The sequence below is a fragment of the Anas acuta genome, chromosome 6, assembly GCF_963932015.1.
Source record: "Anas acuta chromosome 6, bAnaAcu1.1, whole genome shotgun sequence".
Lineage (NCBI taxonomy): Eukaryota > Metazoa > Chordata > Aves > Anseriformes > Anatidae > Anas > Anas acuta.
In genome coordinates this window covers 11,847,775-11,919,863 of record NC_088984.1, presented here as the reverse complement: position 1 = coordinate 11,919,863, position 72,089 = coordinate 11,847,775, and the positions used below count along the sequence as shown (strand labels likewise).

At 38.3% G+C, this 72,089-nt stretch overlaps 1 protein-coding gene across 1 annotated transcript; it reads left to right on the top strand.

The window, feature by feature from the left end:
* The first annotated feature begins 23,632 nt into the window (after window positions 1–23,632).
* Window positions 23,633–56,875, top strand: GYPC (glycophorin C (Gerbich blood group)). The gene is made up of 3 exons (XM_068687418.1): window positions 23,633–23,836; window positions 50,151–50,201; window positions 52,831–56,875. Exons 1-3 carry the CDS (start codon window positions 23,803–23,805, stop codon window positions 53,025–53,027), a joined length of 282 nt encoding a protein of 93 aa, XP_068543519.1. The 5' UTR covers window positions 23,633–23,802; the 3' UTR covers window positions 53,028–56,875.
* The last annotated feature ends 15,214 nt before the right edge of the window (window positions 56,876–72,089 follow it).

Here is a 72,089-nt window from a genome sequence, read left to right as displayed (position 1 = left end):
TATTTACCTCACCAGGAAATAAAGCAGGATTCAAAGCCCTTCTCTTATTTCATACACCCTTTTACCTGTTAAGTATTTTACTGATGCCAGCAATCCCATATGGTATGGAAAAGCTCTGGACAGAAGCAGCATTAACATGAATATCATGAATATCTTCCATGAATACCTTCATGGAAAGAGGGCTCAAAATGAGGTGCTGGGAGGTGGGATAACAACATAAATGACATCATATTTGTCAATATTGTAGGTTGTTTTTTTTTTGTTTTTTTTTTTTAAACCAGTCTGCCCAATGGCAGTAATTCTATGAAGAGTTCCTGTACTGCAGGATGGCTGGATGCATGTCACTGGAAGACCCAAAAACTCCTGGGCCCTTCCAAGGCCTCACTGGAGGCAGAGTTGCTGTTTCCCATGACAAAAGGTTACATTTGAATTGTGAAGTCAACAGGAGTCTGGAGCTGCTAACTCAAAGAAGCCAAATTTGGTCAGTTGAATAAAATTCATTTTCCCATTAGGATACTTCTTTGTTCGTTCATGTAGGTTATTTGCTTGTTTTATTCTCACTTGGCTTTTTCTCCCTTCCTCAAATATTAATTCATTGAATAATTTCTCTCAGAGTATCCACAGTGCCAGCAGAAAGAATAGCATAACTCCATGGATAGGGAATTTTCTGTGATGTGGATTTCTGTTGACTAAGAGTTTGCTTTGTTTAAGTTTCAAGATGCAATCCCTGCTATAGACTGTGACATACTACTGGACACTTACTGTTTTGTAGAGTTTCCAATTGAAAGCAGCAGGTTTAAGAATACTTTTTTTTTTAAACAAAGTTTTTTTGGGATATTATTTTTAAACAACGGTCTTTTCACATTTAATTTTATAGGAAAATAAATATTTGAGATTGGATTTGCACAGGAAAGACTATTTTCCCTTCTTCCATCTCCCTCATCTCTCAGTGATGAAACATACTCAAGTAATGAGTTCATAAGATTATTTGACAGTTATTTTGGAAAAGAGGAGAATAGTGAAGAAAGGAATATGCTTTTTTAAAAAAAGTCAAACAAATCATGACTAAGACAATTCTGATTTAAAATAACACATGCAAAACAACATTGTGGTCTGATTCATCATACTTTCAAAACGAAAAAAAAAAATCAAAGAAATTTAATAAGTCTTTAAAAAAAAATCAATTCTGCTCTGCAAAAGCCAGAATACTAACACTGTAAGGAATACAAGCCTTTAACATGTATCAGAAGCCAATATCCTTGCTAACAGGGAGAGAGTGGGAGGTTCCTTTCAGGTGCCTTCTCCTTGGTGTTTTGTGTTATGGTTTTGTCCTGAATAAATGGTTTCATAAGTGAGCAGTTGAAGTAAATTGCCTTTAAATTACATTATGAATAAACTGTAAATAACAGAATCTTCACAGTGTATAGGAGAAATGTTACGTTCAGTTTTATTCCTTCTTGTATCTGAAAGACCTGAATATGTTGTAGAACAACATGCATATAACACAAATGTTACAGCATATTTATTTGCTTAGAGAAACTGCAGATCATCGACTCCATAAAAAGTCAATCCGTCCTCAACTGATATTCCAAAGAGTCCAGATAGGGAAGTTATATGGTAACTTTCTGCAGTACCTTCCAGGTAAATCTGAGGTTTACTTTCAAAATCTAAGAAAGTTACCATCAATCAACTTTCAAAATTGATTTCTTGTGCATAATGAGATAAAGCTAAGCCACTTGTGGCTACCGAAACTATCAGCACACCTACAGAACACAACATACAAAGAGAGACTGAAGGATCTGTACTTATTTAGACTAGCAATAAGGACATTAAGAGGTTTGCTGGTAGTGGCTACTCTTACTAAGTGGCTGCTCTTACTATGACAAGCACCTTTTTTTGAACCAGGGGAACAGCAGCACAAACACCCTGGGACCAGCAGCCAGTAGCTAATGTAGGTGTTGGGGATGCAGTCATGGGCAACATGACTCAATCAACTTGGCCTACACATTCCCTCTGCTGGCTGAGACTGTCAACATTAATTCACACAAGAGAGCAGCCAGAGCAAGGAAGTCATAGCCCATAGACCAAACATCAGCTGTCAGATAGTAATGATGTTTGATTTCTACCTGACCTGTCTCATTTCTTAGATATGAAAGGGTTTGCACTTCACTGATTCTTCTGCGAGCTAGCCAAACCTGCCTTGCCATCCCACCTAGAAATATAAATTGCTTAAAAAAAAAATAAAATTCCTGACTGCTCAGGAATTGACCTCTGACAACGATAACATGAGAGGAGAAACATTATGTGAAAGTAAACAGCCTACACCTGAAAAAGGAATTCACTGCTTGAAATTTCACCATTAAAAATAAAACCACAAAACCCACTTTATTTACCTTTCTCTACTCACAGAAAAACATTCTACTTACCCTTTCCAAATGCCCTGGGGATTTTGTGGGGATTCCATCACAATAGCCATATTTTTTTTGTTATTTTTTGGTGGGAAAAGTAAAAAGAAAACAAAGCAGATGAATATCATTCAGACTCTAGGACCTCTCCCTTAGTCCCCCACTGGGATATTTATGTTCACATTCCTCCCAGAGATTCTTTTTCCTACACCTCTGCAGGCTTTTGTAGCCACAACCACCAGCTTCTGCCACAAAGTGAAGATCTTCAGCTGTTTTGCTGAAGCAGTGTTAGCATCAGCTGCTGGGATTTGGGACACCCCTCCTTCTGACTGGCAGGGGTGCTGTGGCCTTTATTACTTGTGACAGAAAACACCCCCAAGCAAAGGAAACAGAGAGAGGGATCCCGCATCAGGCTTTTGCTGGAATGTGTTTTCCTTCCTGTAAGGCAATCCCTTGAGACCAGGACTCGTGGGTGTGCAACATATGGCATCCTCTTCCTGCACTGTGTTTTTGCAGGGCTCATTGAGCCACGCGGACATTTGAAATAAGAACTCCTCTCACAACATCCCCCCACCCCTACACAGATGTGTGTCATGGGCTATACAAAACTCTCTCAGGTTAGAGAGAGGCCAGGTTATTTTTCAGTTCTGGTCTTTCAGGTCCTGAGAGGCATCTTGTGCTGCAGTGCTGTGTCAGAGGGATGTACTTCTCCCAGCACACTTTTGATTCATGAGAGGACAGCCTTTGTAAGAGAAGCTGAGAACTTAAGCCATCTCTCTTTCCCTACTGGCTACCAGAGCTCTTGTTCTTAATGTTGCCTACAGATATTTATCTCCTGCACAAAACTATCTTATCTTGCTCCCATAAAGAACACTGTATGAGATGCATCTGGGAGCACTGGAGATGAATGCATGTTTATCTGAGCCAGCCACTTTCAGGATGCCTTAGCTTAGAGATAGGGGAAAGGATGCTAGACCTTTTGTTTTCTACTGTGAAGAAAAAAAAAATCCATGCTCTGGGGGCTGCTGAGAGACTTGAAATGAGAAATAAGGAGTCCTGAGGGGGGTGCAAAAAGAGTTCTCACAGAGAGGAGGGTAAGAAAAAAATAGAAAGAAACAGAACTAGATGAAAAGGAAAGGGGTAAACAGGTATGAAGGGCAATGGAGAGAGCTAGTGAAACAGAGCTAGGAATGGAGAAAGGGAAGAAAAAGAAGACCGTTTTCCGGAGAGAAAGCACAGATCTAAATTCTGCAGGCCATTATCTATTTCTGAAGGAAAATGTCCAAACAGCAAGCAAAAATAAAAAAAAAAAAAAAGACCACATGACATCTCCCTCAGGACATGATCTTGTGGAAAGCCATATGGGATGGCATCACTAACAGGTTGCTTTCCTGTGCAGGCAGGGATCTGGCTGTGCTGGGAGCCCAGTGCATCCCTAGAGAGATGAGAAGACCGCACATCTGCTCATCCTGGCCCTGTTATTGGTTGGGGTCTGAGAGATGCACAGCGAAGAAACTGGGGCATTTTTGGCTGTCTATCTGGTTATCCAGGCACTGTTGTCTCCTTCCTCATGCTCTTCCTGGAAATCAGGAGCAAGTAATCTCCTTCCTTCCTCAGGCATTGCAAAGCTCCTCTGGATATAGTTCAAGAGGAAGAAGACAGTGCAAGTTTTTGGGCTGCCAGGACATCGCTTTGACCTTTGTTGTGCCCTCCTTTCCTTTCCCTTTCCCATGAAGATGATTCCAGCTGCTGTAGTTACTGTGTTTCTTTTGGGCTCCTTGTATGTAGGCATCACTGTGATAGAAGTTAGGGCTGACAGTTCAAGTACAGAGAAAAAGGGGCAATATTAATAACAATAATAATAGTATGAAAGATGTTATATATTACATAATGAGACAGAGAGAAGAGAACAGGAGAGAAAGAAAGAGTAGGAAAGTATTCTGAGGTTCCAAGGCCTAAGATAGTTCAGCCTGTTCCCAGGAATTTTTTCTATCCTTCAGTATTGGTTGCATTGTGTTTTCCTTACAAATTTCTCACAAATCCAAAAGCCAGAGTTCCTACTGACATGGAGAAATCCTTCAAAATAAATGCTAAAATAATTTACCTCACACCCCAGAGACACACTTTCATTTTGAAGTTTGGCAGAGTTTCTGTCAGTTCCCAGTTTCATCCTCCAAATCCCAGAACAAAATAACACAAGCTACAGTCTGGAAAGAGAAACACCCATTTCTAAATTAAAGCTTTACAATTCTTTCTACAAGTAGTTAGAAAAACTTTTTTTAATTGTTGTTATTATTACTTAGTAGATATCCAGGGAATCTAATCTAATGTGCCACCCTGCCTTGCAGTGTTGAAGTCCACCAAACTAAATTAATTAACTAAGTAGAATTAACTCCTTTGGGATCACCCAGTTGAGAACAGTGTTTTGTTGTTTTTAACCTTCAAAATGGTACCTGGGAGAAATGATTCTTTTTAAAGAAATATGTAAATGAAAAATTGTTCATGCTGAAAATAATGTATTTTCTATCTCGAACTAAGATTATTTAGGCTTCCTCCTCATAATGCCATTTCATACTGCCATTTTTCCTATTATCTTTTTGTCTGTCTACCATTCCAGATATTGAGGTAGAATATAAGATTTCAGGCCCAAATTAAGGTATAAAAGGCATAAGGCATAAATTAAGGCATAAAATATTTAGAACAGATTGAAAGAGCCTAAAGCACTGTTTCTTTCTCTCACTGTTTTATCACAGGTCATGTTTGCTAAAACAGTGATCATTCACTTGGTCTCCCCTGAACTCTCCTCTCCTCTAATACTTCACAAGTTTTCTGTAGAGGACTACAGGAAGATACACACAGTGGTTTATTTAAAGCCCTGTTTATCTAAAGCTCAGACGGCTTTCTATATTTTAATTGGTGACATTACCATTTATATCTTTATTTTCTCATGACATCATGAACATAACATGGCTTGTTCATCTATTATGACCCTCCAACTGGAACAAATGACGTTATACTGCTACCTATTCCCCACCCTCTGTATGTGCTCTTAATTTCTCCTTTCTCACTCTGTCTCATTCTTCCTACTTTGTATTTTGTCATTCCAGATTATTTCCAACCATGTTTACAACATACCAGAGTTAGTTTGAATCCTTACCTTCTTCTCCAGTGTTCTTGTAAGTCCCTCTCTGGTTATCTTTTACAGTTTTCATACCCAATTTCTATTGCATCTGGCAAGTTGTTAATGAAAAAGTTAAAAGAAATTCAGGCTATAGCTCTGCAGAGTTACATGCAAAATATTATTCAGTTTGAAGCCTGAATCACCAATAACTACTTTTTAAATGAGTTGGCACCCATTGGACATCAATTTCATCAGTCTACCTCCCTCAGTTTTCTTTTACTGTTTCAGATAGTCACTGTGTATCCCTTCTCCACCAGCATCATCCCTTCACAACTGATGACAAGACAACACGATCAGGAAAAACACTCTGAGGTTTGACTGTTCAGTGTTCTTCAATTCCTGCCCAAAAGCCTGCTAGACCAAGTTTCTCCTGGTTCTTTACTTTGCTGCTAAACTGATACAGAGTGCACGAAGTATCGCTTTTTTTTTTTTTTCCTGGGGACTGGGGAAACACACCTTCCTATTAAAGACCATAAATAACTTCCTAGTATTGTCCCACCAGTGATGAAACCACTCATTTCCTTCTTCCTGGATGTACAAAAACATTTGTCCAGCCATGCCAGATTGCCTGTCTTGTTATTCACATATTATAGGGACATGCTACTTGGGGTAACACAAATCAAAACAAACCTAAAACAGATATATTAATAAAACTGAGCAGAATGAAGAACCAAGGTTTATTGTCTATTCAAAGACACCTAATTTGGTAAAATACCCTTTTATTGTAATGTGTCAATCCCTGTGGCTTTATTGTCCTTAATATATTTTAAAATATATTTAAAAAAATATTTTTGAGAATCATATCCAACATTTCAAGACCATGTTCAGACCGCCTACTACAGCATCTAATGTAGAATTAGTCTACATTGTTTTATCTATTGCCAAGAACCAATAAGCAGTATAGACACAGATGGTGAAACTCATGTCACAGATGGTGAAATTCACATCACCTAACTTGTAAAGTCTTCAGGGTTTCTATCCACATCTAAAGTAGATAGTCCCTTTATGGAAAGTGGACAAAAATAGGAATTTCTCATTTGCAATTTCTCACTGTCTAAATTAAATGTTTAAAAAGCATTAAACAAATCATAGCCTGAAAACACCTATTTCTTTCCCTTAGTCATAAAAGGGATCAATATGATTTGTATATTCATACATGTTATCCATATTTAAGTTTGAAAAAGCATAATCTCAACTTGGAGCTGACATCCCACACAACCCACAGACAGAAGCAAAAGTTTTGGCAAAGTTATTTGACCTGTCCTGTCCTACCTTTCTTTGATGACCTTATGGGAATTGACATGGGGAAGCTGTGAGAAAACATGGGCCCTGGAAATGCCACCATTCCCCAGAAATGGAGGGCTACATTAAGAGCTCAAGCTTCTTCCCCTTGTGCTAAATAGCAGAGAGGTGACAAATAATTGGACTGTTCCAGTTTTCAAAACTGAGTCACAGAAGACAAAACAGTAAAGTTCATATGCCTAGCTTTTCTCTAAGAATCAACCTTTTGATTTGCTAACTTAAATTGAAGTGATATGTTAACAGGAAAGTGAACACATTTATTAGGCACACAGGCATCTTTAAGAATGCAACACATGAAAGAAGTCTGATTCATGGCTTTGAAGGTGTTATACAGAACCTTTTGAAATGCAGAGCAATGGATGTGACTTACACAGACTTCATATATCACCATGCATAGGCAAGTGAAGAACAATACCAGTGAAGGCAGGGGAAAGGACCAAGGATTTAGTTTGTAGAAATCCAAAGATATAGTATTTAAACATAGCAGGTACCCAGAAACCATTGCTGGTAAACACAACATGAGGATCTAGCATTTTTTATCCATCCTTTTTTCAGGTTTGATCCTGAAGTATTTCAGTTGCAGGCTGCTGTTCAGAAGAGACAAGATTTGGTCAGAATATACAGGACCAGACCCTCAATTTAAAGGAGCTACGTTTAAGCATATTAGTTGAAATAATTAGAATATCAGATACTTACAAATGGCACTTCATATTTGGGTAACAAAAAGTTGATGAAGAGACAAATTTCCAAGGTTTCAGAAAGCATACAGCAATACATCAGAGGAAAGGTAGTAAAGCATACAAGCCCTCAATTAAGCAAAACCCTTCGCTTTCTTTTAAAATAAATATAAGTTTTCCAAGGGTGGAGGAAGCAAAGGAACTGGTGACAGTCTGAGTAAGCAATACCATAAGTACATCCTACCCAATATTTTTGTGTTATTTATATAGAGAGAACCATCAACACCACCCAACACAAAGCCAGGCCTCAATAACTACCAGACGGTGATAGATGAATGGACAGAGGAAGAACAGGCTTATGGTCTGAAATGGAAAAGTGTTCCAAAAAGCTCAGGAGAATAAACATGTTGAACTCAGGAAGGAAACAGCTAGCTGTTTCAGACTACCATTTCAGACACCTTAAGGAAAAGTGCAGCCCTTTAGAGTGACCCAGCTAGTTTCCCACTGTGAATCCATTTGAATATTGCTCCTTCCTTTCAGGGATCACTTCCAAAAAAAGCACTGGAAGCAACGATTTTTTTTTTTAATTTGTTTTTTCCTGTTGATGTAGACAATGAAATTGTCTTTGATTTCCAAGGACATCCTGAAAGCAGGTAGCAAGCACTCTGTGCTTCAACAAATGGATAACACATTAGAGATAAATATATAAAAAAAAAAAAAAAAAAAAGCTTCAGCACTCCATTTGTTCTGAGACATTTCCTTTGTGTATCTTTCTGACTGGCTATTTAACATTGTTCTATACCAAGTGGTCACAGACACTACCATATTAAAAAGCACTGGGCAGAGTCTTCAGCTTCTGTAAGTTTTATATGACTTTCTATTAAACACAGTAGCTAAGCTACTATAGTCAAAAATATAACTAATTTGCAGTCAACCAGGTGAGATTTGAACATACAGAATCCATGTCAGTATTCAGTAATTAGGGAGGCTTAACTCTATACTGCATGCTAAGAGATGCAGTCTGCTCTTCTAATTTCTAGACTATGACAACACAAGAAAGAACAAATCTCCAAGAACTGGAACCCGGACCCACCATGAATGTTATTTATGTTGGAGCTACATTTCCTGAAAAATAGAAAAACTAGGTAGGTGACAGATCTGCGTATGCAATTCAGCTTCTGCTTGCATGACCTGTGTTACTCAGTTTATGCAAGAGTTACATCCTAGATCACTGTTGTATCAGCAAACTTCACAGACAAGATGATTTTTTGCCATATTTACAGTCTTACCATGAACTTTTTCAGTGATTTGGGGTGCTTTTACTCATTTTTGACTTCAGATATTTCTGCTCAGACAGAAATTATATGAATTTATAATTGCTTGATATAGTATTATCAATACCCAATATTTTTAAAACCACGAAAAGTATTTTTCACAGGAGAAAAAGGAATTGATGACATTTCAAAAAGCAAATTATGATACAAGAATTTTCAAAGACAGTTTTTATTGGTACTATTGGTATTATTTAAGTAAATAAGTGATGTCTTAACTATATACGAAGAACTATAAAAGAATCTTCTACATGAAGGAAGAATACAATATCTGCCCTAACCCTGACAAAGCAACATCTCTTGTGATGGCATCCACCAGCAGCTGTCTGGAGAGGTAATTCCAAGATTCATCCTTGGTATTGTTGTTTTGGAGGACTCCTTTCTGACAAAATACTCTCAATGATAATTCATCTGTATTGGTTCCTATCTTATCCATCACTTTCCAAGAATATATTCCCCTGCTGGTAAATTACATACATATTAATCAGACTTCTGAAGCCTAATGGTAGATTTGAACCTGCACTACCGGAAAAAGTTTTCCAAGAGGGTTGCGTTTGGTTCCAGAGCCTGCAACCTCATTCTGGGGCAAATGGCATTGCTTTGATACAAGCTCATTCCAGAAACTTCAGTAGAATTGCACATTGTATAATCCAGCCTGAGTGAATTTAGTAACAGATGCCCACAGCTTTCAAGACAGATGCCTCATAAGTAGCATGCAGACATCAAAAACGACTGCTGAGGACTTCACAAAACATAGGAAGTAACATTAATACATGGTTTTGTGGAGTTCAGTGCCAAAAATAAGAGCAGATATTAAAGCCATAAGAGCAGATACTAAAAGCAAACTTCAAAAAACTAACAGCTGTTTTGAATAGTTGCTAGTGTCAGGCATTGGGTGACTATAAAACTTCTTCATCCATTCTCCTCACTGTCATCTTCCTACATCTCCACTAATACCCAAGCTACTGTTGTAATTTAATTTTACTTTATTGCACTGCTTGTCTAGCAATTCTAATGAGATAAACATTTCTGACAATGTTGAAAGTTGAGGTGACAGCAATTTGTAGAAACAGACCAGACAGTATCAGTTGCACAGGTTATAAACAAAAGGAAGGAGGAAAAAGAAACTTATTTTGCACTGTTTGTAATCAGCACAGAGATGAGGGATTGCAGTTCTCACTGCTAAGAGAGATACCATGTAGTTGGTTTAGCTCAGGAACATCCCATTCTGGGAACCCAACAAAACCAGCTTTCTGATTACTTTTAAAATTGCTTTTGTGTTGCAGGTACTTGAACCTTGCTCAGGAGGAATCACCAGTTTGAATCTCTTGAGTGACCTTTCACAGCTACTTTAGAAAATGCCTACATTGTGCAAGGCTGTGTCATGAAAAGCTAGTTTATTTAGTAGCACTATACCCAGAAGCAATAGAACTGTGGAAGTAAAGAGCATTGCCAGGGCTGCTTTCCTTTGTAGCAGAGCTCCACATGCTATTGGCACAGTTGCCCTGCTTCCTGACACCCAGAACAGAGATGGACAGACTACCTTCAGAGGTAGCTTGGTTTACTTTATTGCATCCTGTTCTGGACAGGATAGTCATTGCCTCTGCTCCTCTTTTGTCCTTTTTTTTTTTTTTTTTCCTCCTCCTAAATCAGCAGAGAATCTCTCTCCCACTTCTTTATTCTTCCCTGTTTTATCACAGTTCTGCAATATTACCTAATTTCTTATTGTTTCTAGAATACCATTACTGTTGTCTTCAATCTTATCTTTTACTAAATCATACGATTAACTCCTCAATTTTACACACCAAACCATCCTTGACCTCTATGTTTGCCATCTGTTTTGTCAGCATAACTTTCCATCCTACCAATGAGTCCTTTTGAGAGGATTTTGGGAAAATAACAAGGCGGTTATTTTGGGGAGAGCATATTTTTGTCACATCAAGAAAGAAGCGGTTACATCACTAGGATAAGCACATCATGATTTCCAGGGGACTCCAATCTGTTTAGTAGCTGTAACTGCAGGTGTGAGAGAGCCCATAGCATCACGCTAATGTCCACAGCAGGACATCAGAGGAAGCCTGTAGTGAATGACTCTACAGCAAGAAACTTTGATGACTTGGGCTCATGCTGAGAAAAATAGTTGCACTGAAGTCATGAAATAAAGTAGAAAACAATATACCCTCCTACTCAATTGTTCTCTCTAGATAGAGAATCCTGGGTCAGGATCTCTTATTACCAACAGAGGTCTATCATTTCACATCAGCAGAGAACCTGGCCCTCTCCTTAAGGGAGGGGAGCATGCATTAAATTTTACACTTAATGCACTCTCATTTCCATAATGATAAATGTGAAGTTACACTATTCTTTCAAGATCATAGTACGAAGTGCAAATGTGACAGATTTTTCCTACTTTTACAGTGGGATAACAGAAAACAGGACACTTCAGTACTTGAGGCCCAAAAGTAACATACGGTAAAAGAACTACATTTCCAAACAAATTATGGGGATTGTACAAACACAGGAAATAAAAACCTCCATAGGCAAGGAGAGAAGAGTTAAGACACTCTGCCTGGGATTGTAATCTATTTTCTTCTCCTGGTAAAAGCTGTCCTGGACCTGATATACCAGCTGCTGTCTCTGATATATGCCTCTTACCTCCCCATATGCTTCATGTATATGCTTACATATCACTCTGCAGTCAGCCAGCAGCTTTAAAATGTCACACTGATAGCTCGCCTGGTGACAATACGCACCCTCTGTGCTCATGGACTTAATTTATAGGTCTCAAGCCTACTTATATACATATAAAGGCAGAACCAAAGAAATGGTTTACAGTGACTACTGGACCAGCAGCTATTTCTTGGGCACTGTTACAACAGCAAACTCTGGAATGAGCTAATATAGATGGTTTCATCAGCCTGCGGCCTCTAGGAACAGAAAAGATACCACGATCATCTAGTCAGATACTCTGCACTTTACAGGCCATAGATTTTCATCGACTGATTCAGAGATTAATATCTTCAAGGCCACTCAGGCCACAGAATGATATTCAACTAATAACTTGTGTTTGACTCATAAATCTTCCAGTAAGGTGTCTGGAAGCTTTCAAGAAATAAGAAAAAAAACATACCTTTTGCTTATTTAAAAAATTGCCATACCCCTCCCCCCCCCATCTGCATCGTTATGGATTAGATCAAGAACCGTTAACTCTCATTAAATTTTACTCCAAAACCTTTTTTAGTACCTGGTTGGTTCCTTTCCCCCCTTCCCATGGAGATACTTGCAAGTAATAGTCATATTACCCCCTCAGTTTTATCTTTGGTAAGCTAAACACATATTTCTATAGCAAGACCTTGGCCTTGTTTGAACCATAAACCCATATATTTAAAGATATCTACCTTCCTTGTTATCAAAATGGAAAGGAAAACTCCACAAAAGGCTGAAAAAAAATAAAATTAGAGTGTCTTCTGTGATGTAAAGAAAAGTGAGTATATACTGCTCAGGGGGCAACCAGAAAACTCACAAAAAAAAAGGAAAAGAAACCTAGCTAGAGAGAGAGAAGTCCAATGGAGATTGTTTTCCAAAATGTTTGCAAGACATTGGAGGTTATTAATTACATGTTATTAATTAGTGGTTAGCTTAAGTCACCACAATTCCTAGGAGAGGTGAGGTCAGCTATTGGTGGTTCATCTCAGACTTAAAAAAAAAATAAAATATTTGCAGGTGATTTTTTGGTTGTTATTTTGTTTTGTGTTTTTATTGAAGTGAAAAGACACATTTAGTTTCAAGTAGTCATCTGGCCTTCCCAGGAAATTCAGACAATACAAGTAAAGGGGAAGAAAGACTGAGTGGTCCTAGGTGCCTCTCACCTGTGAGCATTAACTCAGTGACTTCACTTGTTAGCAAAGAACTCTAATCACAGCTCTATGGCATAGCCCAAATAGAAGAGCACTATGCAAAGCCAAGCGTTAATAAATAAAAATCAAGGGTTATCAATGCTCATCTGTGGAAAAGACACCAGTTGAGGTTAAAGTGTACATGCAGTGACTTCTAATTTTACAAGGAGGGACAATGATGATATAATTTTTACACAGTTGTCCACATTTCCTTGTCATTTTGTAAATGATAAAAGACTTAGATTTTAAGATTTAAGTTTTAGATCAACCTAATGCAGCTTCTAAATGGAGAAAAGCCCTTCAAATCTCAATATTATAGACACATTTCTCTTTGTAAATAATATCTGAAGTGTGGGTTGCTTTTAATTTTTTTCCCCAGTGATTTAAAACCTCAAAATTTCCAACTTTTTTTTTTTTTTTCCAGTATACTGTAGTTTTTCTACTTCTCTAAGGAATCAACACTATTGCAAGCTCTCTGCCAGCAAACTATACAATTTTCTGATATCAGCTCACTAATGGAATATGGAGAATTGCTAGGAACATTCAGTATTTCTTCTTCTATTAGAATAAGTCCATGTATATAATTACTGAGTTTCCCTGTATACCTTCCAGAACTTGAAGGACACTGACCTGACAATGTTAAAAAGGGACTGACTATGAACTTAAATACTTCTGTATGTTTGTGCACATGTTATCAGTGTGTAGATATTATCCATGACCATTCATTTGCTACTAAATTCACTAGTAAATCAATGATGACTTCTGTGGACAACATAAAAGCCTTAACTGATATAGTAATGACAAGGTTAGATTGTTCATATGCATGCATAACTACTTTGTTACAAGATACAGCTAACTGGATGCAGTTGTTAACACACTCAGTGTTCAGGTTGGAGTAACAGCAGGGTAGTTGTGCCACACCACCAGTGATTTGAGGGAGGTTGGATGGGCAGATTAAGAGGCCAGCTCATACCAACCCTGGGCTAGTAACAAAAGAAGTATATGGTAACATAAAAGGAGAACGAATGCTGTTTGTTGAAAGTGCTTCTGATATTTTTTCAAACAAATTAAACATTTTGAAAACCTTGGGGGGACAAAATTTTGGCTCAATTAGCAGTGCAAGTCACAATGACCCCATGCATAGACAATATTGGGGTACTCTATTCAGTGAGAACAGATACCCGGTATATCAGTGTAATTATTCAGGCTATTTATTCATACAACATGGTGCATACAATTAGTTATGCTTACTAAATAAGTATTTGACCATCTACTATTCCAAAGCATCATAGCAATTATGCAGTAAAAGCAGGGAATTTCTGTATTTGTATTTAAGTACAAGAGGATGGTCTCTGTGAGGAGCATGAAATGGTATCAGAAAACAAATAGCAAATTAAAATATTCCTAGAAATGCTACATTCTTTATGTTTGGATCTCAGCAAAGAGCTTTTTCTTAGGAGGGAGACAAAACTGTTGGACATGATGTGGTTCATCACACCTAATTTTATCCAGTAAATGAGTCACCTTCAGGAAACCTCCATCTCTTTGACTCCAGATGGAATACAGAACATTGGAATAGACCATGTTACTAATATTTCAGTGATTGAAGTTACAAAAAATGAAGCTGACCCCTTATCTTTAAAAAGCTTCTTCAATAGACTGCCTCATTGTAGAGTCTGTATAATTAGGAAATTTAATTTGGCTGATGTAGGAGAGGAAGTGTCCATATATGAATATTTATAGGCAGTCTTCAATCATCAGCAAAATCTTTAGGTATGCTTTCAACTTGGAAAAAGACCTGAGTATGTGCTTAATTTTAAGAAGTGCTTTGTGTTTTCTTAAATCAAAATAGCCATAAGGACATTTTTCAGTGATTTCGTAATCACTGAGTTTGAGCTCCCCTGGTGCTACACAGAATTTCTGCAGATCTCATTCAATGTCTGGGGTTAAAAAAAAAAAAAGATCCACTGATCCTAGAAGTTTCAGAACTACAGTCTTTCCCAAAACTCCTTACCTAAACCAATTCCACGCCTGAATTCTGACATATTTAGCTCTCCTTTTAGCCAGATTTTGTGTTAATTTATCTAGTAAAGAAAACATATGTTTAGATTATTCAGATATTTTTTCCTGTAGTTATGTTTATTGTTCTGACTGGTAACTTCCTGGGCAGCTCTTTTATTAAATAAGGAAGAAAACTATTTCTTAATAAAGCATTGCAGATTTCACAATGAAGCATATGTATGTATTAATAGACTTTGCTGTAGCTCAGTACGAGAAAGGAGCGATCACTACATGTTCTCTTTCAGCTTCTCTCCTTTTCTTTGCAGTTTAATGCTTTCCATCTCCAGGACAAACACAGGGACCATAAAAAGGAGACCTATGGGAGTGCTGCAGCAACAGTGGCTAAAATTTTCAAAGGCATTCGTATATGCCGTTTACATAAGTTTCAAGAAATCCTATGACATTGTATCTAGAGTGAAACATTCTGACTCTGCACTAAAGCAAACCAACACTCATTGTATAACTTAGTCTGCAAAAGCAGAAACTGTACATCCCAGAGCCTGACCACTTGTTAGTGGATCTGGTAAACTGTTGTAGTTGGGCTTGCTGCCATTCCAGCATATGCAGTTTGGGAGTGTTTTTTTGTTTGTTTGTTCTTTTTTTTTTTTTTTTTTTTTTTTGCTTTGTTTCAGTCTTTGCAGCTGTATATTCTTCTCCTGCTGAATGTTGAAAATCTTGAAGTAGAGCCAATCAGATATAGCTGAACTGCCTTTGCTGCAGTTTAAAAAAAAAAATCTGCATGCAGTTTATCTCAACAGTAGACCACTCTAAACTCTCGCTCCCTTCAGAGCAGACAGTTATATCCATTTTTTATATAAAAAAAAAAAAAAGTTAGTACAAAGAACAGGAACAACAGATTAGATGGTTTTAAGGCCATATCCTATTTTAACTGGATTCACTGGGGGTGGACTTCAAGGATAGTCAAAACAAGTGCATTTAGCACGCTTCAGGGAATTCTGTCTCTTCTACTCCTACTGTAGTAAGTCTTTTTGGAAATAAAAAAAGAAAGATATTGCTGGTGACATACAAACAACACTCAAGTGAGGAGAACGTTTTACTATTTGAGTGAAGTATGAACTATCCATTGAGCAGGGGGTTGTGGAGCATTTTTAAAGTGCAAAGGAAAAACAAGACACCCAAGTGTCTCACTAACAGGAAGTGGGGAATCACATGGGTAATGCTTGGTTTTGGCTACTAAACACCTCTCTTGAGCTCTGTTTTTATAGTCTCTCATCCATTTAAATTTTGCATCTTGAAGATAGTCATTTGAAAGCAGTAGGATGAACTGTTTGCAGGATGTTAACAAATCCAGTCACATAACTATGCTGGTAAGACACATGTTTGTATGGCAGGGGCTAAAACCCACCTCTTTTTCCTTACAGTACACCAGTGAGCAGATGAAGAAGTATTTCTATACTCTAACAATAAGTTTACACCACAGTTTTAGCCAGGGCTTCCAGAACCTTATGTCTTTTGATTTATGGGTTGTTCAAAATAAGATTAAAATATTTAAAACAAAACCCCACCACCACAAACACAACACCTGCACAGAAGTAAACTAAGAGCTCCCAAACTTCATATTTGTGGTCCTTTGGGATGCCTTGCTTGCAGGATACAGCAATCAATTGCCACTTTGGGAATAGTCTGTGATAACCTATGGATCCACAAACACTGCACCCTGTGATCAGCAGAGAGTGCAACCTAAGTGAGCTTGAGAGGACCCAGATCTGTGCTGTTTTGTAAGCTCTTTCTTTCTGCTGCAATGTTGAGTTATTGGTGTGATCCTAATGAACTCAGTTAGGATTGCTGAGTACATCTAATTATTTAGTTAATCGCTTAAAGAAAGCAACTTGACTAAGTCAGTAAAAACAAACATCTTCATAATTGCTCTAGCAAGTTGCTGAATAAAAGAAAAGCATGTAAGTTTAAGATTGCTTTAAATTAAAAACAATTAAAGTCACATAAGCCATGAGAAAAACAAAGTTCAAGCCTCCCCTGGGCTAGGAGTTTTGTAGGGTTATTTTTAAAGGAGTGATAGGAGATATGCTAGGCTACAGGTTCTCAGGGTCATCATAGCCATCTCCATTGGGCTGTAGTTTCATTCAGTGTAACTATGCCTTTATCACATGCCAGCTTTGTACTCAGATAGCCTGTTGAAACACTAAACTCTACACTGAACTATCTCTGCTTTTATAATTAATCCAAGGCTATGGAAAGCAGTCTGATAACAAAACCGAAGTCAGACTGTTGTAACACCAATATGATGAGGCTCAGGCTCTCTAGCACAACTAATATAAAGTATACTCATAGAAATTAGCAGGACATTATTTTGCAGGATAAGTACCTTTGAGTAAGTTTAGCTGGTAATCCTGCACAGAGACTCTCAGCTGTCAATTCACAAGAGGCAGAAGGGAAGAGAAACAAGGGTTTTTTGACCTTGCATTTATAAAAGAAAGAACTCTTAATTTGGTGTCCTTCCCTCTGGAGAGGATACTACAGGAAAGCTGAAAATCATAGAACAGCTTGGATTGGAAGGGACTTTAAAGATCATCCAGTTCCAACTGCCCTACCATAGGCAGGAATGCCACCCCATAGATCTGGTTGCCCAGGGCCTCATCCAGCCTGGCCTCGAGTATTTCCTGGGATGGGGCATCCACAGCTTCTCTAACCTGTTACAGTTCCTCACCATCCTCTGAGTGAAAAGTTTCCTCCTAAACTTTAATATAATCTCCCTTCTTTTATTTTAAAACCATTCTCCCTTGTCCTATCATTGTCTGCCTGAGCAAAAAGTCAGTCTCCATCTTTTTATAAGCCCCCTTTAAGTATTGAAAAGGTGCAATAAGGTCACCTCAGAGCCTTCTCTTCTTCAGGCAGAACATCCCCAACTGCCCTTCTTCATAGGAGAGGTGTTCTAGACCTCTAATCAACTTCTTAGGCCTCCCCTGGACCCTTTCTGACAGGTCCTCATCCTTCTTGTGCTGAGGACCCCAGGCCTGAACACAGTGTTCCATATGAGGCCTCACAAGAGCAGAGCAGAGGGGGGACAATCACCTCCCTCAACCTGCTGGCCAGTACTCTGCTGATATAGTCCAGGACACAGTTGGCCTTCTGGGCTGCAAACACACACCAGTGGCTTATGTCAAGCTTTTCATCCACCAGAACCCCCAAGTCCTTCTCTGAACAGCTGCTCTCAATGAGTTCTAATGTGTTCTCCACCCAGTCTGTGTTCGTGACTGGGATTGCCTTGACTCAGGTGCAGCACCTTGCAGTAAGACTTGAACTTCATTAAGTTCACATGGGCCCAGTTTTCAAATTTTCAAAAAGCAAGGAGAAAAAAAAAAAAAAAAGAGAGAGAGAGAGAGAGAACACACACGTGAGAGAGCAAATACCTCAGTGTTTTTATATTTCAGGAAATATCATCTGCTAATCTGATATGTCTGACTATGATTGGCTCTGTGTTTCTGTAACATGGGAGGCAGACCCAAGAATGGATTTAAAGCATATACATACATCCAACACCTTTGCTAGAGATACCCCAATAACTGTGTTGGTTAAAGCATTCACACTGTAATAAGAAACATTTCAACTTTGGATGTGTCCCATCCATGCCTGATCCATCCAGACTACAAAGAGTAGAAAAGAAGCTGAAACCCTTGGTAAAGTACAAGACAGCTTAGCCCATAGTTCACATTACACAAAGACAATACAGATGAAGGACAACCAACTTTTGAGAAGATTTTGATATCCACTTAACTAGTAGTGAAAGCATAATTTACCACTTGGGTAATAAAACACACCAGTCTCCAGAGGTGTCAGGACTCTCAACTTCTAATTTTCAGCCTGTTTGGAGTTATGCAATTTTGGAGTCCTAGAAAGAAATAACTTATTGAAATTATGCTACAGATAATACAGTTCTAACTATGTAAACAGGAATTGTGGTTTTCAAACATCAGAGCCCCTAGCAATGATGGTTTCCACTGTTTAATTCTGTGTTGTGTGAGGAAACCTTCTCTCTTCTTTGTTTTAAAGTTCAGCATGATTAACTTTATTATATTTATTTTTAGTTGTTTTGTTATGAGAAACCCATGTACCAAAGTCTGCTCTCAGATTTCCTGAACTCAGCAAGAGCTGATATTATGATGTATCCCCAATGCATCCACCCAGCTTGTGTTTCTGCTGTCCTGAATGTGCCGTCAAACAGCATCCTGTTGACTGGTCTAGAGTACAAGCAGATGATATGCTTTCCAGCAACACTGGGTATTAGATTGTAGAGAAGATGCCTTAAAGCCAACACTGTCCTCCCTGATCTTTGGATATGACAATATTCTAGACAGTAACAGAGAATCAGTGACACTTTGTCCAATGAGCTCTTGACTGTTTTGCCTCCATGATATCATTAAACAAACTACTGTTCAAGGATAGCCAAGCACAGTGCTGTAGAGAAGACATAGAGACTCCTTATATATGCATTTCTCTGACTGTGTGCTACACAGAGTGATAGTTTGTTTTGAGGATTTGTATTGTATGGACACCGGAGGTTCCCCTGAAAAAACAGATACTTTACAGACACGAATGGGAAAGAACTTGCTCCAAATAAACTTACAGCCTAAGTGGGGGTACATTAAACACTAACAGGCATGCTACATCCTTTGACTGCAAAACAGTTGCAAGATGAGGCAAACCAGGGACCTGGCTGTGTTCCAGAGACAAGAATATAACCTAAAGGTTCAAGCAGAAGTCACAGAGGTGGTAGAAAGAAAGATCTATGCCTGAGATAAAAAGAAAGAAGAAGAGATGATCTCTTATCTTCGGGAATTTTTTTTTTCTTTTTTTTCATGCTTTACATGAAGGTCGAGAACTTGTTCAGTAACAATCACTGTTATTACTACAGAAAGAGAATCCTGTTCTGTGCCCCAAGGATTTCACAGGCTAATTGCATTTATAGTTGCTGGTAGCATAGGCACCATGTACATGTGTGCTGTATTTGCACCATTGTCCATCCTGGGTAACAAATCTAATTTGATCCTTTTGCATGGTAACAGAGGTTTCATTCACTGTGATATAAAACCAGGCCTGAGTTGGTCCACACATGGTATAGGGAGTATGTGGTCAGTAACGTCTCTATCCCCATCCTCTGAGCACAAAAATAAATGGGAAAAACTGGAAGAAAAATAATGCCTGAGGTCAAGCAGGAGGCCCTTTAATATGAGGTAAGAAATAAATAGAATATTTTTCCTTCCAGGGATGGGAGGAAGGCGATTAGCAGAAAAAGGCAATTCAGAGCATGTCCAGAGCCAAATGTTTTCCTGAAGCACCTCTCATATGAAGTATCCTTCTGCCAGGATTCAGCCTAGCTCTGGCTTCACCGTAGCTATATCTCTCCTTGACCTCTGGAAAGTCTTCAGAGTTTGGGATCCATCCCGACCACACACAGCCAGGTGTGTTTAACAGCCTGAAGCTTGTAGCAGAGGAGAAGACAAAGCCATCTTTGTCAAGCTGGCCAGCTAGTCAGGTGACTGCAGTGTGTGGCCTGCTGGGGCACAGCACTGCCTCATGCCAGTGCAGGCATGGCCATGGGCATGGGGTGTTTCCTGAACCCACAGCTGGGACAGAACCATGTCAGCCGCTGCTATAACCTCTCCTCAAAGGCCCAAACACCCTCTCCAAGGCTGGGAGGCTGCACAGGATGGACAATGAAGGATACTTCTGGGAACTTTCTGATCAGCCTCTTGCAGTCTTATCATGATATTTGCAGGCTGAGATTGCAGCTTTGGCATTATGTTTTGTCAAAAAAATATCCAGGGAAGACATGGATTTCTGCTCCAATTTCCTAGTCAGGCATAACTTCCTGGATAGAGACATTTCTTCCAACTTATTTATTTATTTTCCTTCAAGTGCAACTTAAACCTTCCCTTCCTGTTGGGAACAACAGCTGCAGCACACAACATCACCTTGCCAAGCCTGAGTGACTGTAAAATACCATTTACCTTGAAGCAAGATAGTATCAAAGAGAACAACTGTATGGGTCTGAATATGAATTCATTGCATAGCTCTGGTTAGGAGGAGGAAGAGAAGCTGCTCTATCACTTCTGAGCTAACTCTCTTGGACCTGAAAGGACTGTCACATCTAAAAGCATTTCTGAGACAAAAAGGGAATTTTTGTTTCCTTGCTTAGAAAAACACTCTGAGCTTTCAAAGGTTGGAGACACAAAAGTATTCACTAGGGCAGGAAACAGATACTTCTTCTACAGGTTAATGGGAATATGGTAGCCCCAGAAGATGAAGTAATTGGCTGATGAAAGCCACACACACACTTCCCAGCATTCCTACATTATCCCACAGATCTGATAGATCCTGTATGAATGCCTAAGTGTTTAGATTAAAAAAAAAAAAGTGCTTTCAGCTACCCTTGAGTTACCTTCAACTTTTTGCCTTTCTTGAGGGGATGGGGTTGCTGGAAGCAATCTTTAAAGCTTACAAGGGAATTCAGACAGGCTGGAAAATGATGATTAACCACATTTTTGCCCCAACCCTACCCCACTCCAATCTTTTGCTCTGGGTTCCTTTAGTGCCTTCTGTCCCCTGAGGCCCTGAGTTGATGGAGGGTTGGGGGAGGCAGACAGCACTGGGCTGCTCTTTGTTTTGTGCCCTGGTCCCATGCTCCTCCGGAAGTGTGTTGGGCTGTGTGGAGCTGTTGTGCTCACTTCCCTTTTCAACATCACATATTTCCTATTAACGACGAGTGGGAAAGGTCAGGGAGGGTCTCTTTAATGGCCTGCTCGAGGGCAAGCAACAGCCTTGCAAAATGGGTCCCAGGCTCTCTGATTTCCTGGGATTTCTAGTCTATTCAATAAGCAAAGAAAGAAATCTTAAGAAAAGCAAAGAAATGAAGGTGAATGAAAATGAAAGGAGACTTTCCCCATGTGGGCATGGTTCTGGCAGAATCTTGTTCTGTAACATTGAGCATGTCTTTCCCAGTGATTTTGGTGGTAGGAAAGTAGCCTTAACAAGAACCAAGACAGATAAAGGAAGAATTGCATAGGTGCATGGGGTTAAACAGTAGGAACTACAGGACACAGATTATGGCAGTCCAGTTGTTTATGTCTATGCAGTTTCAAATAATCCATCACAGAGTGTCTAGGAAATGTTACTAACTGTTACTAACATAATAAGGGCATCAGTACCTTCCATCCCTTGATTCAGCTACAGTGGCTGAGAAGACTTCTCCACAGGAATTCTGAGATTTTTCAGGGATCAGGACAATGAAAGTTTTCAATGTAATAAATTTGCATAACAACCCTTCTCATGCTCCAGGACAGAAAGGCCCAATTTTACCTGTGCGCTTTGCACTTCAAATACAAAAGTAACATGCCCATCTTTATTTCAACAAGGAAGCCAGCTGGTGTAAATCAATGTTGTGAGTTGAAACCAGTGGAGCAATGTCAGGAGGTTTTGCTGTATTTTTTCCTCTTTGTTTTGTGCCTTGCTTTGCTGTGTCTATCACTAAATGTTCCAGAGCTCTCTACCACAAGCCCAGAGTGTGGAAAGTGCTGATCCACGTTGTTTACTGTATCTGTGCTCCCAAACAAGCTGTTATTTGGCATTGGCATGTAAATAAGTCAATTCTTTTCATCCTGTAGTTGTTAAATAAATACTATGAACCAAGTCCACAGCATTAAATTTTTGTAGGAGGTCACCGAGATGATTTCACAGAAATATCCTGCAACGGTTTTGCAAAACAGGATGAGTCTCAGCCTGAATTTCATGACTCTGTTTTTTTCCACTTCTATTCCAATGGTTACTGTGTTTTTGCTGTCACAGACAGGCAGCTAATTCACACTGACTCTTGGAGACCAGGAAAATGAAAACTGCACCCACTCTTCATAGTATCTAAGACATATGTGTTACGAATTACTTGAATTTTGGTAGGAGGTAGAAGTCCTAGCACATGTGAACTACTGTGTATGCACGCTAACAATAACTGTGTACTGCTGACTGCAGTATAGAGTACAGATAGCCAAACAGACAGCTGTACATGGCAGCAATATAAACAAGACAGCTGGTAGCTTAGTCCAGGCTGAAGAACTTGCTGTGGAGTATGCATAAATTATCCCATACAAACCAATAAATATATCCTATTAATAAAGAACAACTGCCTGTTAATTAAAATACAAATACCAATACTAAGAGGAAAAAAATTGTATAATCTTTATTCCACAGATGACAAACTGAGGCAGAGATTAATCAGTTTGCTCAGGATTCCACCAGAAACCTGTGTCAGAGCCAGGACTGCAGTTACTCACACATCAGTCTGTGCCTCAGCCACAGGTTCTTCCTTGGCTGAGCACATTTCAGGTTCATGCTATACACTGACATAACTACTCTGATCCAGTAAATGCCATTCTCAATTTACACTCGTTAACAGGACAGGATCAGACTGTGAGTGTAAGGATGCTGCTGGGCAACAAAAATTGAAAGCTTTGATTTTGATCTCACCTAGTGACAACAAGCATTTTTGGAAGAGACTCACACAGCAGTGAGTTTTGCACTTAAATAATATCAACAGTCCTCAGTAGGGGCTTGAGAGGCAAATCTAATAGGTGAGTCTAGATTTGGCTAAGAATGAAAAGAGCGTTTTCTTTCCACCGGTTGCTGGCTAGTAAAAGCAAAGGGGTGGAATACATCCAACTTGCAAAACTTGAATACAGTTACTGCTATCTGCAAATGGGTGCCCCTCCCCGCTCATGTGAGCTACACAGGCAAAAGAGAATGACACATGTGCTGTTTCCTTTTCCAGTTGTAAAGGGGTCAGGAGCCAGGCAAGGAGAGCCTGAACAAGAGCCGCATTTTCCTGGGCTCTTCCAGCTGTTCTGTTCAATCCCGCCGTCGGTTCTGAGCAGGGAAGAGAGACTGTCAACACAAATAAGGCATTTTTCAAAGGCGTAAATTATGAGTTACCAAAACAATACGACATCTCAACCACGTGAGTACCCTTATCCCCCCTCCTTACAGTAAGAGTGGATTTACCAGGCTCTGCTTAAGGAAAAGAATCTCAAATGCATTTCATATGAAAGGGGGAAAAAAAATAAGAAAAAGAAAATGAATGCCTGAGACTTATTTGGAAGAAAAAAAAAAAGAAAAAAAAAAGTTGTGATGAAACTGTTTTCCTTTTTAATTCTTTGTGTGTGTGTGCGTGCATGTGTGTGAAGAACTGAAACTGGCTCTGCAAACTCTGCCTTGTGAATAGGACGGAGCAAAGTCAATAATGTTTCCATCTAAACCCTGGCTTAGAAAGGTTTCATTTAAATAATTTTCCCTCCCCACTCCGCCTTCAGGAATGAAAATAGAGAGCATTTCAAAAGCTTACTGACGCTTTTCTAAGATATTAATGGTGCTGCCCAACTTCTGTTTAGAGTCTCAAGCTGTCTGTGTGTAATATGAGACGCAAGCCACAAACTGACAGTCTATATTTAAAGTCACAATGCGTTTCTGCTCCTGGAAGTTTAGAAATGTGGGTTTAAGGACAAGAAAATTAGTTTCTCAGCAAGGGAGGGTACAGGAAGGCTAGTCCTCTTCTGGCGTAACTCTGCATATTTTAGTAAACTTGGAAAGAAAGAACTTGGCCTGAACAGTCAAGTGAGCACAAAAGCTTAACTGCAGCGTGGTAGCATTCCTTTGGGGACAGTATAAAAAAGAAAGTGGAAAGGAAGGAGATGGATTCTGGTCTGATAAACAGAAAAGTCAATAGAAAAAACTCTTAAGTTTTTGGTGCTGCAATAACAGGATGTGACTCTGTATCTTTTTCATGGTTTTGATATAATCTTTCCTGTTTTAATTCAAGGCAATAATTTTGTAATATTTTTAATAAACAAACTGCCAATATCAGAATTGTTTATCATACCACAGTATCAGTAATGAAACCAGAAAGTACAGACAGGATTGCTGGGAGGTGCCAGCAATTCCAGATTTGTTGTGAGAATATTTGGTCTGTATGGAGGTTAACAGCAACGATTCTTCCCAAGCTTTGAATGGGGCAGGCTGATCTAGCAGAAATGGCACAGTGAGCAACATCTCTGGAATCCCAGCTAGAAATTTCTATTTACCCATTAGCCCTTTTTGCAAATTCCTACCAACCTGAAAGATGACATGCTAGCTTTATCTTACATTTTATTCTATTTTATTCAGCACTTTATGAGATTATAGCTTGTTAGCTATAGATTCTGTTTTAGATTGTTTTCTATTATTGACAGAAAAGTAATAAGATTAATTCAGGATTCTAGGAATTTGGGTTTGCAAAAGCTTGAGTAAATTACTGACACTTGGTGCTCTCAAAATGTGTGCAAGAAGGTGGTAGTGACTCACTGAGGTGCATTTTGCTCATTGTGCAATATCAACAAGGGTCCAGACCCAACCTTGCATCTCTAGTAACAGGCTTGGCCAGGTGACAAGTCCAGGACCAGTTCCACAGTCCTGAATCCATATGTATCACTCCTGTGACAGATTCAGCTTGTCAGAGGACCCCACAGAAAGCCATGAGGTGGAGCTAGATGAGGTGTTAGTTTGTCTTTGGGGGTGTTCTATGCTTATAATGAAAAAAGGCTGATGCATCAGGTTCTCTGATATTTTTCCAAAATCTAGGCAGGAATTCTCAGCTTGAACCACTTTAAGAACATACGATTGCTCCTAAAAAATAAGTGGTTTGCAGTGGAGCTAGAATAAGAATTCTGACTGAAATAAAGTGACTATCTATTCTTCACTTGTCCTCATAATTTCCCTTACTGATTCAGACAGGATGCTCCTGTGTTTTATTTCAGCTTGTATCTCTTTGATGTTGTTGTTGTTGCTTTTCCTGTTTTGTTTTGTTTGATCATTTGTTTTAATGATATTGATCAAATGCAGAGATAAAGAATAAAATTAATTTACAGGGAAGTCAGCACCATATTCTTGTATAGTGCAAGTCTGGTGCATTATTTTTATAACGGCTGAGGTTTTGGGGGTGTCGGGTTTGGGAAAAAGGGTCTTATTTATTAAGTTAAATTCCAGTAATTTTTGCAAGCTACAAGATAACAAAAATTGGTGTATTGCAGAGCATGGGCAACAGATACTTGCCAAGAAAGGAGAATGTTCAGGAAAACAAATCTTCTTCATAAATATGGTGAAAATCTTCGAAATGGGTGTGAAAATGCATAAAGCATCAGCAACACCCTTTGACTATGCTGAACATATTAATTATTTCCTGTGTACTTGCAGGTGAGACCATAAAGCAGCTACCTACTGATGTAAACTGAACTGGGTTAAGTTACTTAATTGCTCACGTTCTTTGCTTATCTCCTTGTATACACTTGCAGCTGATAAGGGATTTTTATTCATTTTATAAATACAGTGTTATCCTGACAATCCAGGTGGGAGCAGGCTGCTGTTTCAGATATAAAATGTTCACCTCTGCAAAGACAGCAAATGTATTCTGCCTCACTATGGGGGTGCTGTACCACCTAATGTCAGGCAGTTCCCATGGCTGGCTCTGATATCCCATCCTGCTCTGTATACTCGGTGGAGAGGCAGGTGAGCCAGCAGTTCAGTCTGCTGATGTTAGACAGTGTGTAGTGTATTCCATCATTCATGGTTAATGAACATTTGTGTGTGGCTGGAATAAAATGGAATACCTAAGGAAAGAAGTCTGCTAACAAAACCAAAAATGGAGTTTGGGTTTCAATTTCATTAGCTGGGATTCAATACAATATTGTGTTGTGAATATATCTTCAGTTTCTTTTTTCCTCTTTTTATTATTATTATTGTTATCATAATCATTATTAAAGGGACCTAGTTTCACTGCAGGGATGTGAACTTCCTGATTTTTAAATACAACTTTTTTTTCTTTTTTCTTTTTTTTTCTGTTAATATATTCGCTTCTTCCTACCTCTGCTCAGATGCACAGGCAATAGCTGCCTGACTTATTACAAAATAGGAGGAATTCCACAAGTTTGGGAATCTTAACTCAGACTGAAGCTTTTGCCCTTTTCTTGTTTGACTGCAATGATCCAGTCGCAAGGCAATGGGGCAGCTCAAATGAGGTGAGGAACTCACGCAAGTAAGCGTCACCAGGTCAAAGGTTCAGTCTGGGAAAGCAGCAAGTTATGCAAAGCCATCTTTGGGGGTCAAAGGTGTTCATCCCCTCAGAGGAGGTGATCTGTACCTTTGAGGATTTAATCTGTACCAGGCATGCTGGGAATGTTTTATCTGGGGCCTCCTATACTCCGTATGCCAGCTTTCAGATTAATTAGGGATTATGAGGAGCAGATCATGTAGGTTGCTGCTCAGGGGGAGCAAACTCTACACTGCCCTGTCCCAGGTGCAGGAGGTCTTGGTCCCACCATGTGCACATTCTCCACCTGCCACAATGACAGCTAGAGCTTCTCCAAAAAGAGTCCAGTATGTGCGTACTGTCCCCTCCAGAGAGGCTGAGAGTTTAGCAAAGGTGGCCCTCAACAAAAGTGAAATAACTTAAAGCTGTGAATGATGAGTCTGGTTCTGAGGGAAGTCTTGCCCCATAACTCATGATGCAGTACATCTAGGGGCTGTAAACTGGTCCTTTGATTATTCCCAGAGCAATACAAGTACCTTCGCACAGGGGCTGTGAAATGCCACAAATGATTCCTGTAGCCTTTTAACCATGTTATTCACTGCCTTGAAAGTAGATTTGTTTTCATTGCCCTTAATCAACAGAAGTGCTTGTCTGTGAGAGTAAATAATAATAAATAAATAAATAAATAAATAAATAAAAAGGAGAGACTATTGATTATGAAAATGTTGGTCTTCACTGGTAAACTTGTGAGCATTTATAAATGAGGAAATCTGTGTATTATAATAACCTCTCATTTTTAGCACAGAAGGCTCAAAATGTGTCCCACAAACATTTATGTAAATTTAATACCTCTGCTTACATATTTATCTCCCACCACTGTGCATATGAATGGGAAAATTTGGCTTTATACCCCACAGCTTCTGCTTGACACTCTCACTGCCTGAGATGTGTGTGAAAATTTGTAAATTTGAAGTCTCAAAAGTCACCTGAAATTTCAGTAATTAACAGCAGAACTGCTGGAAAATTGCTAAGCTGGGGGCAGAAGACAGATGTCCATCGAAATAAGAACTGGCTTTTTTAAAATACGGATTTTTCAGCATTTCTGAGCACTGCTACTCCCTCCCCCGTCCCCCACACCCCCCCCCCCCCAAAAAAAAAAAAAAAAAAAAGAGAAAGAGAAAGAAAAAAGATTTACACAGTAGAAGATGTAAAAGATTCGGTTATGGCTGCTTATGTGGTTAAGCCTATTAGTAACACAGAATTGCACAGTGTCTGCATCTCATTGCTGATACTGCTGCACCTTTCTTTCTAGGCTCTTGTGTAATATACCCCATATCTATCACTGTTCCAATGACTGAGTCCAATCAGCAAAGCCTTTTGTAAAACAGGCTTTTTGGACTGCATTCTCTAATGAAAGTCTGTTTGTGTGTCTGCTCTGCAGAGTGCCTGTCTCTATTGTTGGGGAGGGATTAGTATTCCTATAGCACAGAGAAATTCAAGAGGGATCTGATTGTTCTAGGTGCTGTACAAACACCCTTTCCTCAAAAGGCTGGTAGCCTCCATGCAGCAGAAAGTTTATAGTTTGGAGAAAAATGACTGCTTTCCATTCCATGGGCAGCTTTTGGCTATGGAAAGTCACATATATCAGCCACAAGGTAGGATCAAGAATAGATTACAGTAGATCCACTAGGGCAAGAGCTCTTTGATTCCTACTCTCTATAATTCTGTAATTTCTTAATACATGCAATACATGCTTGGGAAAAAAAAAAAAAAAAAAAAAGTCACCACCACTGTAGCTTGAAAGTCATTTATTAGCTGGGTGCCTTGTTTCTCACAGAAACATCAGAAAAACTTTTAAGTTCAGTGTTTGCCACTATTGGGATCTTTGCTTTGTGGTGGTGTTTTTTTTCTTCTGTGGTGTTGTTTGTTTGTTTTTTCTTCACATCTGACTTGTGATAAGAAATGCATGAAAAACACAGAGAGAACTCAATGCTGTAGTGACAAGAATACTTGAACACCATAGCTGGGTAGGTATTTGGGCAGCACACAGACCATGTTTTACTTACTTCTGACTTAATTTTCTAAGTCAAATGCATTAAACAGTTACCATAGTTCATGAGAAATCCACCTGCTGCTAAGCATTCTGAAAACTACTTGGCAAATGGAGTGGCACTTGGAGAAATCAGGCTTGGTTTGCTAGCAGTTTATGGACACAAACAGAGAAAAGGACCATCTGCTCTGGATAATTTATTTGTAACCCATAATTCAACTACATGAAGTAACAATCATGCAACATAATAATAGGCATGCAGCTCATCATTTGTAGCTGAAATAAGATCCATGCTCCTCAATTTCTCCAAGAGTTATCATGATCTAATTCACACCAGATTCCTCTCTCTCCAATGTTAGCACAGAAATCCAACGTGCTGCCTGTGCTCTGTTGCTCCCTTATTGCAGATGTACCTTGCACGTGTAGTTTCACCAATGAGACATCTGGCTAAGTGATTTTCCTCTTAATTAATCTTCTCATCTGCAAAGGAGACCAGTTTCTCATATCTGTTTCTCTTCTGACATATGTTTCACCACAGGGTTCTTCCTGATGAAGCAGAAAACTTCACTGAAAATCTCAACGGGTTAAACTTGTTCTGCTGCATTTAAGTTTTAAAGTGATTTTTTCCCTTCCCTTTCCCTCTCTTTTTCATCTTAGAAAGAAATTCCAGTTATTTCATGAGGGTCTACCTCTTTCTTCTTCAGATAAGCCCTGAAATGGAGTTAAGCTTTTTATCAGTAAGTTGCAGGGGGGCCTTTGAACACACCCTGTGACAGCTCCATGTTATTGTGAGTGATAAATGCCTGTTTTACTGGGGACTGCATGTTTAAAATGTCTAATTTGATGAGGTGGTCCACGTTACAAAGAGTGTATGTGACAAGGTTATAGCACAGCAGAACCAAATATTAAGTCTTTACATATGTGTAGTGTTTAGATTTGGAAAGAGACATTATTTTAGCAACAGCAAACCTGTGAAGTGGATTAGAATTCTTTACGTACACATAATATGCGTCGTGCATGTATATATATTATATAGTTTATATCTGTATGTATACTTATATAGAGACACAGATATGTATAGACACCTCTTTTCTGTATTGATACGCTTTTTCACTAGTCAGACTTCTGGTTATGGAGAGTTTTATTTCCCTGGCTGCATCTCTGTTCGCAGACCAACACCCACAAGCTCATCTTTCCTTTTTTATATGATAGATACCTTCAGAAGTAGCAGAAAAATGACCAGATTTTTGAAGGCTTAGCAGAGGCATAAACTCAACAACAAGAAAGAAAGCACGAAAGAGGTTTAGGCTATATATAAGAAGTTGGAAATATTACAAAATATCCTTTTCATATGATATAGTAAAACATCAGTGAAGCATCCATATTCTCTTGCAGACACAAGATTCAGCTGCCTCTCTGCTGACTGTATATATGGCCACAACCAGTCAGCTCACAAGGGTAAAGAAACTGAATCATTCTGTATTTGGACTTAAAGCAGCACAGCATGTGCCTGAATCCATCTTGGATGCTATTGCAGGATCCATGTCTCCATAATCAAAGATAATGATTTAAGAAATGAGAAGGAAGATTCTTTGTGCTGGGAGAATTGCCTAGTTGCATCTCTAGGAAAATTTTCTAGGGAAAAAAAAAAAAAAAGTTTTAGCATATTCACGGTGAAATAAAACTAATTCTTTACAGAATAGCTACCCTCCTTTGGAAACAGAATCAAAAACCAGTTGAATTCTGTAATTCTGTGGCAACCTCAACTTGTGAAAAATAAATTTATACTGGAATAGCCTTCACAGAATTGTTACTGCAGATTAACTTGATGCCTCTGCATAAACAACTTTCTATGCAACAAGAATAAGCTTATTTTCTGAAAAAAAAAATAAAAAATAAAAAAATCCTGTTAACCTGTAAACAAGGTCTTTCTCATCTGTTGTTTGGATATTTCAAAAATTTCAGTCACTTAATAGGGGATGAAAAAGCAGCTGCTGATTACCAGCTTTAGCTAAACCAAATAATCCTTAGGTAATGCAAATAGTTCAGAAATCATGTAACCAGAGTAATTAAAGGGTTACATGTACATGAGCAGAGAGAAAAAATATATTTGTAGCGGATTGTGAAGTTAGCTTAAAAATGTTGTCATCCAAGAATTCAGGAAATTTATGCAACTTTTCCAAAATTCTGAAGTAACTAAAATTTTTATATTTTATTTCTATCTTCTGAGATTTACATGGGTATATTGTTGAATTTTATTTTAAATGTTTTCTTCATATATATTAGGCCTAGAAATCTACCATTTTATTATGAAATCACATTTTCAGTAGATATTGTTATTTCTGGAAACTTTAAGGAAGCCCTCAGATCGTATGAGCTAGCACAGGTCGTTCTTCTACTTATATGATGGTTCATTCAAGTGTCATGAACACAGTCCCTCTTCTGTTCAACACAGGGAGCAGAAAATTAAATTCTTGAAGTACCTTGATGCAAAGATGCTCTCAGAGAGTGGACTATTTTCTGATTATTACACTTCTCTTACATCTGCCCTCTCAGATCATCTAGTTCAGATATCCTCTGCACCTCCTAGTACTTCATGCCTATCCCTTTCTCAGCTCACTAGTAAGTGCTCATATCTCAGCAAAGGACAGTCATGGAGGTCTCGGCTGTTAAACACCATTTCCTCACTTCTGTCAAGGACATTTCTGGCAGTGGGAAGGAAGAATAACACAGGAAAGGAAGACATAAATCTTCTCTTGTCAGTGGGCTGAAGCATGTTTCCTTTGGGAGTTGCCCTGTCTTCCTTCTCCATCTCTCTTCTCCATTGGTTTCTCTTTGCTCTCATCTTCACAGATAGCTATGAAACAACACCTCCCCCTCTCCAGATCTTTCCTGTCATGACATAGGCATTTTTATCTCAAACCTGGGATATATGTTGTTTACATCCTGGATCCCACGATTGGGAGTTTATTATTGTCTGTCTCCCTTGAATTTCCATAATTACGTCAGCGGATTTTGATTTTTCGAGTCTCTGATGCACACAAATCCAATTTTCCCTTTCCTGAACTCATTTGGATCAATTTATTTATTTATTTATTTATTTATTTATTTAAGAAGCCTTTACAACCAGTTCCTAATGTCAGTTATGCTGTTGGTGGAAACAGGGGGATATACACAGGATTAGTCTGCATCTCTACAGAAAACCCTGCATGAGGCGTTGAGCAGAGCAGACCAGGGAACAAAATGGCCTTCAGAGCCATGCTTCCGTTCCAGCTTCCCCTTTGCTTTGTGAAAAGGAGAACCCATGGTTTTCTTGTTCTTTTTCAAAACCTTTTCAAAAGTTTCAAAAACTTTTTCAAAACTCATTATGCTCTGTGTACCTGGCTACTTTTTCTCTTACTCATCCCATTCCTTTGCCAGTCATGGAAACAAGTGGCTTCTCTAAAGAGTAGCAAAATGGCTTATGCTAACACCTGCATGGCCAAGAAGAATAGCAGGTCAGGGAGAAAAAAGGTGCTTTGTTGACTCTTCCTGTGCAGGCTGTGACCACCTAATTGAAAGGGACAAATTCTCATGAAAACTTCTTGATTGCCTTTGATGCCTTTTTCCAGTTCCCAGTGAGAGGTGGGTTCTCCTCCATGTTTAGAACTCAAGCAGTGGATAGCGTCCGGGCTTTGCATTATTCCTAAAAAAAGGGAAAATCACTTTCTATAGCATAATTCCTAGAGCTGGATGGATCCAGACTTCAGACACCGCTCCCATACAATTCACTTGCCCATCTAGGAGAATTTGAAGTAAGCTTAAGCCCAAGTCATTTCCAAAAGGCAGTCATACATGGTAACTTCATGTAGTGAGATATGGGAAGGACAGATTTGTAAAGCCCTCAGAAAGACGCTAGTTTGCTCATAGCCTGGGCTAGCCAAGTCTTTCCTTGTTTCCAGCTCTCCAGTCAATGTTTCCTTCCTAGTCATATTAACAACAAGCTTTTACCATCTTTCCTTTCACATCCTTCCTACTCCTTCTTGATAAAAACAATCATCTCTCCTGCATAGCTACCCTACATAATCTCTTTTTATTTTGCTTTGTTTAGTCTGTAAATTCCTCAGGACTGAATTCACCTCTTCTTCCATTTCCTTTCTAAACAAAAATCACCATAAAATTGTTTGCCACTTTTGTGCTCATGATGAGGAGAGCTAAATACATCCATCTTCCCAAGTTACGTCATCATGTATCTCATTCTGGACAGAGATGTCAGGAGACTTCCTGAAACCTAAAGATAAAACACACAAAAACAACTTTAGGTATGACATCAACTTGCAAAGCATATCGAGCTGGAAGAACTCTAGGATTTTCTCCTTGAAAATAATTTTCCACTAAATATATTCATTTATATTCTCTGAGATAGTCTCTAGACTGTGGAGATCAAAGCAAACTGGAAATCCTGCAGAGTTTTTAAGTGCGTTCAAGGTGCATTGTTTCAAAGCCTTGTGCCTGAACATTCAAACACCATGGAAGAAATGAAGTAGCAGGTGGTAACACATGTAAACATGATTGTTCTAATCTTCATACTTTTCAACTTGTCAAAGCCTAAGTTTGCGACACATTGTGTGACAAAGAGCAAAAATAAGGGATGATGCATGCACACACACACATAGGGATGCATAAAATCCAAGGACATCAGCTAGCTTTGGATTTTCTATTTCAGCCACATTTGTGATCTTGTAAGTTATTTACAGCAATAAGGATATGGATTTACCAAATTTATGCAGAACTTGCAAATCTGTGCACAGAGGGAGTGTTGCTTGGGAGACTGGAATACAACACTGTAGTTGTCTACTACCTTACTTTTTTTGCAAGTAAGTTTTTCTAAGGTAAAAAGTATAAAATGCCATCCATTACAGGCTAGTGGCAATTTTTAAATGTCTGTGTATTGTGAACAGAGATAACCAGTCTCTAATGTTCCTCACTTAGCAACAGAATCATTGTAGAAATATTTAAGGTGGTTTCAGAGAGTCAAAGTGAGGTAAAATTAGACTATTTTTCTTTTTATTACCCATAAAGAAATATAAAAATCATAACAAGAGGTGTCCACCAGATCTGTCCTCTCTTACCATAACTTTTGGTTTATGTTCTCTGATCAGCTCATGCTGCAAACACAAAGCTTCATCACCTGAAGTCCTGGCATGTAAGTAAATATTTGACAATTTCCGCTTCCTTCAGGTTTGTACAGATGTTCTCAGGAAACACCCTACTCACTGTAAGTTAGCATTGCTTTGCTGAAGTCAATCGCATTGAGATAATTGTGCTCTGGAATTTGAGATTGCTCATATTGATTTCATTGAAGATTGGATGAGAATTTACTGATTTAAGATATTCACTTTTTAGTATTACTATGCTTCAAATGTCTTAATTCAGTTCCAAGCAGCCTCATCTACTATCACCACAAATTTTAATGAAGGCTAAATGATTTATCAGTGGTAACTAGAGCTGTTGTGAGAATCAGCCGTGAAGACAGGGAGTAGCAAACAGAAATAAACCTATTGTGTATGTTCCAAAAGAAGAATACTTCCTGCCGATTCAAGTTTCTTGCAAATTAAGAAAATACGTATATGGCTCCTGAGTTCATTCTCCATGGGGATTAATGATCCAAAAGGGACTCCTTGTACCACAGAGGAGTAAATCACCCCTCCTACTTTTGGCCGGCAGGATGTGACTGGGGAGATAAATGCTTTTGCATTTCTCCGACCTTTGCTATTGCTTCTTGGTAAAAGATTTCCCTTTCTGGAATTTGTTAATATAAGACAAAGACTCTTCCTCCTCCCACATTATGTGTGAGATGCTTAATTTCATCATCCTGGGGACATAAATTTGAGCTAGAAATAGAGCATGAGCCAAGCCCTTCTCTTGGATTACCTGTGCTGATTGCCTTCACATGGGATGAATGAAAACTTTAATTTCAATTGTATCTGACTCTTGTCAGAAGGTTCATGACTGACTAGAGCAACAATGTGGTGGCAGAGATGGATGAAACTGTTTTAAGTGTCATTCCTATATAAGTTAAGATCAGCTTTAAACACTGGGGGAGAAAACAAGCGGAGATAGAACCACATGACAGTTTTAAGACAAGATGCAGCCTATAACAGCCAACTCTTCCCCCCTTCATGACGTATACTTCCTTCAAGGAAAAGGTCATGGCTTCTCTCCCAGCTACTGCGAGCCTTCCCCAGGCAGGAAGCATATCCTGTGTCCTGTTTTCTCCAGGGGCCAGCAGCAGAGCAGAGGGGACCATTGGCTTCCACTGTTCTGTTCTTAAATGACCTAAGTACCCAAGCAGTGGGTAGATCTCCCTCCCTTTCAAATGCTGAGCAGCCCACCCCAGGCCTTTTCACAGTCCAGCAGCTGCTGGAGGTGACCAGAAGGGGAAAAACAAGCTATTCCCTTTGGAGGCCTGGCTGACTATTTTTGTCAGATATGAAATTGCAGCAGTCACTGGGGGGGGGGGGGGGGGGGGGAGTAAATGTCTTGTGATTAAAAACTGCATCTGTGATTTCTTCCTGAGGAGAGGGGTGCATTTTCCTCACTGGATGAGAAACTGGAACATCTAGTACTGTGTGGCATATTAAGGTAGCAGCTTGCTATCTGTGGGCAAATGCATCCATATCCCTAAAAGGATTTGTACTTCTTCTCTCCCATACTGGACATAATCCTGGGTGGGGGGAGGTGTAGCAAGAAATGCAAAATAAAGTCCCTTGGTAGGTGCAAAGTCATGGCAAAACAGATGTGGCTGAGGGCCATATAATTTCTCCAGACTCCCAGGACACACATCTCTGTCTTTCCCATTCTTTCTGGGATATTTCCAGACCATCTTCTAGTTAGTGGGATTTGGTAACAATTCATCCCAGAGATGAGATGGGGATACTGACACCTCTTCCCATCTGGTACGGTATCCAGAAAAAAAGAAAAAAAAAGAAAGTGATTACCGAGATTGTTTTGATCCTGATGGCACTGAGCTTTCTCCCCTAACCAGGACTTAAATGCTTGCTGAGCTCTGCATGGAAGTGCTGTAACAGCAGTGCGCTGATGGTCTTGTTTCAGCCAGCATCAGACACCTAATGGAGAATAAAAAGACGGGACAACCATCTGGGGGGCTGAAGAATAGGAAATTCTTGAGAAAGAGTTAATATTTCAGTGTTTAAAGGGGTGTCGTGTTATAAAATTCTTTGCATTTACCAGAGTTTCTCACTTGAATTACTTTAACCACCTGCTCAGCGTTTGGCAGGATTGGGCCTTACCTCCCCCTCTTCCCTCTTCTTGAATGAGCTCTTTTACCTTGTAATTGAAGGAATTCAACCTTGGGAACTCAGCATTGCTGAAGGCACAGTTTGTGTCAGGGAGCAAGGCATCCCTCCACCTGGCTCCTGCAGGTAACCACAGTGCCTCCAGGAGCCACACAGAAATGCATGTGACTTTATCCTCTCATCCCTTTTAACATCCAATTGTGTAGCAGAAGCCAGTCCCAGAAATGCAAAAGAATATTGCCTGAAGCTATCCATGCAACTCAGCACAGCACAAGGGATGCCATCATGCTTAGCCTCTGTTTGCAAGCATAAGAGGATGAGGGCAGGGAGTTTTTGCCACTTCTTCTTCCCTTGTCATTCAGTAGAGCTCCTTCCTATCTGCCATGTGAAAATGTTCAGTGGAAAGCTTTAAGGAGCTACAGCCAGACTGCTGTGTATGTTCCTTATTTATACAGCATTTACAGCATGAGTGGCACAAGGAAAGGCTACCAAGTATCATGAGAGTAACTTAGTGGATTTAGAACATAGTCATTTAGGTCTTGGGTAGGAGGGAATTAAAATCAACAAGTCCTGTGATATTAGAGGCTGTTATATCCACTTCTTTTAAATTTCTGTTCTATCTATGCAGAGGGAACCAAAAAATGCAAAAGGGATATGGGCTCTTCTCTTCACTGATTCATAACAGATACATACTTGTGTCCAAGCCTTGCCCTGACATGGAGTAGAGTGCAGCTCTCCCTGAAATAAACTGCAGCTCACACATATCTTAGGGTGGAACTTGGCTCTTAAACAAAGTTTAATGGGAGCCTGCTCTGGCTGAACTCTACTTATGACTTCATACTTTCCAGGGCTGTGCTGTTTTTTTTTTTTTTTTTTTTTTTTTTTTTCCCCTCTTTATACTAATAGGTGTTTCAGTGGGATAACTTGACCTTCTGATACTATTCCAAAGCACACTTCTTTGGAGGCAATGATAAATAGTTTGGGGATGTTATGAAAGAGCTTGTTATCAAGCTTGTTATCAAGCTCTTTCATGATTGTTCAAGAAGGCAGATATTTTCAGCCTGTTAGAATCAACTGGTGAATAAATCTGGGGATTGATAAAACAGAGAGGATGGGCAGAGGCTGTATCTGGTGATCTTAACACTGGACCCTTGTTTAAGCCATGTTTCTAATATTGATAAAATTGATATTTTATAAGCTTTTACCACTGGCTCAACAGTGCAGTTGGAAAGTGTGAGAGATCTGCCACCAACTTCAAAGTGAGCAGAAGCAGCTTAACAGAGAGTGTTTTTATGAATCCCACCTTGCATATGTACCACTTTGTATTTCACTGTGTGTTGGAACAATGCCCTGCTTCACTACAAGTGTAAATGGGACCGTAATGACTGCTGCTGTGCGGCTGCAGAGTGTGGTTGCTGCTGATTAAGCTATGGCAAAGCAACATCCCTCCAGGAAGGCAGGGAGGGAGGGGCAGGGTCAGAGCTCTGCCTGAGGGTCCCTATTTTTACAGCTGAGAGGTCCCTTACTTCTTAGTACATTCCTATGTATTCTTACACTGACAATACCATGCCCTCAACTTTTGCCAAGGCCTTCTACAGCCACTATATTTCAAAGGAATCACTTGGCTGTGAAAAAAATGAGTTTTCAGTTCTTTTAAGAGCAATCTAGCAAGGAATTATCTTGTTGTATCCAGCTCTTTTTTACCTTTGTGCTTCGCTTTTGGGGAAACCTGTTTGTTCTGAGTGCAGATATATAATGTTCCTCACCTGCCTGAAAGAGCACTTCTGCCTTTTGCCCTTTCTGTCTGCACCTAGCACACCCCTTCTTGTTAACAGAGCAACCAATAGTCAGACCACATGGTAGTGACTTTGATCATTTTACCAATAAATAAATAACCCCTGCCACCTTTTTATATTTTTTATTTTTTATTTTTTCCATTGAGCCAGTTTTCTGTTGGATCAGCTTGAATGGAAAAGGGTTAGGAGCGAGAATGCCCTTTTCAGCTGGAATGTAAGCAGCCAGCTCAAATCACAACAATTCACTCTCAGCTTTCCTGCATGTGTATTTCATACATTTAGGAAAGGAACAGCCCAAAGGTTTTGCAGTAAGCCAAAAACATGTTGATCAGAGAAGTGCCTTAGCAAGCATTTGTTGCTATTGAAAAGTACCAGACCATATTTCTTTGCTTAATGACACACATTAATCCTCCACTGAAATTGCCAGAATTATCCAAGCTTAATCTGGCTTTAGAAGTTTAAAATATAGTCCAAACTATATAAAAATGAGGCATTATGACCAAAAAAAAGGAGCTGGAAAAAAAAAAAAATATATATATATATCAGTACTGTCCCTTTGGCTTTTCCTTTGTTGTTCAAACCACTAAAGACATTCTTTAAAAAAAAAAAAAAGTCGATTTTTTAAATTGGTGACCAAAATGTGAATATCATCCCATTACTTCCACCCACTACCATTTCTGTTTTCAGTCCAGTTTCCTAATGAAATGAGTCTTATATGTTCCTGCTGTCTAACTGTCTGCTTAATCATCTGTTCATCCATCTGTCACTTCACATCAAGAACTTTTGGATCTACTAACCAGTGTCAACCAGATTTGAAAGAGAAGCAGAAGCCTCAGAGATGATTATGGTCCTCCAAGTTGTATGAAAGTCAACATTTGTCTACAGAGAGCCATTCAAGTGAGCAGTAACACAAAAATGGCTCCTTACTAGGAGAATAAACTAAAGAATGTTCTTCTCTATGTAGGAATATATTAGCAACAAATTTTGGCAAGATCATGGAATGGCTCTGGTTGGAATGGACCATAAAGATCATCAAACTCCAACCATCAGGATAAGGTTGCTTCTGAAAATATGACTACAATTAGTAGGCCTAATGCAGACATGTAAGGCACTATTTAAGCACCTATTGGAGAGATCTAGCACTGCTTATCAGTGCACGTCAAAGGCTCTGACTACCTTTTAGAAAGGCTAAGCCCCCAGGACAGGTTAGGAAAGGGATGGCTGAACAATGCTAACAGTAATGGTTGGGATTTATTTTCCCTAATTATAATCTCCAGAAACCTAGGCCTCTAATCTATGCTAGTAGTTGGCTTAAGTTGGGTAAATTGGCTTCTTGGCTGATAAGAATGGAAGTTCCCACTCCCTCCCCCAGAATTCATCACACTTCTGCAGGAGCTGAATGGATTTCCCTGCAAGAAGGGGTGTCCTTCCTGCAGCACCTTCAGATATAGCATAGATTATGTAGGCTCTTTTCTAGTGGCTAAACGTCTCATCAGGCTAGTTATTATCTCTCCACCTACATAGTACTGACTGTTCATTCTTCATTAGGAGAGAGGAACATTATTAATTAATTGCTAATGAATCTCAAAACAGTGTAAGTCCCTCACTGAAAAATATTCAGTATATGGTTTTAATGCAGGTTGTTGGTGTTTGTTTGTTTGTTTGTTTGTTTTTAATGCTCAGCTCTGTTAATGTGTTCAATATTCTATTTGCCAAATAAAGCCAGACAACTGTCCAAAAACAATGGACAAGAGAGACTTTTTTCTTTCATTTTTTTTTTCTCCCAACAATTATTGCACTATCTGTCTAGAATTCCTCAGATGAATGATAGATGCTGAAGAATTTTTGTTAAAATTGCTCAACTCAATTCAGACAGATTGGACTAATACATAAATGCTTTTCAAATAACAAAGCAGGCTTTGTCTTTTTTATTGCAGCAGATAGGCAAAAGAAATCTGCATGTTCATTGCAGAATCCTTGGAATATGAGAAATGTTGTTACCCTGAGCTATACTTGCCTTGCAAGTTTCTAAGGTATCTTATTTATTCTTATCTTTTGTTTAATTTGTTCAATATTTAAAGCATTTCAAAGATTGTTTCCACTACAGATATCTCTACTAATAATATTAACCTCATCAGTGTTCCAGGAAAGATCTCTGTGTCCCTAAAGAGCATATGCTAAACTTCCTGACATTTCCACTTGCAATGCTTAGTAGACAAGCACCTTAGGCAAGCATTGGTGTAGGAGCTGGATGTAGCTGAATACAATTCATATGAAATAAGCAGGGGAACAGAGCACAGCCATCTCCTGTTTTCAAGAATTATCACCTGTAGAACTGCTTAGCTACAAAATATTGGTGGTGAGAATGAGACATAAAGGAAGAAACCTGCCCATGTTGGGAAAATTATTATACTTTTCTAAGGATAGTAGCTGGGCACTAAATCCTTTGAATTGTCAGGATAATATCTTTGTACATGACTGCAGGCTTTCAGCAGCTTCCAGGTGATTTCTAGGTCACATCACCTGTAATTTAAGTACAAGGTCAAATCTTTTAATCTCAAAACTAGAAACAGACATTTAGCAGCTTTAATAAACTAATGGTCACATTCCTTTCCTCTCATGTTCATGTTCATTAAAACAAGCTTTTCGCCAGCAGCAGAACCACTGAGACACTTTTGCTTTTGGATTTATGTCCCTAAATCCCACCACTGACATACACTGGCTCCCTTCCACAGCAGTTCTGCAGGGGAAGGGATAGGACATTGCTGCAGCTCGTATTTACCTACATGCACAACCACTGGAAAACATGTGGTGACTGGACAACCAGTTGCTGCAAACTGAGCTTAAAATTACGGAGTTCTTACTGCCTCTCCTTCACTGCTGGACTAATCTGGTCTCCCTTTTTTCTCTATCCTGCAGTTTCCAGGAAAATTGAGGCAAAAGTGTTTCTCTTTGCCTGCTCTTCCTTTAAAATTCATTGGAGCTGAATAATGGAGTCAAAACTTCTAAAGGCTGTAAGGACAGATAATCAGACATACAACAGGAACACCTACATTTCACAGAGAAAATCAGCACAAAAATACTGCCAAACATATTTGGTGGAAATACTTAACATACCAAACAAACTGCTTGGTCTGTCCTAGTTAGGGGGACTAATTTTGGCTAATGTTTGTTTTGAATCATAACACATCCAGGAAAAGGGTGTGTTTCAAATGTAAACTAAAACCTAATCCTACGGAGTCATTAAGGTTATAAAATCAAGCTCATCAACATTAAAAAATACATAGATCCCCTTATCCTCTGATGACATCATAAAAAGTCCCCAGAGTCAAGATTGAGGCTGGTAGACCATGTAGGTACACATTAAAAGCACATCTTGGTAAATAATTACAAACACTTCAGAGGTTGAATTGTTTTACTGTATCATATAACCAATTACACAAGTGAAGGAATTGTCAATACATCACCTCCTCCAAGAACTCTTTCCACTGAAAGGTTCCAGCTGAAATTTTTATGCATATGCTTCTAACATGTAAAGTTTAAGTCAGTGAAGTGTGCCTTTTCATTAGTTGTTTCTCAAGAATTAGAGGTTAAGTATCTGTTACAGATTTTGAGATGGCTGTTCACCATATCCATCCTCAGCTACTTTGATTACCTGTGATCATTTGAAAAATTTGCAAAAAAAATCAATTGCTTTGCTTTAATCAATTGTTAATTGTTAATCAATGGCTAATCAATTTGCATTGCTTTGATCTCAGTGCATGAGCAAATGGCTGTTTTGTTCTCATTTTGAGTCAGCAAAAATGACTAGAGCTTGAAGTTGTTGACTGTGGAGGACAGTCAGGCAGAAATTATTTGGCAGATTCTCTGGATATTTAGTGTTTCTTTCAAAAGCTTCTCTATTGACAAAAAAAAAAAAAAAAAGTAGTTTTCTGTTCCAATGTGGAGTGGGATGGTGGAAGAAGGAAGCATACATGCAGGAAGACTGCCTAATCATGAACTGTAGCTTCTGGTTTGATTCATAGCTCATTTGTCACTGCTTCTATAATGTAGCAATAATAGATCAATTTATCTTCCCCAGCAAAATGTACATTTGGAGTGTGAGCCAACTTTGTTATGGAGGAAAAATGTGAATTTAAATCTGCCCCTTCTTAAGGGGATACTGTCATTTAAATTCTCTTAGTGGATATACTGTGCTTAAATGACATCAGAATAAGTGGTTGATATTCAGGCACCCCAAGCAAATGAGAAAAAAATGCTTCTAGTAAGCAAAAATAAAACTATGTATGTGTATATATTTATATATGCATATATATATACATACACACACACAGGTACAGATATATATATTTTGGTTAAACAGAAAGGAAGTTTTCTTTCAAGTTCTCTTACGGGAATAAATAGAAAAGTTTGATATAACTAAAAAAAAGTCTATGGTTTGTTTAGATAATGTAGCTCTTTTAACCATTTTATTTTCTTTCTTATATTTTAGTTGATTTTTTTATTTTCTTCAAAATATAGAGTATCTGTTCAGTTTTAAGATTTTTTTTTTCCAACTAAATTTCCCAAATGTCATTAACACTTTCTCCTTTCCTCCTCTTATCATTAAGGTATATCATACGACTATTTTTTGACAAACTGACTTTTAGTGTATCTCTCCATCTCTGATTTTCTCCAAATATCAAGTGCAATTCAATTTAACAAATGAAGGAGAAATGTGGATGATGCCATTACTCCCTGAAACACTGGGGAAAAAAAATGTTTTATTTATTTATTCTAGAAAGGTACAAAATAATTTGATGACACTGTATACCAAAATCAGATCTGAACTATTAAAATTATGTGGCAATCCTAATCTAATTAAATTAAATCTAATTAATGTAATATGCCATTTATGCTTACTGTATTATACAGCTTGAAAACTCTTGAACAGACCATGATTTTAATTGAAAGAGACTAGATTTTTTCTTCTCAAAATGAACGACAAAGTATTTACTATCTGGGATAGCAAGGGGATTGGGCCCAGTGCATTTTTATTTTGTAGATGTTTTTAATCTGCATGATTTACTTTACACATGGAGCACAGTCCATTTACTTACGCAAAAGATCATGCGGCTGTTGTATCTTACCATTATTGTCATTATAATAATTTAGTATATAAATGGCAGCCAAATTATTCTGTCTCTTGTCCAGATTGACAGATGAGAATCTGTTCCTTAATTCTGAAAGAACAGCCTTGATGTGTTTCATTATCTAATGGGAGATGGTGATGGCTTTTTCAGCAGAACGTGTCAAATTGATGGGTTCAGGCTGATGACCCTTTTGGATAAGAGATGCCAGTTCTGCCTGGGCATTACACATTTAGTGCAAATATTAAAATATGTAATAACTTTTTTTTTTTTTTTTTTAATCCAGAGAGGCCTTAGTGTTATGCATCTGATATCATAACACAGGCCAGAGAGCAAACTGAACAATTAACTTATTTTTAACATTAAGTTTTCAGGAATTTGTTCAACTCGTTTTTACTCATGCAGCTGTAGTGAACCAGTTCTAAGTATAGCTTGTAAATTAAATCAGTATGCTAAGGTTAATAGATTAATGATTTTCTCATGAATGCAATGTGTTGGCAAGGCACAAACATAAACCAAAGGGCAAGGAGGACACACCACAGTTGCATAAACAATGGAGAAGTTAAGACTTCATTAGTTCTTCAATGCTAAATGTGTGGTAAGAAGTCTTGCATCAGTGATGACAGTAGAGACACATTAAGATCTGTTTTTACAGTCAAAAGGAGTGCTAACTGTACAAGAGCATACAACGAACAAAAAGAGTCCCTGAGAAGGGAGCAGTTAAAGGAAATAAAGTTTTATTTTATTTAAAAATTAAAACTGCAGAAATTATGTTAAAAGTTTTTAACAACAGCATAAGCTTCCTAGTGGTCTCTATAGATTCAAAAGTTTACAACATTTTAATGAACCCAATAAGGCACCTTACTACCACCCACCTTCAGTGGAAGCAACTGGACAACTGGATCAGTGATGAATGTTTTTGAACCCCCACTCAAAATCTTTACCTGAAAAGGCAGTCAACCTTCAAAATTAAGATTTTTTAAAATAAAGCAAAAGGACAATTTACTAGACTCCTTGTAGGTATTGCTGAGTAAAGTGTCTTTCATTAGCCTCAAGTTACACTTAAAAGTCACTTTCAAATCTATGATGTGTGAAAGATCAATCAGTAAAGAGGGAAAATCCTTCTCTGCACTATGTTCATATCTGGCTTGAATCATGAACTGGATCTTAGTCAGTTTGAACATACCCTTTGTTTACCGGAAGTACATAGATGGATCATACTAATATTTAAGACAAAATAATTGAAAGTTGAATTCTCAAGGCACATTTCAGCCTACAGACTACTTACACATCTCTTGACCTCTAGTCAGTATCTGCAAAGCATATCTGTGGACACCAAACTCAGGTTGGGTTGTTCTTCACTTGTAAAAGTCCTACCAGCAGGAGTGTGGTTGTTTTGTTTGTTTTTTTTTTACAGAGGTTAGATGAGCCAATTAAAAAGGAAATCTTACAGCATGTTTTCTAGTCTGCATACCTAAGAAGGAAAACACTGCACGATTCATCACTATGCACCATTTAAGTGGGTTGAATGAATTAAGCGTTTCTTATGCAACAAACAGGCACATCAGGAGAGCAAATGGGTTACCTAAGAAAAGCACTTAGAGACCTACCTGAGTGTAATAACCATAAGCAGACAGCAATGGAGCATCATGATAAGGGTTGGCTTAGGTTTCTCTGAATCAGAAGCACAAGCCTGTGGGCAGGAAAATCTGGAAAGGCAGAAGTAGTGCTGCCTGACTGATGTCAAGTGGCCTTGTAAATTGTAGTGCAAAAGCTGCTTATCACACATAGATATCTGTATAGTTATTCTGCTTGACTCACCCACTCCAAAACTGCAGTATCTCTCACAGCTGCAAGGGATTCATGAAGATGAATCCCTGTAAGCTCATGCTTTTCTTTATGTATTCAATGCTGTTTAGCAGTAAACACTTGTCCAACTTTAGTTTGGAGTTTTATTTTAGGAAATGAAAGAGACATTGAGAAGTCTGAGGTAAGGTATATGTCATTCCATCAGGTTGCCCTTCTGAATTGCACAGCAGAGATATAGTACTTCATGCTAGTAGACTAGAGTTATCCTGTAGGATGATCTCCATGTTTTCCTTGTCAAATATTCCAAAAGTTGATCCCTTAGCAAATACAATTTTCTTTTCATGCCTTTTCCTTGTGCAAATCCATAATAAGCAAACAGGTAGGCATTTAAATTGCTAACTATAATGCTGACTGAAAAACCACTAAGGCTGCAAGCACTGGATTTTTTTTTTTAATTCTGGAAACTCCATTAGCAGGTGAAAACAATACCTGAAATATAAGGTGATATTAAATAAACATATAAAACATATAATAATAATAATAATAATAATAATAACAATAATAATATGATCACAATTATAATTATATAATTATACATTGTATTATTTTACATAATTTTAATATTTTATATATATATATATATATATATACTTTATATATATATAAAGTAAATATAAAACATGATCTAAAATCCATGCTTTCTGTGCTGGGTGGGAGAGAATACCTACATATTTCAGGAACAAATATGCCCTTTCCTCTCACCATGTAAGCAAAATGTCCTGTTTAGTTTGTATCTCTTCACATAGTTATACTTCTAAAGTAGCTTACTGATAGGTCTTGCATCTTTATGAATACCTGAAGGGAGGGGGCAAAGAAGATAGAACCAGGCTCTTTTCAGTTATGCCCAGTGCCAGGACAAGAGGCAACGGGCACAAACTGGCACACAGGAGGCTCCATCTGAACACCAGGAGGCACTTCTGTGCTGTGCAGTTGGTGAGCACTGGCACGGGCTAACCAGAGAGGTGGTGGAGTCTCCTTCTTGAAGATCTCCAGAAGCCTTCTAGATGTGGTCCTGGCCAGCCAGCTCTGGGTGGCCCTGCTTGAGCAGGGGGTTGGACCAGATGGCCTCTAGAGGTCCTTTTCAAATGTAATTGTTCTGTGATCCTGTGATATATCTGGGTTATCCTAACACTTTGTGTCTCCTTTAAAGTCTTGTTTCCTGATGTCACAAAATTATGCCAAAACTTCACTTTTCATCCACAGAGTGTATTTGGTCTTTGGTACTGTGGAAAAGATCTAGAAAGTAAGACTTTAATGCATCTCAAGCATGAAAGAAAGGGAGAAAAAAATGTATTATTTTAAGGGGATGATCATAATTTTAAGCAGGGAGTGACTTATAGCTTTTAGTGACTCAGATTTGGAATTTAAAGAACAAAGGAAACTGTCACAACTGCCAGGAGAAATGTATAGCAAAATAAGGAGAGAGCTGAGCCTCAAACATTCTCACTGCTGGACCTGCCTTCTTGAAACAAGTGCTCCTCATCCAAAGTGAAGTGGAAGCAGTTTAAAATAGAAAAACTATCAAAATTAACAAAATTCAAGTTTTATTGTAAAAAGTAAATAAATAAATAAATAAATCACACCTGGAGGAGAAAGTTTAACAGATTTACTGACAAATTTAGCAGGAAAAATCGTCACTGGCTACGTTAACATGAAAGCTACTTATACTGGCTTTTCACCTTTGAAGTGCTAAGCCAGAGATCTACTTGCAGTATTATAGAGTCAGAAACATTCCTGAGGCTTTCAGAGGCTGCTGTATTCTTGGCATGATTTTATTGATAAGAATGAGACAGGTAGCAATTGTCATTCTATTGCAAAAATCCTTATCTGTAAGTTTATGGACAGAACTGGAATTTGATGAATTTCAGGTCACGGCACAAAGGCATTTCTTTCCCTTCATTCTGGCTTTTAGAAACATACTTTCCAACAACAGACAATTTGATTTGTATGCTTTATTCTTGATTTAGCTAACCCATTCTGATGGCCAAGAGTTTTATGAAAAACAAGTCTTCCCAGGCTCGTTGCTTTCTGTGTCTCATGGTAACCAATGGCACTAAATAACAACACTGTCTAAACACATTCGGGACCAGATTGGACAAGGGCCAGTATAACAGTAAGAGGAAGTTTTGTGGGGGCAGTTTAGCAATAGATAACACAAAAGATGTCCTTGAAACGAAGGTAAATAACCAAAACAGATGCAACAGCAGTTACTGAAGTACAGACATTTGAGTGCTCTGCATGTTAAGAAGAGCAGAATAAAGAAGGTATAAGAGGGCTCCAGCTAACAACATTTGCTCAGCTAAAAATTCTGTATGTTCTATATCTTTTCTGCTTAGGGAACTGAAGATCCAGTCCTATGGCATTGCAATTTATTTCCCATGCAGGCCAAGCGGAAGTTCAAAAAGAACATGCTGAGATTCTTGGCCAAGCATGTTCCTGTCTGGATGGTGTCTGTTGTCTCACCCTTACTCTGGGAAGATGGCCTCATTTGATGAGCACATGCCTTGCATTTTCCTTAGTCGTGTTTCGTGAAGGGTGATACCATTTCAGTCTTGAATGACACTGATACCTTTCCCCCACCTAGAAATATTATCATATTGCTATGTATCACATTGCTATTTTTGGACAAAGTGAAATCTCAAGAACTGCAAGACAGGCACTAAGGGTCACTCTCTCTCCTCCATCATCCTTGCTCCATAACTGTTCTGGAGAGAAGACCCTGAAAAATTCAGGCCGTTGGCTGCAGTGTCCAGATACTCCAAAGGATGCAGCAAAAGTCAACAAAAGCCAGCTGAGAGGACAGTGAGGCTATTCTGGCCTGGTAAATAATGGAAACACAAAGGAAAAGTAGGACTCTCATCCTTGCAGTAAAATGAGAACTGTGGTGACTGAAGCCTCATCACAGTGCTAGCTGTTTGCTGAATGGCAAGGACATTGTCAGCTTAACAGACCAGTGCCAACTACATGATAGCTCAGGATAGGGCCATCACTCTTGTGAAAACTTAGAAAGTACAGTATTGCAATGAAAACTTTTTTGCAAATTGATGATATTGTAATCCATTTTCAAAAAGCACTTTGGTGGCAACTACCAGAGATAAGGCACCTGCTTGTTATCTGAATCTGAGAGACACATGGAAAGAACAGAAAAGAACTGGCAGTTACTCACCTACCTTTTTATAATTAAATGAATCATGATTTGATTTGGAATTAATGTTTGGAAACAAGTCATGTGGTTAGGGAAGCACTTTAGAATTCACACCTTTAAGTATTTGATTTCTGTAGAGGAGCTTGTTTTTTAGCATGCAGTACATATTTGGTATATTATGAAATACAGAGCAGTTTGACCTTGAAACAATTAATCTCTTCTGAGGCACATGGGTTTTGAATGGATATAGACATAATTAGAGAATTTAAATTACACAAGGCATGCTCAATCTTTCCATCTGGAAGAAAATGTGGGAAGGACATCTGTGGGAGAGGAAAGGCCTTTCTCTTTCCAGAAAAAAAAAAAAAAAAAAGTCCCATGACTGGGAAGAGAGGGATTCTTTGACTCTCAGCTCTCCTCAATATATTATAATCTGATATGAGACCAGTCATGAATAAGGAGAAAGCTTCTGATACTCTTACCCTTGTATTGGCTATCACACATTTAGCCAAAGAGACAGATATCAACCATTTATATCAGTACCACTGTTGAGCTTACTAGAAGGATTTGGAATTAACATTTTTACATTTTCAAGAGAACTTTGCTATCTGCTGTATTTACCAATTGGAAGAAAGAGAGGAGAGAGAAAGAGTGAGAGAGAGCGCTCACATAAAGCTAGTTGCTTTGTTAGGACAACAAAAGCATTTAGAATTGCAGAAACGATACAATAATTAAAAAATAAAATAAAATAAAATAAGAGTGTCCTGTCATAAAACTAGCATGGACAAACCACAGGAATTTATCACCTTCTCAGACACCCACATAATTCAAGAGTACATGAGATGATACCAATGACATGAGATAAAGAGTTGAAAATAAGATGAGATTTGTACCTGGATCATCTACAGAGAAGCTATCAAAGAAATACTCATCTATGTGAATTTACTTTCAATAAAGTAAAAAATATTATAAATTTTTCAAAATTTTCAAAATTACTATTTTTCAAAAATAAATTTTCAAAAAAAGAAAATACTTTTCAAATAATGAGAGAAAAATACTCTCTGTTTTTTAGGATTTTTTTTCTTCTTCACTCCAAAACACTGCCTATTCATTAGTTGTTTTGGATATTTTTTGTAAGTTCAATAATTAAATAATCAAAATACAATTCAAATTCTAACTGCTCTTTGAGCACCTTACAACCTTTTAGACCAACTTCTTACACCTTGAAAGGACATGTCAGATACTTCTCTTTTGCTTTCAAATTGCAAAACTATGTATATGTTTTTAAAGAATTATAGTCCAATAAAGAAAATAATTTGATTTATCAACACAAAATTCAGACTTACTCGAAGCAAGGACTGTTTTTCACCACATGCATAACGGGATTTTCTTGATTCCAAATGTAGGTTTAAAATAAAATAAATGCTAAGATTAAAAAGAGAATATTCCAGATGAATAAATACTAATTAAATCAATAGAGCTAAATTAATTTTCAAGATCCAGATCATAGCCTAAAAGCCATAAACAGGAAAATAAATAGGTGTCAATATTTCTTTTTCCAAAAAACTACCTTTCTGAATGTAATCACAGTACCTGTACACTCTTAATTTAATCATTCACTGGAGGATGTTACAGGTAACTGCTCATAATAAACAGTAGGTGTTTCCCTGAGGGCCAGGGTAGTTTGCATAATGTGCTAACTGTTTTTTTTCTAGTGTTATAGTGAAAGAAAACTATTACAGTACAGACAGTTCTAATGAGATGTTTCATAAACGTCTTTTGCTAATGAGAGATCTTGTTTAAGTTCTGAGTTTCAGAGGTTAAAATAATACAGCACCACTAAAACAGCTGATGCTGTTACATGTAATCCAAGTCCTTTTTTTTTCTTCTTCTTTAATTAACTTTTGTATCTTCTGATCTATTTATAGATGCAGACATCGAGAACTCCTCAGCTGGAGCAGATGTGGCTGTTATTGGAGGTAAGTAGCACATCATACTTAGCGGCACCATTAGAATTAAAACAGCAGGATGGTTGGTTTCTTGCATTTTGCAAACCCCCTACTTTGCTGACAAGACAACAGGAGTGGCACAATTAGAGTTAATTAGGCCAGTGGGAAATCTGCTCCCAGAGGGGCTATTGGCAAGATAACAAGATGAGATAATGAGCATAAACCATCGAGCAGTACCACCCCCATCCATTCCTTTTAGACAAGAATCTAAATGTCCAGTAGCAAAGTCAACCTCTGATATTGCTCATCATTCCCTGGTCCAAGACAAAATATAATACAAAATTGGTGTGACATCTTTGATTTGAATCACACCAACTCACACCAACGGACCCTTTATTCTTACAGAACATACCACAGAGCATTTCCTGGTGTTCCATTAAAGCTCCCTCATGCATTTAAACTAAATACAGTTGTCAGGATAAATGAACAAAGCTATGTTCACAGAGAGAACCCTGTCTTTTTACTTTTATTGTGTTTGTTCATTTCCATGCTAACGCACTAATTTCAGCCATTCACAAGGGGGTATACCAATCATTAGTGCAAATTGGAGAGGTTCTGTTATATTTCCCTCAGGTCCCATCTCCTGTAACTTTAATTTCAGCTTTCTATGAACAAGTAGCAGGTAAATTGATTTGTACTTAGTCCCCTAGGCTTATTAATATTGTGCTATTTCTAAAGCCTATTAAAGCCTCTTGTGTCAAGGGATACCAGTGAGGTCCTAAAAACTGATGAAGCCCCCAGTGCAACTAAGATATTATTGTAAACTTAAAGTTCTCTGTATGTGCAGTTTAATTTCTGCTAGCAATAACTTCACATTCCAGAATCAGGCACCATAAAATCTGTGGGATTGCATTGCAAGCATATTTTTTAAGATAGAGTTATCATTTCTGTTCACATTGCCAATGTTCTGTTCAGTCCCCCATCTTCATGTCAATAGAATATCCAAACTTGGTTACTGATGCTGATAAATTGAAAGCTTTGGAGATACCTGCTGCTGACACATATCTTGAACACAGGGGATGGAAGAGATGTACTCTCTACCCACCCTTCATTGTCACTGCAGAATAGCAGGCCTTTCCATTCATCTGTCCAAATACAGACATTTGTTTCTAGAACAGGAATCAGCCCCTCCGGTCTACTGATTGTAGAAGAAGCCCAAGAAAACTAACTCAGATGGAGCCTCCTGTACTGTAGATGCCTACAGTTAATCAGATGAAATCCTACCTATTGCATCCTCACAGCAGCCTCACACTCTCCACATTTTTTTATTTTTTTATTTTTTTTCCCTAGGCTTATCCTATTCTGGTGCTTCTTATTGTGTATTTCTTTAATATTTGGTTTACTTCTTTAATCCCCTAGTCCTGGAGTCACAGGAACATAGAATCAGCTCAGTATTGTGTACTTATATAGAATTATAAGCTTATATAGCTTATTGTTATAATAATATAATAATATAATTATTATAATAGTAATTTATATATAATAATAATAATAATTTAGTTTATATAAGCTAAAGAGCTTAGAAGCACATCCAAGTAGTATCTAAAAAGTGTTTAAAAAAAAAAAAAAGAGAGAGAGAGAGAAAAAATAAAAAAAAAATGTAAAAATCATAGAAGTTCAATAAATCTGCTTCATAATTCTTTATCTATCTTTTGGATTCTTAAATGATCAATTTGATCTGAGAGGAAGGATATAGACCTTGTAGTTTTTTAGCTATCGTCTTATCCGTGGTGTCTCTTTTTCTGGACTTTCACCTTTCCTCATAGAACATGAAAAAAGAAAAAAAAAAAAAAAAAGACACTGGGAAGAGAGGACATGAAGTGTTCTTCTAGCACACAATCATCCCTGGAGAATTACTTTCCTTCACTAGGAGTGCTTCCATTCACAGTTTAGTCCTACACACATTTAGGTTGCCTATGGAAATTTTTGTCCAGTCAACACATGGCTGGTTTTAGTTTTTTAGATTTTTTTTAGATTAGTTTTAGTCTGGGAGACAGAGAAGTTCTACCCATAACATCTTTCTCCTAGGTGTCACTTTCATATTCATTACAATATAGCTTTCTTAATTAGAGCACAGCATGAGCTGGCAGCTCCCAAATATAAAGCAGTACTGCAGGCACATGGCTCCTGCTACTTGTTGAATGTCTCCTAAGAAATATTCAGTGGCCTTTACTCCTCCTGAAATTGAATACACTCAGTTGGGCAGGATCAGGTTTCCTGCAAACTGCCTGGGATATATGGTACCATAAAGATGAAAGAAACATTGGTTTTGCTTTAGGTTGTCATATTTCTTCTCATTGTGGAATGAACTGTGTAGTTCCAGTGAATCCAAGAAAATCAAGCCACTGATTTTGAAAGAAAGCTAGCAAGAATTTGATCTGCATTTCTGCATAATGTATACCCCATCTTGCTTTTGACAGTGTCAGCTCATCAGTTTGTTTCATCTGTAATTCGTTCGGACCCTAGCCATTATAACATGTGAATATCTTGTGATACATAGACTTTCCCCTATCAAGTAACTGAAGTTGTGATGCCTGGCTGCAATATTCTGCTTATATTTTATTACTGACAATGCATTTAACTGGTACCTTTCTTCTAGGTGTGATTGCTGCAGTGGTATTTGTCCTCATTTGCCTATTGGTTGTGATGGTCCGGTACATGTACAGGCATAAGGGCACCTACCACACCAATGAGGCAAAAGGAACTGAGTTTGCTGAAAGTGCTGATGCTGCTTTGAAAAATGACCCTGCTCTCCAGGAAGCTGTGGATGAGAGTAAAAAGGAATATTTCATCTGAGAGGCAAGGATTTCCATGGAGACTTCCCCAAGGGAATCAATCAGAAATACTACATCAACAGAAGTGCTAAGAGATGGATAATATGAGGAAACAGGCAAGCATCCTAATTGAAAAGTATCTCTTTATTTTATCACTGGGTTGTTTCTTTCTCTCTGCCCGTGAAGAGCTAAATGCCAGATACTTGCCTGTTGATTTTATTAGCAACACAGCTGGTCACAGTTGAAATCAATATCAGATAAGAAGAAACAAAATCTCAGTATGAGTGATACACCAAAAGCAGATAACGATAGCAAATGTCAAGCCTTGACATTTGGTGGAAATAGCAGATGCCAATGGAAAACATCCTCTTGGAGTTAATGATGCATCCTATGCTGATATTATACAGAACTACCTGAAATTGAATTTGAAATGGTCAGAGAAAAAAAAAATCAACATTAAACTAGATAAAGCTGAGGCAGCTGGAACAAACAAGCTTTGTTGCCCAGATATCTCCCCCCTCCTCTTAAAAGTGCCATTTATTGGCACAGGAGACTTTGTCTGTTGGAAATTTAGATGGGGGACTTTTCTTTTTTTGAATTTTTAGAATTTTAAAAACATAAAAGTCAAAAAGACTTCAAAGAAACAAAACTGTTGAAAACCATGGAAAATGTAAGAATGAAGGATTTATTTCTAACTTGCTCTGCATGGCAGCTTAAAAACTGCAAAATGTTGGAATTTAAACTGTAGAAAATAACAGTCAGTAGACTTGCAAATATAATTCCAATTAGTTGGTAGGTTCCCTGCATGCATGCAGGGAATAGATGGGTATTAAAAGGTAAAGCATCTTGGTTTGAGCAGGCCTTTTGAAACAGTGGAGCTCAGATAGATTTTTTTCAAGTAAGATATTTTTGCCCAAGTATTTATTTATTTATTTGTTTTGCATTGGAAAATACTCTCAGACACCCACTTGCAAGATTTTGGATTTCTGCAAGAACAGGAATTCAGTTCTGGTGCATATACTGATAAATCTTTTGTAAGCGCAACTGTAAGACTGTCACAAAAAAGAAGTTTGTTCATCTGAATGCCACCAGCTTGTATTGATGTCTCCATCTGCATGGACTCTGTATATCCTTTGCATTGTCCTAGATAAGAGCGTTACACTGACCATCAATGCTTTAATATAAATAAATAAATAGATTAGTCACAGTGGTTCACATGAAAAGATCTTATTCCTTGCCTAAAAATCAGTGGTGATGAGTTTCTTTAACCCAGTAAGTCAGCTTCCTAATTGAAGTCCACAATTAGCTCCAGAAATAAGATAATTGTTTTCTGCACCTGCTCATCCCCATTTGCAATGGTTCCCTGGACTACTGAAAATAGAGGGGAAGAAATAAAAGATAAAAAAATAAGGAACTGATGAGCTCTGCTCGACTCAATATGTTTTTTCCTGTGATTCGATCTATATATATGTGTGTGTATATATACATGTATACACACACATATAAAATCATCTACAACTGCTTTCAAGACACACTTGTGATCACTTCTTGACACCAAAGCTTGAAAGCTCCTGGATACACCAAAGCTTGAAAGCTCCTGGATACATTATCGATGTTGGCCACAAAAATGTTATAGTGAAAAGACATCAGCGCAAGAAAAGACTGATGACCCAAGTGGGGATATTTTCATCTTTTCAACCACAAACGCAGTCTTTTCTTAGTACCTGAAGTAGATGGACTTTGAATTACTCTTAAAATACCAATACCTTAGATCTTGAATCTCCATGTGTTTGCATTTTAACCAAAGAATATCAAAATCCTGCCAATTTTACTAAATGCTTAAGATATTTTTTCATAACATACTGTTGCATAACTACATTCTATTCTGTGGCTAGTTCAATACAACATGCATGCAACCCAGCACTAGCAGAGCTCAAACATGACTGTTTTCTTCTAGGATACATTACTATTTTAATCTTTTTACTGCTTTTGAAAAAGGAATCTGTTTTTATTTTTCTGGGACAAGTGTTGGAGAAACTGAATAATCTTAGCTGTAAGACTGAGTTTGTAAAACTGAAGATTCCTGACCCTCCAGCTCAATAAGAATGTAAGTATTGCCTCTGAGGAGAGGGTAAATAGGGTGACGTGAGCTCTGCTGCATCTCTCACACAAGCCATGTGAACACCAAAAATCTTTCTTCAAAAAAAACCTTTCTTCAGGACCTATAAAAGACTGCCAACCTTTCATCACCTTCTTTCTGTACACTTTCTGTACACTTCTGTACACTTTCATCTACCCAGAGCTGCCTGATGTAGGTTTGGCTGTTGAAGAACATTGACTTTAGAGCAAGGTGTGAGGGTCATGAGGAATAAATTTCAGCTTCCCTCCCCAGTCATGAAATTCTGTTTTTTGTTGTTTTTGCTTGTTTGTTTGTTTCTTTGCAACTTGATCCTGATGCTTCTAATTTGACAACTGTGACATACCTGTTTCAATATGGGAAAATCTGAATTAGTGTCTCTTTTGGTGGAAGGTTGAGTATTTTAATTATGAAGTGGATTGAGACAGTGGTTAACTACACACATTTGAACTACAGGAGTCAGATTTTCTGGTGATACAACATGAATTGAGCAGAACTCAGACAATTCTTACCAGTTCAGTCAATGCCAAACTTTTCTGTCATTGCTTTCCCTAACTGAATGCAACTACTGGTCTTTGACTATATCCCTTCTTAGTAGCTTAATTAAATCTCTTTATCCTACTTTCCCTATTCATCCATGCTAACTGTACAGCAACAGCTTCCCTATCAGTAATGAACCACTCTGAATGTTTGCAGAGCAGTGACTCTGGCATGAGCTACAGTTTCAGCTAGTTTATTTTTTTTACAGTGTTCTTTTGGGTTCCAGGACTTTGTGTGTTTAGAAATGACTCAAGCATGCTGAACAGAGAAAAGAGATTTTTTTTTGGGGGGGGGGCAATTTTCTGTTTATTTGTATGTTGTTTTTTTTTTAGGACAAACTTTGCTTTGTAATGAAGAAAGCCCATGACATCTGAATGACTGGCAGAACTCTAATGACTTCATTCTGCTTTTTTACTCATACAATAACTCCGCTGTCTTGAGTCATTCAATTTAGTTGTAAAAAGAGTGCATTATAAACTTCCTATTGCTTTTAGAACTAATAATTAGCAAAACATCCGTCTGCAAGCAACATGCTGTGCTAAAGCAAATACTATGTACAACATCAAGATGTCTCGGTTGGCAGCCGTATCTTTTCATAAGCAATGATCAATTGATTTTAACAATTTGCTTCCTGTATAGGAGAAGTAAGGAAACAGGCTGCTCTTTTGCTGAGGGTCCAGTTGTCCTGCAACTCTCTGGTGCCACATTTCCCTAACCATGCCTTCAATTCTCACGTGCAGTCACCCAGGCTCCCAGCAAGATCCCCCTTGACTTCCTATGGCATCCCTACAACTGACCATTTGTTTGCTTATTCATTTATTTTTATCATTGAGGATGCTACGTCTGTCTCTGATGGCTAAGAGCCAATTTTCACAAAAGTTTTAACTTTAGACTTCCCATCCAGTGTCAAGTTTGATCATACCTGCCCAACCTGGTCTCAGATTGATTTACAAAGTTTACATTTGACACATTTTTCACAGAAAAGGGGTCTAAAACTAGTATTGCAAACTCTGGTTAGTTAAATTGAATGCCATAAACCTTCAGCATTCACTAAACAAGGGATCAAGATGATGATTCCTGAAGCAGGAATTTTGTCCTGATTCCTTAATTCTTAGTGAAAACTTCTGGAATCCCACCATGCACTGAAAGCTATAGCCATTTTTATGTTTTTTTGTTTGTTTGTTTGTTTTTTTCTTTTTTATGTTTATGTAATAAAGAAAAAAAAAGAATTTCACTTCCCATATTCTCATATTCTATATTCTTCTGTCCTGCCTTAACATCTGGAACTGCATTTCTTGTAATTTTGTAGAATACCTGAATCCTCCCCTGCACTAAAACAACTGCTTATTAGTGCCAGCACCTGTAGCTCAGCAGGGTAATTCTATCCAAAAGCAGTTAGTCCCAATCAGATATCTGCCTACCATGTCTTAGACCCGGTACACATTTTTTTCTGAGGCGTGGCCACTGTCATTCCAGGTTTCCCTGGGGCCAAAGTGCCATTGCACATTAATGCTGTCCTGCAGAGGATTTAAACATTTTTATTCTTTTTAGAACAAAAGGACCAAATCACTTTGTGAGTCTATTAAAAATAATATCATAGGATTTCCTTAGAAACATCAACATGGATTTTTCTTTTAAATCAAATCTAGAAATCATTGGAAGAACACCACAAAGGGAAAATAAAAAGGACTGTTCTCATTCAGCAGGAAATGCACAAAAAAAATACTGTAACATTTATAGCAGAAGGATAAGTAGGATAGCATTGTAAGCCACAGCCTGCAAGGATTCCTTACAGAGTACAGGAAACGCTGATACAAGATGTAAATTAGTAAAAAGATACAGAGTGGGAGAAGATAACTAGATGCCAATAAAGATGGAGAGTAGGTTTTTTTTTTTAATCAAACAAAATAGATAGTGCTCTTTGAAAATATCAAAGTGCATTTGTTGAAGGTAAATGCTGACAAAAAATTTCTTTGAATTATATGAGGTGTTTGAATTCCTTGCATGTGCCAGTCCAATCAAAAAATGTTAGAAAATAAACACCAAAAGAGCACCCTTATTAAATATATTAAGAGCTGTTTATTGCATTTTCTAAAATCTCTCTGTTTTTCACATAAGAAGGATTTGTGTGCTTTGAAAATGCAGAAGCTTCACAGCAGCAGTTCATAAAAGAGAGAACACTAAAGAACCCCTGAACAAGCAAGGAACACATATTTAAGGTCTGGAAATTCAGGTAGTTAATAAAGGAAACTAATGATATCAAAGAAAAACTCAAATAGTGAGTAAAAATTCCAGCCATATTACAAAGAAATGAAATGCTTATGGTAGTAGAGGTCTTTCTCTAGTTCAAGATATTGTCAGTGACTGGAAATATGTAATCATTATTCTATGCGATGGTTCCCTGTGTGGCTGGGATAAAATTCCACTGAATTCTACAGAACAAGAATTTCACTGACTATATTTATTCTTCTTGCAATAAAATTGTATTCCCACCCAAGTCAGAAAGAAACACTCTAAATTAAGGTAGAAAACTTTAAAAGAGCTAATCTTTCAGTATAATTTATTTTTTTTACATCATTTTTCTGTTTTTTTTTCAATCTGTACATACGGTTAAAAAATCTGATATACTGTATTAAAGTCTATTTGAATTGCAGCATTGCTATGACAAGAAGAGCAGATACAGCATTCAAAGCTCACTGCTGGTTGTATGTTAAAACTGACTATAATGTTTGTATTTTTCAAAGCTATTAATACGCGGCTGTTGTAAATTACTTTGAATTGAAAAAAAGGCAAAAATATAAATAAATACATAATAACTTTATAATTAAAGTTGTTGCTTTCAGCATTTAAAAGACTGTTCTCATGCTTTTGTTTGCCTTTAAAATGTCATGAGCTTTTAGAATCACCAATTATATTGTTTATCTAAGAACGTAGATCAAAAAGGATAAGTAGGCCAGAATTTTTCTTAATAGTGCATACAAACTCTAAAAGATACACTGCTAGTGTTTGCATTAAAAAAGCAACAGAAGCTTTTGGTAGATACAGGAAGGAGTCAAAATTCAAATAAGGAATCAAACAATTACTGTCTCTGAAGGAACACTGCCCCATGGATGTCAATGTGGATCTGTATGTTGGTTATCTAAGGCATGGTGTTTGTAAAAATTCTAGGCAGGCGCATAAACATTTAATGAATATTTACTGATGGATGGCTTGCCTTCCTTGCAGCTGCTATTACCAAGTGCAAACACTTTTGTTTAACACTTCTGTTTTGTTCTTCGTGCTTTCCATACTTCTGTTTTAAATTGGTATGTCCCCAGTTAAAGAATACAGAGGCTAAGCCTAGTGTAATATTTATTGTTATTTTGCTTCTGCCACTTTTTTTTTTTTTTTTTTTTTTACAAAGATCATTGCTGATGGTGGGAAAAAAAAAAATATATATATATATATATATATATATATAAAGGCTCTTAAGCAACATGCTATTGGGTCAAATAATGCCTCTAAATGGTTACGTCTTGCAGGGTACCAGAAAGATAGTGGATCATGTAAGTTTTAATATCTATAAGCAAAGAAGTTGAGGTAAGAACAGCTCTTCTTTTGGACCTTTCATGTGCCACAGGACTTTCATGTGTAGGACTGCCAGCAGTAGCTGAATGGTTCATTAGCAGTGCTCTTGCTGGGATGACAAGCAGGGGGTAGAAGTACTGAAGAACACCCACTGGATCCTCCAAGATTAGCCAGAGCATATGATATTTTGACCTTGACTTCCTAACACATCTAACAATAAGATTCAATGTTATTGGAGGTGCTTCAGCAACCCAAATCTGTGATGTCTTGTACTATTAACAGCAGCAGCACATGGTATGTAATTCCATGGAGACTAGCTATTGGCTGTTTGCCAAGAAATAATTAAAGTGTGTTGGGACCAAATTCTCTCTTTATGGATGATCAGTATTTGACAAGTTTACAGCTGAAACAAAGAGCTGAGTAAAGAAAAAAAATAACAAAAAAAAAAAGGAAGCCAAGTGTTCAGCAGTACATTACATAGTGTCATTCGACACACATGTATGATTTCCTTCAAATCTCTTCAATCATCTATGCTGAACCTAGAGTTGGTACTGAATATTCTGACTACAACAAGAAAGAAAAGGGTCCAAGACCTTGCTGTAATCAACTTGTTTCCCAGCAAAGATTTTAATTAACATTTCTATTTCAGCTTAAAAAAAAAAAAAAAAAAAAAAAAAAAAAAAAAGTAACACCCAGCTTTCTTCAGCTAAGAGAGGTTTTCTAATTTTTGATCTTTGGCTAATGACCAGGAAGACTTGAGTGGTGACTCAGTCTACAGTATCTTGGAAAAAAAGTATCTAATCTCCCAGGAGTATTGCTAGCAGATTTACTTGAAAGCTCTTTTCTCTGTGACATATGGACATGCTGATAAAATGCAACTCAACACCACATTCTCAGTTACTGAGAACAATCATCTTTATCCGTTCTAACACCTAATGGAGTGATCAATAGTATTTTAATAAAGCCTGCTCTAGATCATTTTTAATTCAAATAAGATTTTATATTGTATTTCAATTAAATTACATTTTCTGCCATTCTTTAGTGTCAATTTCTGCTTTCCTTTCCATTCATAATTTTTTTTTTCATTAAAGTATGTGTGACTCTCAAGGCTCCACATACCTTTTCTAATGTTGCTGTAAGGTCATGCATAAATAGAACCTTGCACTCAAAACTTCTATACCACTGAAATCTCTCCATTCCCTTCTGTTCAAAAGCAGCACAGCTTACCTGCCAGAACAGAAGTGGAAGAATCAGAGAGATTATTACATCTCTCAGCTTTCTGGTGAAGGGATAAAGACCATCATTCCATGAAGGGAGCTCAGGACTCTCTCAGTCTTTCTTTTTGCATGACATGAGTGATGCTTCTGACACCAGGATGTAAGAAAGCAGAATGAAAAATGAAAGGCATGGCACAGAATCAGGAACAAGATGATTCCCCTGAACAGCAAGGTGCTGAACACATGCCAAAAGTTAAGCCACAGGAATCAGTCATAGAGACTTCTGCCCAGCTCCCAAATAATTATTTTTCTTACTCTTCTCATTCAATATCTCTCCTCCCTCCTTCCCCCCAAAACCCATCTGGCAGCTGTGTTTAAGTTTAACCAGATCTCTCATCTCTGCAGCTGTACTGACTGCAATGAAAAATGAATTACAGGCCCAAGTAGCAGAGCAAATAGTTCAGGATCAGATTACTTTAAACCTTATCTGACCTACCGTTCTGTGTACTCACTGTCCAACTCAGAGGTATAAGTTACACAGGTTTTTAAAACCTGTCTCAATTTTTTCATTTTGCCCCATCCCTCCAGTCGAGTTTTTGTCCTCTCATGCTGTAGGATCAGAAAGTTTCTGATTACATTCTGGCTGATCTGTTCAGACATCTAGTTCTGGGGAGAATGAGGGGATTATTGATGCTTTATTTGTCTCTCAAAATCAAAAACTATAACTTAATAAAAGTTTTGTCAAACCCACACAAATACTGGTGTATCACTAAAGAAGGTAATGACACAGTCCTGAAATGAAGGTCACAGTCCCAGAATAAGTCAGCCTCCCTACCCAAATCAGGGGGACACTGAAGGTGTAAAAGAAAACTTTACCAGAATATTGTTCAGGCACGGACCAAACAATAAGTTTTCAGTAAAACAACTTCTTGGCTGAAGTAGAATTATTTTTGGAAAAAATAAAAAAAATAAAAAAAACCCTCTTAATTCCTCATAATCATCTTACTCTTGATTTCAAGGAGAAATAAACATTTAGTCTGAGGAAAAAGTAGTTTTAACTAAACAAGGGAATATGAGGTCATTATTCCCTACGACAACTTATCTTCCAACAGTTCTGCTCTGTATGGCAAAATTTTCACAAAGACAAACTAATATTTTTGTTTCATTTTCCCTCTGCTGTATCATTTGTGGAACGTGTTTGTGTCATTTTATCTAATAATCATTCTTCTTGCACAGTGTCTTCTCTGGTCTTGCCCTCTCGCTTTACATGCAGTGGGTTGAGGCGGAGAAAATATATATAATAATCCATTTCCCTTCCCTGCCTAGCCATGAGTACAGGGAGGAGTTCACATCTTCCAGGGGCTCTGTTTCATTTTATTGGTATTGTTATGGAAAATTAAACTTCTGAGAAAATGCCATACAGTTTCTTAAAATTATGTATTTTATATATTATATATATATATATTATATATATATAATATATATATATATTATATATATATTATATATAATATATTATATATATAATATATATAATATATAATATATATATATATAATATATATTATATATATATATATATATATATATAATATATATATATATATATATCTGCAGTCTGCAGTCATTACTGAGAGTAGCTGCAAGAGCATATCTTTGTTTTTTATCTGGTAACTATCTGGAGACATTTTCCAGTATTGGCTTTTCCACGCGTTTGCCGTGAGTGCAAGTTTAACACTGTATTTCTTAAGTCCTTCTAAGCTTTCAAGCAATATTCTTCCAGAAAGCTTGAGAAAATTAAAGCATCATCTTTCAGAGAAAGGCTGCATAAGGATGGATTAGGATCATGGCACATTCTGTTGCTACTAGTAGCTTTCTGGGATTTTCATTTAATTTGAGTTGGCAGTCAAAGCTGACTTCAGATTTCCTTTTGGATTTCCTCTCTAAGGTCTGTTCTGTAGAATCATAGTCATAGAATGCTTTGGGTTAAAAGTGACCTTAAAGAACATCTAGTTCCACCCACCCTGCCATGGTCAGGGAGACCTTCCACTAGATCAGACTGCTCAAAGCCCCATCTAACTTGAAGAAGAAGACCAGAAAACTCTTTAGATTGTGTAAATAAGCCAAAAGCTTCACCTATCTCAGGTAAAGCTCAATTATTCCAAACTATAACATTTAGTGATTTAATGTCTTCCACAAAGGTGCAGACTTCTACAGTTATACATGCTGGTACCTTAAAAGCCACTGGTCATAAAGAGAATTGAATGTTTGACCACTAGGGATAAAAGCAGAAACTTCTTCAGGTTTAGCAAAGCAATTAAAAGCTTCTAGCTGAGACTGGTGCCCCTCAGATTCCTAGTTGTCAAAAACACTTAATACATGGAAAGTGTATTGGTGCATGCATTGGAATATAAAAAATGCAAGTGTCTTCCTGCAAGCCTCTATTTCCCACAGCACGATATGTATTCAGCAAGTATGACTTTTCAATAACCTATACGAAATATCAATTTTAGTACTCTCTGCCCCAACAAGAACTTGGCATGATGACATTTTCTCCCATTGCAGCTAGCAAATTTCTGATGAGGCTTCCTTCAACTGTGCAGTATCTTGTAGACAATGCAGGAGCACCACAAGCCTTCTGTGAGTTAAGGAGCAAAAAAACAATGACTTACCCAGAAGAGCATTAACATTTACTCTTAAAAGTCACAAAAAGTCGCATTTACTCTTATAAGTCACCTGAAGCCACAAAATCTACTGACTTTAAAGCCAAATGGTTGTGATTTCTCATGCCCACCTAATTAAGGACACTGGAATGGAGGACAAAAGCAACCAGCCATCCCAAGAAGTCTACGACATGAGTTATACAGGATGATTTGGCCAGATTAGCATTTCCAGCCAAAAAGGAAAAAGTCTATGAGGTGTTGGGAAAGCAGGAGTGAGGGACTCCATTTGTCCTATGAGCAAGGCACTAAGGGTTTCCAGATTTGTAATGAGACTTAAGTGCACTTTTTTTTTTTTCCTTTTAATGCTGTATATATTATAAGCAATATGTCTTAGCTGATGAAATTCCTGATAGTAGTAAAATAAAACAATCCCTCCAGAGATACATATCCATCTGCTCCAGATGGGTACATGCAGCTGTTGGTGCACAGAGTATTACACAATCTACTCATGACTCATTTGTCATATCAGTGTAAGGTTATGTAGAAGGAGACTATCTGCTCCTTTGAGGGGACCTGGTCAAGGACCTTTTCTAATGCAGCAAGGGATAATAAGAAAGGGAGATAGTAATAGGAATTACTTTTGTACTAATTGGTAAGAAAATAGATGGAATATGGAAATGTTGATTCAAGCAAGGTTGTCTGTCTGGGGATGTCTGGACTGAGATTATAAGAAGTAAAGAAGGTGGAACAATAAGCAAAATGCTGAGGCACAGACCTGACAAAGCAAATATGGAGACAATGACAAGAAACAAACCTCCCACTCACACTGGTTGATGGGCTATCAAACTACAGGAGCTGCTTCCAGAATGATCAATCTGGATTCACATCTGATAAGACTGTGGACAAAGGGGCCCCAGAATGAGAGGGTGTGGAAAGCTGAAGAGCTCTGCAAACCTACAGAGGCACATACAGGGGAAGGGAGAACAAGAGGAAAGGAGAAGGGATAGGTAGAAAAGTGTATAAAAGGTCTGGATGCCTGGAAAACAGGGTGGGCTAGTATTTGTCTGGGCACACCTGATCACCACACTCTGTCATCTCATATTTACTCATTAAATCTTTTCTTAACTATCTATCTCTGCATTTTAGCACTATCTTTCCTGTGTGTATGCATGCTGAAAGGACTATGTGCCAGCTACTGGCAAGAGCTGTGTGTGGATGTGAGTGGAATTCATGCCAGCTACTGGAGTCAGGCCGAGGATGTAGGCCTGCAGGCTGTGGTGCCAGCTACTGTAGCAAGTGAGGGTCCTAAGGTCAGCAGCTGGAGGGTCCATAACTCTCTGGATCTGAAAGAGTCCTACAGACTTTGTGTTCAGAAAACCAACTACTGGGGACGTGCACTGAGTGAACAGGTGCCAAATAATGAAGTCAGGCCAGGGCTGTAGGCCCTGTGGACTGTGGTGCCAGTTACTGGAGTGAGTAAAGATCCTAGCATCAGAAGTTGGATGGTCCTTTCCCGATTTAGGGAGTGGTCTACAGACTTTGAGCCCAGAGTGCTAGCTACTGGAGACCTGTGTGAGTTAACTGGGTCCCAGTTCCTGAAGTCAGGCCAGGAGTGTAGGGCCACAGACTGTGGTGCCAGCTACTGGAGCACGTAGGGTCCTAACATCAGCTACTGGAGCGTGTGGGAGGGTCTTCTACTCCCCTCATGAGGAGGGAACTACTCCTCTTCTAGACATGAGGCTGGAGCACTGTGTGCCCACAAGCCAGCTACTGGGAGAAGACTGGCATGAGTGAGGCAGGTGTGGGCTCTGTGATGGCAGCTGGAGCAGAGCCATGGAGCCTGGTGTGGAAAGCAGAGCCTGTGTGCCTCGTGCTGGCTGCTGCAGGGGGGGGAAGTGTCTGCATCTTCCCCAGACTACCATGTGTGGGTTGTTTGTGTGTATTCGCAAGCAAAATTCAAGCAGGACCTGCTGGCAAGTAGCAGAATCTTGGCTACTTGCCTGGGCTGGGGCATCAGGTATACAGGGGTGTCTATATTGGTACTCTCAGCAGGATTTGCAAATGTGGTGTGCCTGAGGGATGAGTGTGTGTATTTGCAGCAAATTTCAAGCTGGACTAGTCAGAAAGTAGGCAACCCATGGATGAGGTAAAATCAGGTTAGGGGCCTAGAATCCAGGCAAGGCTGCTAGATGGACAGAGGGGCTGTGCTGGGGCTGAAAGGATCCATGGATGTGTGTGTGTGTGTGCTTGTGAACCTAAAGAGTGCTGTGAACCTTCACTAGTGAACTTTTTTCTCTATCAGCTGGGAAGGACAAAGGAGACTTGGATGTCTGTGACCATGTTGTATGGGAGTCCGGTGTTTAAGCGCCATTGAAGGCTTGGAGGGCCTGTGTGACCGTTCATATCAGAGTCCTCTCGGTGTCTGTGTGTCTCTGGGATATGTGTTCATCTTTGCTATCAGTTACATTTGCAAGGGAAAAGTAGCAGCTACATCCCCCAGCCTGGGCAGAGACCCCAGATCTCCTGGCATGGGGCTGGGCCCCAGGAGCCAAACGGAAGGGGTCCTGGGCCAGAGCAGCTGGAGGAGGCCACCACACTCATCACCTTGCTTAATTGTCAGTAGCTGTTGTGGCTGCTAAACTAGCCTAATCCAAGCACTATTTCCACAGGCAAAACCTGAATGCAAATACAAAAAAACAAACAAACAAACAAAACTCAAAAATCATAAAACAACAACAACTAAAAAGGGGGGGGGTGGGGGGGGGGGGAGGGGCGGAAGGAGGCATGAATAAAAAGATCTCCATATGTTACTGTCTGTATTTTCTAGGTTCTTACAGATGGTGAGCGAAACAGCAATACATCTCACATTTACTCTGAGCAACATGTCCTGGCTGCACAACACCTCACCAAAGCAAACTTACAAACCACAGAATCTCACATTATAACTAGCAGGGCAAGATACTGGTCCAAATCTATTTCTTAAGGTCTTTTGCTAAGCCTACATAGAGAGTGTACCCATTATCCCCAGTAGGAACAAGATCAGGGAATGATTTGTATCCCAAGGTGCACATCGCGATTTTGGGTGTATTATTTGATAAGGACACAAGCAAATGCCTCATTTGGCTTCAGAGAAGAGAAGTATCTAGACTTGCTCTGGCCACCCCAGACTTGCACAGCTTTCTGTGGCTGTGGCTTTTTTTCAGACCACCTGTTCTATCCCACAGTTACCACAAGCAGCTCTGCTGTTTCACGTCTCTCAGATCCATGTGCAACCTCAATAATCTCTTGTATCATCTGCAGCAATCTTGCAAAAGCCATCCACTACAGACAAAATACTTTCCAGAGGGTCTTATCACCTCTGGCTGAACCAGGGAAAATGGACCTTGCAATAGCTTTAACAACGGCTGAAGGACTACAGATGCTGAACTTAACATGCACCAGCAGCATGGTCAGATACTGAAGACCAGAACACCCTTTATGCTAGAAATGCTGTTTTGGTGGGTGAAAACAAAAACACATGGACCTGGGAAGGTAGATGAGCTCTCCCTTGATACCCTTAGAACCGTCAACAGTGAGTCCATCTATCCTAGACCTGTGCAATATAAATACATCTACATACCTGTGGTTCAAGAGCAGCCTGGCCACAAAGTCTAGCAGCCTGGTCACAGACTGGGTGAATTAACCCAGTACCTATTTGAGGTTTCTCTCAGACAACGTAGTCTGAGAGAAATCTCTTCTAACAGCTGAGTCAGACAGTAGCAGGAATTCATGGTGGTCACTCACTATGAAAATCAAGCTGTGGATTTTACAAATATTTTATCACTGTATAGCACAGAAAACCTCTTCTTGAAATTCTCTGTACCTGTGAACTGATAGGCAAAGCCTAAACAGGGTCTCTAAACAAAAGGCTGTTTTCTTGTTGTTTGGACCCAGGGCTTCAGCTCAGCCCACAAGCAGCTGGTGTAAATTAACACACATCTCTTGACTGCAGTGTTGCTACTTTGACTTAAAAGAAAACTGAGTAATGTAAATTTGTCAAGGATCTGATACACAAATGTGTTGAAACTTGAGATCTGGATAAAGAATAGTTCTGGAAAAGCTTAAATCTGTGACTTCAGACCGAGTATGTTTTTTGTTAAATTTCCAACAGCAATTTGTTTTGCAATAGGTGAATAGGAGAATTACAATGACCTCAAACACAACAAACAACATCTCTGAAAACAGAGGGATCTGATCCTTTCTAAATGATACTGGCAGAGTCCTAATTTTGCAGAACTGATGCCTTTTGTTTTATCTCCTCAGCACAGTTAATCTGACAATGTGCTACTGTAATTTTGAGCCAAGGCAAACTTGCATACATCCTAGGAAGAATATTTTTTAACAGAAAAAAAAGGAATAAATTTATTATTGTACATTAATGACTTCATTAAACAAATTTCTCAGGATTTTGGGAAGGGAGATGAAATGAAAGGCAAGAATTATCTTCTTCAAACATCTGGGAGCAAAGCACAGCTGGCTCTCTATTGGAGCTTGGCACTCAGCTCGCTATGAGACATACTTGAGTACATAAGAGAGGCTCTTATAAAACTGAATCATTTGGGCAATTAACACTCAAAGCAATTTTCACACAAGCCCTTGATATATGAAATCTGAGTTTTACATGTGACAGGCAAGCTTCTGTATACAGGCAGTTCCAGAATTGCTGTAGCACTTCAAGGTTCATGAAGGATAAAATGCTTTCAAAGATGGAAGGTGCATTAAACAAGTTTTCTGCTCATTTGAAAGGGAATATTTATTGACAATGTTTTACTGTTACGGGCCTGTCGAAAATTAGTTAACTCACAGGAATATTCATATTGAGAGCAAAAATTTGGAAGTTCTATAAGCATTATAATGCCTTAAAGGACTAAAGAAAGATCTTTTAACTAATTATCACCTTTTGCACAAGCTGGATAGTCTGTCTTAAAGAAGCACAACTTTGCACACATTTTCTGCAGCCAGCAGCAGCTTAATGTAATAACCAAGACCAGAACAGAAGATGATTATATATATATATATTACACATTATAAATTATATATATAATATACTATATGTGTTATACATATATATAGTATGTATATATACATATATATATATAAAGACAACATAATTAAAGTGCTTATTAATGTTAAAAGGCTACATAAAATATAGTTCACTGACTTAGAATTCCCATAGATCTGAGAATAGACTGTTCGATCTACAATGTTTAGAATAGGTAATCTTGTTGATATAGCAGCCAGAAATTGTGTCAGGCAAGTAAAGGGGGTAAAATGTGGAGTTAGTCACAGACGAGAAGATTAGGAACAGCAAATAGAATTTGTTCTACCATCATCCATAACCCAAGTACTTTGCAGAGTAATGACATCACCCTTAAATCTAAAGCATAACATAAGAGGAAGAATGACTTCCTTCTCCCATCCATCAGTCTGTGAATTGCGAGTGAAGGTTCAATGTTCACAAAAGTAGTTTTATATATATTTGAGTACTGATCTTATTTTTCCCATTTTTAATTAAATGCAGGAATGAGTAAAATAGAAAATATAAGGATACTCTAAATTTTGCTACTCCTTTGCTTCTGCAAAGGTGCAAAGGAGTGTTTTCAGATGCTCTTTGAAAAGGAATATTGTGAATTAAAGCAATACAAGGAAGGTTATTTAGAAGACAAAGTTACATATAAGTATACACTGTCCACCTCTCTGCTTTTATACAATTGGTTGCTTTTGATAAAGCTACTCAATTTTCACACAGCTAACTGAGAACAGAATCAACCTGAAGACCCCTGGATTGATTAGAGTTTTTAAAGTCAGAGTTGAACCTATCTACAGAAGCAGCTTTCCTCTCAGTAAATGCTTCATCGTAAGAAATAGAGATACAAGGTTAGATCCTTTAGACCTAACAGGAAATTGAACAGAGATGCCTTCAAGAGGTAGACCTATGCATTTGAGCTATCTCAGAAAGCCTGTATTTACTGCCTAGTAAGGTCAATAACAAAGACTTTATTTATGCATTGCGACTAAGACTGACAATAGCACTTCACCATTAAGTGCCTCAAACTCATTTCATCCTGAACTCATATTCTACCAAAGCTATTTTAGACTTCAGTGACCAGGAGCTTTTTATCAATGACTCTAAATTCCCAGCATACCTTGCTTCTTGACACAGACTCAATCTCTGCAACTCTGGGCTTCATTCCCAAAAATGTTGCTATTATCTGGGAAGCATAAGACCTACCAGTCACCTAGGGTTTTCAATCTAACATAGAAACTCAGTGCAGTTAACTTTCTGTGCTGGCTTCCACTAAGAAGCTAATCCTCTCCTATTTGGTAAATAGCCACAGTTGGAGAGAAGCTTTTATATTTTATTTTTTGAGTCAATTGTCCAATTTGGCTAGAGGGGTGCAAAATAAAGCGTTTTTCTCTTGGGTTTCAGAATGTGTTTGCAGCCAAAGATGAAGTATGGAGAAAAGTTTGAGGGAGGAAAAACTGCAGTGAGAAAATGCAATGACCTTTATTGAAGGGCTCCTAAAAATAGCTCTTCCCAGAGAACATGGTACTCTGAATTAAGGCAGCAGGTCTGTACGATGCTATATGGCTATGCTATGTAAGGTTAATTTTCTGGACAAGCAGGATACTTGGGGGAGGAGGGCAATTTTTATATACCACTTGGGGGGGGGGGGGGGGAAATCAGGACAGGCTTAATGCATAGCCTTGATATGAAAAAAATAGGTATTTGGCTTCCACTTTGTGAAGAGCTATTCTCCTCTTCAAATAATGAATTGTTGTGTCAGAGCTCATTGGAATGAACTAGGATAGTTTGCCAGGCAAAGTCCTGATGGATACCTAACAGACTTCAGCCTAAAGTTTGTCTTATCTCAGATGGACTTGCTTATGGAATCCAGATAAATTGGTGGCAGGAATCTCTGCTAACACAAAGCAGCTTCTAGCTGGAGACAGGACAAATTCTAGTCATGGAGGTGGCGTATTTCACACGAGCTGACAGTTTGGGAACATTGACAGAATGTTTCACCTACATGTTACTCTACAGTTTCTTTTCAAAATCATAATACTATTCTTTACCAAGGTTAAATAGAACTTTGCTCATCCTTTTGTGAAATATTAAACAGATCTGCATTTGAATCAGGACGCTGCAAGCCTGAGCTGTGGAGTTCCTAATCCAACTTTTTGTGGGATATCCTATAGGTGAGATGGATGTAAATATGGAATTGTTCTTCATCAGAGAGGGTAACATGATATAAAGGTCAATGAGGGCAATTGCAGGTTTTGCTTTGAAAGTTTGGTATATCCAAACAAAGACCATCTTAGCCAAAGGAAATTCAGTATTATTGATCTAAAGATTACAAGTGAGGAACTGAACCCTAGTAACCAGTGAGTAATATTTACAGTTCATAACAAAAGAACGACTCAACATACTTTGAAAGGGTGATATAATGGGTGAATAAACTCATTCTTTGGATGAGGCAAGCACTGCAGAGAAGGATAATGATTTTAGTTCCCTGCCTGGCAATACTCACCTGATGCTGGCACATTTCTTGCATGCTGGAATAGCATGTCCAGTTCTGGTGTTGACGTTTTAAAGAGGATGTTGAAAAACTACAGGGTGTGCAGGGAGAAGACACAAATATAGCTCAAGCGATGGAGAAAAATATTTACAGGGAGAGAATTTGATCTTATCTCAAAGAAGACTTGAGATAGCCATGATTAGTACATTAGTAACCTTCCTGGGGAGAAAATAGCATATACAAAATGGTCCTTTAATCTTGCAGAGAAAAATGTAACCGACAATTTATGGAAATTAAATTTGAGCAAATTCATATTAAACATTTTTAATGAGCATGATTAACCACTGAAATACACTGAAACAGAGCATAACAGGTTTTTCTTCTGTGTCTGTACTAATATTAAAAGAAGCTAAAGCTCTCATTAGCAAAGCTACAATCTTTCTTTTATACCGAGATATGGGTGAAAAAGATCACATTCACGCTTCTGTGACTGCAGGTCAAGACAGGCTATGTTTTCTGAAGTAACACATAAGCCAAAGCACAGGAAAAGTTATTGGATTCCATCCAGGAGTAACAGTGTGAGACTGAATGACTGAGAACTTGGACTTTTCCATCCAAGGATCATGTTTTAGCTTGCAGATCTACAAATTTACATAACTTAACTTGTTTGCAAAATACCTCAAATACCCATACTTGCCCAAAAATCATTTACCTGCATAGAGGGCAAGTACTGCAACAGGTAATAAAACCAGCATTACAACTGTACCTCATGCATGAATGAAGCTGGTAGATATTGCCTCCTGGAAATAACAGTTCAGGAGACCTATCAGCTGCTCAGGTACTGTTTAACCTGCAGGCATTGTTGTTTGTGTTACTTTACACAAAAATGCGTTAAGTGTTATTGCTTACTCCAGCAGATATAGCACTACTAATTATCCCATCATGTAGTCACTTTGCAGTGATATAAATAGCCCAGTTAGTGTCATTTTACATTATCCAGCAGAGAACCTCCAAAGCCTGGTTAGGGCATGGAAGTTGCTTAAAAAAAAAGAAGCAGGTCACTTTAAAGACAGATTCTGTATATTTTTCTTTACACGCTTCAGATGCTGCTGTTTGCTTGAATCAAGTCAGCAGAGAAGGAAAGTGAGAATGATAAATAGGGTGATGAAAGAGATGAATTAGTAAAGCCCTATTGCAAAGAATTAACCAAAACCAGAGGCATAAAAGATGATGCAGATAGTGCTTGCATCAATCTCTCCTAGACAGTATACTTCGCAATTCTCCCCTCCAAATTAACTCCACTGCTTGCATCATTTCTTCCTCCCTGCAAATAGTAATTTTTTATTTTATTTTTTTCCCAACAAAGTGGGTTCTTCTAAAAATCCCGCCTTAAGGACATCT

What these genes read in the sequence shown, in the direction of transcription:
- GYPC (XM_068687418.1), top strand. Translation starts at nt 23,803, where the DNA reads ATGAGTTACCAAAACAATACGACATCTCAACCAC. An exon ending in CAATACGACATCTCAACCAC is followed by an intron (nt 23,837 to 50,150) that starts GTGAGTACCCTT and finishes ATCTATTTATAG; the next exon opens with ATGCAGACATCGAGAACTCC. An exon ending in AGATGTGGCTGTTATTGGAG is followed by an intron (nt 50,202 to 52,830) that starts GTAAGTAGCACA and finishes CCTTTCTTCTAG; the next exon opens with GTGTGATTGCTGCAGTGGTA.